The sequence below is a fragment of the Coregonus lavaretus genome (assembly GCF_964263955.1).
Source record: "Coregonus lavaretus genome assembly, contig: HAP1_SCAFFOLD_47, whole genome shotgun sequence".
Classification (NCBI taxonomy): domain Eukaryota; kingdom Metazoa; phylum Chordata; class Actinopteri; order Salmoniformes; family Salmonidae; genus Coregonus; species Coregonus lavaretus.
In genome coordinates, this window is record NW_028161510.1 from 551,873 (window position 1) to 608,099 (window position 56,227).

A 56,227-nucleotide genomic window follows, 5' to 3' on the forward strand; every position below is an offset into this window, starting at 1 on the left:
AGTTTGTTACCTGTATAAAAGACACCTGTCCACAGAAGCAATCAATCAATCAGATTCCAAACTCTCCACCATGGCTAAGACCAAAGACCTCTCCAAGGATGTCAGGGACAAGATTGTAGACCTACACAAAGCTGGAATGGGCTACAAGAATCGTCAAGCAGCTTGGTGAGAAGGTGACAACAGTTGGTGCGATTATTCGCAAATGGAAGAAACACAAAAGAACTGACAATCTCCCTCTGCCTGGGGCTCCAAGCAAGTTCTCACCTCGTGGAGTTACAATGATCATGAGAACGGTGAGGAATCAGCCCAGAACTACACGGAAGGATCTTGTCAATGATCTCAAGGCAGCTGGGACCATAGTCACCAAGAAAACAATTGGTAACACACTACGCCGTGAAGGACTGAAATCCTGCAGCGCCCGCAAGGTTCCCCTGCTCAAGAAAGCACATATACATGCCCGTCTGAAGTTTGCCAATGAACATTTGAATGATTCAGAGGAGAACTGGGTGAAAGTGTTGTGGTCAGATGAGACCAAAATGTAGTTCTTTGGCATCAACTCAACTCGCCGTGTTTGGAGGAGGAGGAATGCTGCCTATGACCCCAAGAACACCATCCCCACCGTCAAACATGGAGGTGGAAACATTATGCTTTGGGGGTGTTTTTTTGCTAAGGGGACAGGACAACTTCACTGCATCAAAGGGACGATGGACGGGGCCATGTACCATCAAATCTTGGGTGAGAACCTCCTTCCCTCAGCCAGGGCATTGAAAATGGGTCATGGATGGGTATTCCAGCATGACAATGACCCAAAACACACGGCCAAGGCAACAAAGGAGTGGCTCAAGAAGAAGCACATTAAGGTCCTCGAGTGGCCTAGCCAGTCTCCAGACCTTAATCCCATAGAAAATCTGTGGAGGGAGCTGAAGGTTCGAGTTGCCAAACACCAGCCTCAAAACATTACTGACTTGGAGAAGATCTACAAAGAGGAGTGGGACAAAATCCCTCCTGAGATGTGTGCAAACCTGGTGGCCAACTACAAGAAACGTCTGACCTCTGTGATTGCCAACAAGGCAAGTACTAAATCATGTTTTTCAGAGGGGTCAAATACTTATTTCCCTCATTAAAATGCAAATCAATTTATAAAATTTTTGACATGCGTTTTTATGGATTTTTGTTGTTGTTATTCTGTCTATCACTGTTCAAATAAACCTACCATTAAAATGATAGACTGATCATGTCTTTGTCAGTGGGCAAACGTACAAAATCAGCAGGGGATCAAATACATTTTTCCCTCACTTTATAAGGAGCATTGGTGGCAAATCTGAAGGCCGAATGCCGAGTCACTCACCACCTTCCGGAGACATTTGAAACCCCACCTCTTTAAGGAACACCTGGGATAGGATAAAGTAATCCTTCTAAAAAAGTATAATTGTAAAGTGGTTATCCCACTGGCTATAGGGTGGATGCACCAATTTGTAGTCGCTCTGGATAAGAGCGTCTGCTAAATGACGTAAATGTGCCCTTGAGCAAGGCACTTAACCCTAATTGCTCCTGTAAGTCGCTCTGGATAAGAGCGTCTGCTAAATGACTAAAATGTAAATGTAAATGAATGGTGAAGATCATCTATAATATAAATAATAATAATATGCCATTTAGCAGACGCTTTTATCCAAAGCGACTTACAGTCATGTGTGCATACATTTTTTGTGTATGGGTGGTCCCGGGGATCGAACCCACTAACTTGGCGTTACAAGCGCCGTGCTCTACCAGCTGAGCTACAGAGGACCACATCTAGCCGCTCGATGTATCCTACCATGACTATATCCAAACCAACTCCATGTGTTGCCACTATCATGTATCCTACCATGACTATATCCAACCCAACTCCATGTGTTGCCACTATCATGTATCCTACCATGACTACATCCAACCCAGCTCCATGTGTTGCCACTATCATGTATCCTACCATGACTATATCCAACCCAGCTCCATGTGTTGCCACTATCATGTATCCTTCCTGGCTGAAGCTTTGATCCAGTGGAAGAAGTATTGAGGGGCAGGGAGGTTAAAGGTCACTGCAGGGATACAGCTGTTACTCTACACTATCCCTAGATAATCCAGTAATGAGAGAAAATGGATAGAATATTTAGGGCCCTATCAAATCTGTTAAATGTTTTACCTAATTACATTGTTTGTTTTAAAGTTTTCTCTGTGTAGTTTTTCCAGGTTTCTGATTTGTCCCTGTTTTTCAGTTTTTCGCTCTCAAAATCACACTGTTAATAGAAAAACAACCACATTGGTGGTCCTCTGTAGCTCAGCTGGTAGAGCACGGCGCTTGTAACGCCAAGGTAGTGGGTTCGATCCCCGGGACCACCCATACACAAAAAAAAATAAAAATGTATGCACGCATGACTGTATGTCGCTTTGGATAAAAGCGTCTGCTAAATGGCATATTATTATTATTATTATTATTATTATTATTATTATATTATAAACATTCTAAGTCCACAACAATACTTAAACCACATCAGGAGACCACTTTTGACATTTACATTTTTGGGTGTAGATACCATTTAATTCAAGAGGCACCAAGAGCCTTGCTTGGTTAGTGGTGTCTCTGTAGCGCATGTGATTGCAGAGTTTGCTGAACAAATCACAACTGGATTGATGCAAATAATCATGATATCATTCTGCAAGGTAGGCACAGACTACTTTGTAGTTAACATTTAATTGACAAGGTTTTTGGGAAAGCTTTTCCATCAACCAGAAGATGGTTACCATTAGCATAATCTCTAACAGCTACACAGTTTGGAATATGCCTGCCTCGTCATTATTTTTTCAATCTGCGTTACCCACTCCAGTCAGCAGATGGCGATGTGAGACTTTCAGGTGATGCTTCTTGTGTGACGTGTAATCTAGTGGACGGGACGGGAGGCTTTTTCAACAGCGACAAAAGGCTGCTGATTCAACCAGGCGGTAGTTTGCTAGCGAACAAAAAGCCGAAACATTGAAGCTCTTTAGACCAATCTGGTTTATTTAATCTTAGTGTTTAGCACATAATTATGTTTACGTGTCTACTAGTTCATTTAAACGTAATTTGCTTGTTAAATTATCAAATGTGGTAAATTGATACTGTACTAGGTTAATCGCCCGGAGCTTGAGCTCACTAAACTAGACGGAGAAAGAAGCTTTCAGAATGAAAAAGGAGGAAGAGGAGGCTATCACATTGAAAGAAGAAGAGGATGATATTACAGTGAAAGAGGAAGATGGGAAAGAGGTTGTCAGAGTGGAAGAGGAGAAGGTAAAAGCTTTCATAATCAAAAAGGAGGACGATGCCATAACATTGAAAGAAGAGAATGTAGTGAAAGAAGAGGAAGAACCTTTTGGAGTAAAAGAGGAAGAGGAGGTTATCTCAATAAAAGAGAAGCAGGAAGACGTTTTGGGAGTGAAAAGGGAGGAGGAGGAGGAGCCTGAAGATCCGATTAACACCAGTGAGTATTGTCTTAAAAACAGGGGCACAAACTATGCAGTTCTTGAACTAATGTGTGGTTTTAAAGGGGCATTCTACTGAAGTTATATACTTCACTATGTTGTTCAGTACTGTAGGAGTTGTTTAAGGGGCAATCTGCAATTGGTACATATATTTTTGGACTTTTAAATTAGATTTATTGAATTATCCATGTTGGTCTACATTAAAGTGTACTTCATCTAATATAAAAGGCTTTTAAAATTCAATACTGGTGCATAATTTCTATTTAAAATATCAAAGGGCACCCATTTCGTGGAAAGACCCTTTTACATTTGCATCAAACAATATTTCATAAATGCACAATGAAAGTGGCCATTTTAGGCCCTGTTTAGATATATTAATGCCTCTTGTAAGACTGTATGATTGTAATAGATCATAAGTTTACCATCTGTTTGATGTTCTCGTTCACACAGGAGACAGACATGACTATCATGGATCCTCTGGGGAGCCTCAACAACATCCTGATGCTGACGAGGCAGAGAAGAGTCTCTCCAGATCAGAACACCAGATGGTACAGCTTGGTCTGGTCTAGCATACAGCTTGCTCCATCGGGGGCTGGGTTTCTGTAAAGCACTTTATGACAACAGTGACATCAGCATCCATAATGATATGTGTCTGTGTCCCCTCTATATGGTTACCAGGACAACGCTAGCCCTTCCTCCCTCCCAGAGTCCCCGTGTCGTACCTCTCCCAGTAGCACCTTACTGCTGGGTCTGAAGAGGTTGTCTGTGCGGCTGGTGGACTGCAGGAAAACAACGGGGCTGAGTGGAACTGTGAGAGGAGGAGAAGAGAAGAAAGGAGCAGATTTGACTCATCAAAGTAAGTGCTGTAGTTTAGTTTGAACAAATAAAATAGATCTGCCCACTGGTATCTGTTACCAGGACAACCAGCAGAGTTATGTTAGTTGAGATGACAATAAACTGGTACAGTTGAAGTCGGAAGTTTACATACACCTTAGCCAAATACATTTAAACTCAGTTTTTCACAATTCCTGACATTTAATCCTAGAATAAATTCCCTGTTTTAGGTCAGTTAGGATCACCACTTTATTTTAAGAATGTGAAATGTCCGAATAATAGTAGAGAGAATGATGTATTTCAGCTTTTATTTATTTCATCACATTCCCAGTGGGTCAGAAGTTTACATACACTCAATTAGTATTTGGTAGCATTGCCTTTCAATTATTTAACTTGGGTCAAACGTTTCGGGTAGCCTTCCACAAGCTTCCCACAATAAGTTGGGGAAGTGTAGCTCAGTTGGTAGAGCATGGCGCTTGCAACGCCAGGGTTGTCGGTACGATTCCTACGGGGGGCCAGTATGAGAAGAAGAAAAAAATGTATGCACTCACTAACTTTTGTTATCTTGATATAGGACTCGTTTTACTGTGGATATAGATACTTTTGTACCTGTTTCCTCCAGCATCTTCACAAGGTCCTTTGCTGTTTTTCTGGGATTTTCTTTGCACTTTTCGCACCAAAGTACATTCATCTCGAGGAGACAGAACGCGTCTCCTTCCTGAGCGGTATGACGGCTGCGTGGTCCCATGGTGTTTATACTTGCGCACTATTGTTTGTACAGATGAATGTGGTACCTTCAGGTGTTTGGAAATTGCTCCTAAGGATGATCCAGACTTGTGGAGGTCTACAATTTTTTTCTGAGGTGTTGGCTGATTTCTTTTCATTTTCCCATGATGTCAAGCAAAGAGGCACTGAGTTTGAAGGTAGGCCTGGAAATACATCCACAGGTACACCTCCAATTGACTCAAATGATATCAATTAGCCTATCAGAAGCTTCTAATGCCATGACATCATTTTCTGGAATTTTCCAAGCTGTTTAAAGGCACAGTCAACTTAGTGTATGTAAATTTCTGTCCCACTGGAATTGTGATACACTGAATTATAAGTGAAATAATCTGTCTGTAAGCAATTGTTGGAGAAATGACTTGTGTCATGCACAAAGTAGATGTCCTAACCGACTTGCCAAAACTATAGTTTGTTAATAAGAAATTTGTGGAGTGGTTGAAAAATGATTTTTAATGACTCCAACCTAAGTGTATGTAAAATTCCGACCTCAACTGTATATTTCCACCACAGTAGACAGTTCTGTTAGTTGACATGAAGATAGACTGGTGGATATAATAATAATAATAAATAATATGCCATTTAGCAGACGCTTTTATCCAAAGCGACTTACAGTCATGCGTGCATACATTTTTGTGTATGGGTGGTCCCGGGGATCGAACCCACTACCTTGGCGTTACATGCGCCATGCTCTACCAGCTGAGCTACAGAGGACCACATGGATGTTATGAATATCATAACACTGAAAAAGGATTCTGCCAATGAAAAGAGAGAAACCAATAGACTATATAAAACCTTGATGAAAGTTAGATTTATAAAGAAAGTTTCAAGATGATCTGATGTATGGTGCATGTTTTACAAAAACTTTTCCTAAAAACATTATGGATGTTACATTGCCTGTCCCGTCACCCCCCTATCTTTACAATATTCTAGAACAAATCAAATGTTATTTGTCACATGCGCCGAATACAACAGGTGTAGACTTTACAGTGAAATACTTACAAGCCCTTAACCAACAATTCAGTTTTAAGAAAGAAAAAAGAAATATAGCAAATAATTAAGGAGCAACAATAAAATAACAGTAGCGAGGCAATATACAGGGGGTTCCTGTACAGAGTCAATGTGCGGGGGCACCGGTTAGTCGAGGTAATTGAGGTAATATGTACATGTAGGTAGAGGTAAAGTGACTATGCATGGATAATAAACAGAGTAGCAGCAGGGTAAAAATGGGGGTGGGGTGGGAACAATGCAAATAGTCCGGGTAGCAATTTGATTAACTGTTCAAGAGTCTTATGGCTTGGGGGTAGAAGCTGTTAAGACGCCTTTCTTACCTTGACTTGGTGCTCCGGTACCGCTTGCCGTGCGGTAGGAGAGAGAACAGTGTATGACTAGGCTGGCTGGAGTCCTTTGCAATTTTTGGGCCTTCCTCTGACACCGCCTGGTATAGAGGTCCTGGATGGCAGGAAGCTTGGCCCCAGTGATGTACTGGGCCGTACGCACTACCCTCTGTGGTGCCTTGTGGTCGGAGGCCGAGCAGTTGCCGTGATGCAACTAGTCAGGATGCTCTCTATGGTGCAGCTGTATAACTTTTTGAGGGTCTGAGGACACATGCCAAATATTTTCAGTCTCTTGAGGGGGAGTAGGCGTTGTCGTGCCCTCTTCACGACTGTCTTGGTGTGTTTGTACCATTATAGTTTTTTGGTGATGTGGACACCAAGGAACTTGAAGCTCTCAACCTGCTCCACTATAGCTCCGTCGATGAGAATGGGGGTGTGCTCAGTCCTCCTTTTTCTGTAGTCCACAATCATCTCCTTTGTCTTGGTCACGTTGAGGGAGAGGTTGTTGTCCTGGCACCACACTGGCAGGTCTCTGACCTCCTCCCTATAGGCTGTCTCATTGTTGTCAGTGATCAGGCCTACCACTGTTGTGTTGTCGGCAAACTTAATGATGGTGTTGAAGTCGTGCTTGGCCATGCAGTCATGGGTGAACAGAGAGTACAGGAGGGGACTGAGCACGCACCCCTGTGTTGAGCATCAGCGTGGCAGATGTGTTGTTGCCTACCCTTACCACCTGGGAGCGGCCCATCAGGAAGTCCAGGATCCAGTTGCAGAGGGAGGTGTTTAGTCCCAGGTTACTTAGCTTAGTGATCAGCTTTGAGGGCACTATGGTGTTGAACGCTGAGCTGTAGTCAATGAATAGCATTCTCACGTAGGTGTTCCTTTTGTCCAGGTGGGAAAGGACAGTGTGGAGTGCAATAGAGATTGCACCATCTGTGGATCTTTTGGGGCGGTATGCAAATTGGAGTGGGTCTAGGGTTTCTGGGATAATGGTGTTGATGTGAGCCATGACAAGCCTTTCAAAGCACTTTATTTCTACAGACGTGAGTGCTACGGGTCGGTAGTCATTTAGGCAGGTTACCTTGGCGTTCTTGGGCACAGGGACTATGGTGATCTGCTTGAAACATGTTGGTATTATGGACTCGGTCAGGGACAGGTTGAAAATGTCAGTGAAGACACTTGCCAGTTGGTCAGCGCATGCTCAGAGTATATTTCAATTTCAATTTTATTTTATATAGCCCTTCTTACATCAGCTAATATCTCGAAGTGCTGTACAGAAACCCAGCCTAAAACCCCAAACAGCTAGTAATGCAGGTGTAGAAGCACGGTGGCTAGGAAAAACTCCCTAGAAAGGCCAAAACCTAGGAAGAAACCTAGAGAGGAACCAGGCTATGAGGGGTGGCCAGTCCTCTTCTGGCTGTGCCGGGTGGAGATTATAACAGAACCATGCCAAGATGTTCAAAAAATGTTCATAAGTGACAAGCATGGTCAAATAATAATCAGGAATAAATCTCAGTTGGCTTTTCATAGCCGATCATTAAGAGTTGAAAACAGCAGGTCTGGGACAGGTAGGGGTTCCATAACCGCAGGCAGAACAGTTGAAACTGGAATAGCAGCAAGGCCAGGCGGACTGGGGACAGCAAGGAGTCACCACGGCCGGTAGTCCCGACGTATGGTCCTAGGGCTCAGGTCTCTCAGTTGGCTTTTCATAGCCGATCATTAAGAGTTGAAAACAGCAGGTCTGGGACAGGTAGGGGTTTCGTAACCGCAGGCAAAACAGTTGAAACTGGAATAGCAGCAAGGCCAGGCGGACTGGGGACAGCAAGGTGTCATCATGCCCGGTAGTCCTGACGTATGGTCCTAGGGCTCAGGTTCTCAGAGAGAAAGAGAGAACGAGAGAATTAGAGAGAGCATACTTAAATTCACACAGGACACTGGATAAGACAGGAGAAGTACTCCAGGTATAACCAACTAACCCCAGCCCCCCGACACATAAACTACTGCAGCATAAATACTGGAGGCTGAGACAGGAGCGGTCCGGAGACACTGTGGCCCCATCCGAAGAAACCCCCGGACAGGGCCAAACAGGAAGGATATAACCCCACCCACTCTGCCAAAGCACAGCCCCCGCACCACTAGAGGGATATCCTCAACCACCAACATACAATCCTGAGACAAGGCCGAGTATAGCCCACAGAGGTCTCCACCACAGCACAAACCAAGGGGGGGCGCCAACCCAGACAGGAAGATCACGTCAGTAACTCAACCCACTCAAGTGACGCACCCCTCCTAGGGATGGCATGAAAGAGCACCAGCAAGCCAGTGACTCAGCCCCTGTAACAGGGTTAGAGGCAGAGAACCCCAGTGGAGAGAGGGGAACCTAAAGCAGGAAGTACCAGTATACGTCCTGGTAATCCATCTTGCCCTGCGGTCTTGTGAATGTTGACCTGTTTAAAGGTCTTACTCACATTGGCTGCAGGGAGCGTGATCACACAATCACCGGAACAGCTGATGCTCTCATGCATGCTTCAGTGTTGCTTGCCTCGAAGCGAGCTTATAAGTCATTTAGCTCGTCTGGTAGGCTCGTGTCACTGGGCAGCTCGCGGCTGTGCTTCCCTTTGTAGTCCGTAATAGTTTGCAAGCCCTGCCACATCCGACGAGCATCGGAGCCGGTGTAGTATGATTCAATCTTAGTCCTGTATTGACACTTTGCCTGTTTGATGGTTCGTCAGAGGGCATTGCGCGATTTCTTATAAACGTCCGGGTTAGAGTCCTTCTCCTTGAAAACGGCAGCTCTACCCTTTAGCTCAGGGAGAATGTTGCCTGTAATCCATTGCTTCTTGTTGGGGTGCGTATGGTCTCTGTGGGGACGACGTCATCGATGCACTTATTGATGAAGCCAGTGACTGATGTGGTGTACTCCTCAATGCTATCGGAATAATCCCCAAACATATTCCAGTCTGTGCTAGCAAAACAGTCCTGTAGCTTAGCATCTGTGTCCTCTGACCACTTCCTTATTGAGCGAGTCACTGGTACTTCCTGCTTTAGTTTTTGCTTGTAAGCAGGAATCAGGAGGATGGAGTTATGGTGAGATTTGCCAAATGGAGGGAGAGCGAGAGCTTTGTACGCGTCTCTGTGTGTGGAGTAAAGGTGGTCTAGAGTTTTATTTCCTCTGGTTGCACATGTGACATGCTTGTAGAAATGACATAAAACGTATGTAAGTTTCCCTGCACTATACAGGTGGTTGAGTGCCGTCTTAGTGCCAGCATCGGTTTGTGGTGGTAAACAGACATCTACGAAAAATATAGATGAAAAAACTCTTGATAAATAGTGTGGTCTACAGGCAAACAAAACTCAAGATTAGTTCAATTTTGATTCTTAAATTAGGACTGTAGCGTCTAATGATGAAACATTATGGAGTCTTAAAGGAGGACTGTAGCGTCTAATGATGAAACATTATGGAGTCTTAAAGGAGGACTGTAGCATCTAATGATGAAACATTATGGAGTCTTAAAGGAGGACTGTAGCATCTAATGATGAAACATGGAGTCTTAAAGGAGGACTGGGATGAAAATGGAAAGTAAAGGGGATATCTAGTCAGTCACAGCTGAATGCATTCACTCTAAATGTCTTCCTCATTTAACCCAACACATCTGAATCAAATCAAATCAAATGTTATTGGTCACATGCGCCGAATACAACAGGTGCAGACATTGCAGTGAAATGCTTACTTACAGCCCTTAACCAACAGTGCATTTATTTTAAACAAAAAAAGTAAGAATAAAACAACAACAAAAAAAGTGTTGAGAAAAAAAGAGCAGAAGTAAAATAAAGTGACAGTAGGGAGGCTATATATACAGTAAAATAAAGTGACACTAGGGAGGCTATATATACAGGGGGGTACCGTTGCAGAGTCAATGTGCGGGGGCACCGGCTAGTTGAGGTAGTTGAGGTAATATGTACATGTGGGTAGAGTTAAAGTGACTATGCATAAATACTTAACAGAGTAGCAGCAGCGTAAAAAGGATGGGGTGGGGGGGCAGTGCAAATAGTCCGGGTAGCCATGATTAGCTGTTCAGGAGTCTTATGGCTTGGGGGTAGAAGCTGTTGAGAAGTATTTTGGACCTAGACTTGGCACTCCGGTACCGCTTGCCGTGCGGTAGCAGAGAAAACAGTCTATGACTAGGGTGGCTGGAGTCTTTGACAATTTTGAGGGCCTTCCTCTGACACCGCCTGGTATAGAGGTCCTGGATGGCAGGGAGCTTTGCCCCAGTGATGTACTGGGCCGTACGCACTACCCTCTGTAGTGCCTTGCGGTCAGAGGCCAAGCAGTTGCCATACCAGGCGGTGATGCAACCAGTCAGGATGCTCTCGATGGTGCAGCTGTAGAATTTTTTGAGGATCTGAGGACCCATGCCAAATATTTTTAGTCTCCTGAGGGGGAATAGGCTTTGTCGTGCCCTCTTCACGACTGTCTTGGTGTGTTTGGACCATGATAGTTCGTTGGTGATGTGGATACCAAGGAACTTGAAGCTCTCAACCTGTTCCACTACAGCCCTGTCGATGAGAATGGGGGCGTGCTCAGTCCTCTTTTTTTTCCTGTAGTCCACAATCATCTCCTTTGTCTTGGTCACGTTGAGGGAGAGGTTGTTGTCCTGGCACCACACGGCCAGATCTCTGACCTCCTCCCTATAGGCTGTCTCATCGTTGTCGGTGATCAGGCCTACCACTGTTGTGTCGTCAGCAAACTTAATGATGGTGTTGGAGTCGTGCCTGGCCATGCAGTCATGGGTGAACAGAGAGTACAGGAGGGGACTGAGCACGCACCCCTGAGGGGCCCCCGTGTTGAGGATCAGTGTGGCAGATGTGTTGTTACCACCTGGCGGCGGCCCGTCAGGAAGTCCATGATCCAGGATCCAGTTGCAGAGGGAGGTGTTTAGTCCCAGGATCCTTAGCTTAGTGATGAGCTTAGAGGGCACTATGGTGTTGAATGCTGAGCTGTAGTCAATGAATAGCATTCTCACGTAGGTGTTCCTCTTGTCCAGGTGGGAAAGGGCAGTGTGGAGTGCGATAGAGATTGCATCATCTGTGGATCTGTTGGGGCGGTATGCAAATTGGAGTGGGTCTAGGGTTTCTGGGATTTTTTTCTGTTGATGTGAGCCATGACCAGTCTTTCAAAGCACTTCATGGCTACAGACGTCAGTGCTACGGGTCGGTAGTCATTTAGGCAGGTTATCTTAGAGTTCTTGGGCACGGGGACTATGGTGGTCTGCTTGAAACATGTTGGTATTACAGACTCAGTCAGGGACATGTTGAAAATGTCAGTGAAGACACTTGCCAGTTGGTCAGCACATGCTCGGAGTACACGTCCTGGTAATCCGTCTGGCCCTGCGGCCTTGTGAATGTTGACCTGCTTAAAAGTCTTACTCACATCGGCTACGGAGAGCGTGATCACATAGTCGTCCGGAACAGCTGGTGCTCTCATGCATGCTTCAGTGTTGCTTGCCTCGAAGCGAGCATAGAAGTGGTTTAGCTCGTCTGGTAGGCTTGTGTCACTGGGCAGCTCGCGGCTGCGCTTCCCTTTGTAGTCTGTAATAGTTTTCAAGCCCTGCCACATCCGACGAGCGTCAGAGCCAGTGTAGTATGATTCAATCTTAGACCTGTATTGACTCTTTGCCTGTTTGATGGTTCGTCGGAGGTCATAGCGGGATTTCTTATAAGCGTCCGGGTTAGAGTCCCGTTCCTTGAAAGCGGCAGCTCTACCCTTTAGCTCAGTGCGGATGTTTCCTGTAATCCATGGCTTCTGGTTGGGGTATGTACGTACGGTCACTGTGGGGACGACATCATCGATGCACTTATTGATGAAGCCAGTGACTGATGTGGTGTACTCCTCAATGCTGTCTGAAGAATCCCGGAACATGTTCCAGTCTGTGCTAGCAAAACAGTCCTGTAGCTTAGCATCTGCGTCATCTGACCACTTTTTTATTAACCGAATCACTGGTGCTTCCTGCTTCAGTTTTTGCTTATAAGCAGGAATCAGGAGGATAGAGTTATGGTCAGATTTGCCAAATGGAGGGCGAGGGAGAGCTTTGTATGCGTCTCTGTGTGTGGAGTAAAGGTGGTCTAGAGTTTTTTTCCCTCTGGTTGCACATTTAACATGCTGGTAGAAATTAGGTAGAACGGATTTAAGTTTCCCTGCATTAAAGTCCCCGGCTACTAGGAGCGCTGCATCTGAATGAGCGTTTTCCTGTTGATTAATGGCCTTGTACAACTCATCAGAGAGGTGCGGGGGCTGCCTTAATCGACGTTCCACGTCATCCGCGTCCGAGGAGCAGTTGTTGTTGGGGGATAACTGCTTTGCTCAAGTGCAGAACGGCAGACCTTTCCACCTTGCGGGCGTGGGGATTCGAACCAGTGACCTTTAGGTTACTGGTCCAACACTCTTAACCGCTAGTCTACAAATGTTCCAACTTCAATTAATTATTTCTCAATGATGCTTTAAAGGAGAAGTTTACCCAAAATCCAGAAACTCTGAAGTGATTCCATACTATGAAACTAGTCCAGTGGAGTGCCCTCTCTCCCTGTAGTGCTGTACTGAAACAGCTTCAAACACGTATCACATGACGTTGCTGAATGCGGGCCTCGCTCTGCTACTTTGCCAGTTAATTCTTTATTTTATTAAAGCTATGGCCTTTGGCTTTCACCTGGAATTGTTTATTTATGTCTGAGAAATAAACTTTTTTCAATCAATAAAACATATACAAATATGATGATATCATAGTTAATTCATGACATCTGAATGAATTAACCTTTTCATACTTCAGACCCCTTGACCTTGCCATAGTGTGCAAAGCTGTCATCAAGGCAAAGGGTGGCTATTTGAAGAATCTCAAATACAATATTTTAGTCATTTAGCAGACGCTCTTATCCAGAGCGACTTACAGTTAGTGAGTGCATACATTATTATATACAGTGGGGAGAACAAGTATTTGATACACTGTCGATTTTGCAGGTTTTCTTACTTACAAAGCATGTAGAGGTCTGTAATTGTTATCATAGGTACACTTCAACTGTGAGCGACAGAATCTAAAACAAAAATCCAGAAAATCACATTGTATGATTTTTAAGTAATTAATTTGCATTTTATTGCATGACATAAGTATTTGGTCACCTACCAACCAGTAAGAATTCCGGCTCTCACAGACCTGTTAGTTTTTCTTTAAGAAGCCCTCCTGTTCTCCACTCATTACCTGTATTAACTGCACCTGTTTGAACTCGTTACCTGTATAAAAGACACCTGTCCACACACTCAATCAAACAGACTCCAACCTCTCCACAATGGCCAAGACCAGAGAGCTGTGTAAGGACATCAGGGATAAAATTGTAGACCTGCACAAGGCTGTGATGGGCTACAGGACAATAGGCAAGCAGCTTGGTGAGAAGACAACAACTGTTGGCACAATTATTAGAAAATGGAAGAAGTTCAAGATGACGGTCATTCACCCTTGGTCTGGGGCTCCATGCAAGATCTCACCTCGTGGGGCATCAATGACCATCTGGATGATCCAGAGGAGGAATGGGAGAAGGTCATGTGGTCTGATGAGACAGAAATAGAGCTTTTTGGTCTAAACTCCACTCGCCGTGTTTGGAGGAAGAAGAAGGATGAGTACAACCCCAAGAACACCATCCCAACCGTGAAGCATGGAGGTGGAAACATCATTCTTTGGGGATGCTTTTCTGCAAAGGGGACAGGAAGACTGCCCCGTATTGAGGGGAGGATGGATGGGGCCATGTATCGCGAGATCTTGGCCAACAACCTCCTTCCCTCAGTAAGAGCATTGAAGATGGGTCGTGGCTGGGTCTTCCAGCATGACAACGACCCGAAACACACAGCCAGGGCAACTAAGGAGTGGCTCCGTAAGAAGCATCTCAAGGTCCTGGAGGGGCCTAGCCAGTCTCCAGACCTGAACCCAATAGAACATCTTTGGAGGGAGCTGAAAGTCTGTATTGCCCAGCGACAGCCCCGAAACCTGAAGGATCTGGAGAAGGTCTGTATGGAGGAGTGGGCCAAAATCCCTGCTGCAGTGTGTGCAAACCTGGTCAAGACCTACAGGAAACGTATGATCTCTGTAATTGCAAACAAAGGTTTCTGTACCAAATATTAAGTTTTGCTTTTCTGATGTATTAAATACTTATGTCATGCAATAAAATGCAAATTAATTACTTAAAAATCATATAATGTGATTTTCTGGATTTTTGTTTTAGATTGTCTCTCACAGTTGAAGTGTACCTATGATAGAAATTACAGACCTCTACATGCTTTGTAAGTAGGAAAACCTGCAAAATCGGCAGTGTATCAAATACTTGTTCTCCCCACTGTATATAATATATTTGTTTAACACTTTTTTGGTTACTACATGATTCCATATGTATTATTTCATAGTTGTGATGTCTTCACTATTATTCTACAATGTAGGAAATAGTCAAAATAAAGAAAGACCCTTGAATGAGTAGGTGTTCTAAAACCTAAACAAAAATATAAACGCAACAACTTCAACGATTTACAGTTCATATAAGCCAGGGCTGCCCAACCCTCTTCCTGTAGGTTTTCAGTCCAACTCTAATTTAGCATATCTGATTCAGCTTGTTAAGGTCTTGTTGAGCAGCTAATAAGTAGAATCAGGTGTGTTAAATTAGAGCTGGACTGATAACCCACAGGACGATACATCTCCAGGAAGAGGGGGGTTGGGCAGCCTTGATATAAGCAAATCAGTCAATGTAAATAAATTCATTAGGCACTTATCTATGGACTTAACATGACTGGGCAGGAGCGCAGCCATTGGTGGGCCAGCCAATCAGAATACATTTTTCCCCACAAAAGGGCTGTATTACAGAGAGAAATTATCCTCAGTTTCATCAGCTGTCGGGATGGCTGGTCTCAGACGATATGGAGGTCCTGGGCTGGCGTTGTTATACGTGGTCTGCGGTTGTGAGGCCGGTTGGATGCACTGCCAAATTCTCTAAAAAGACGGAGTAACAGTCTCCAGTGGATATTCCTGCAGTCAGCATGCCAATTGCACACTCCCTCAACTTGAGACATCTGTGGCATTGTGTGACACAACTGCATATTTTAATGGTCTTTTATTGTCCCCAGCACAAGATGCACCCTTGTAATGATCATGCTGTTTAATCAGCTTCTTGATATGCCACACCTGTCAGGTGGATGGATTATCTTGGCAAAGGAGAAATGTTCACTAACAAGGATGTAAACAAATTTGTGCACAAGATTTGAGAGAAATAAGCTTTAGTGCTCTTGGATTTCTGGGATCTTTTATTTCAGCTCATGAAACATGGGACCAACACTTTACATGTTGCGTTTATATTTTTAGGAACAAAATATTTCACATTCTTTTTGACTTTATCCAAAATATCATGACATTAGTGATAGTCTAAATCAGAAGAATTGCCATTTAAACAGCAGTGTCGGACTCTTTCGACAATGGGGAGATGTTACTGATGTGCTTTGTGTCCGTCTCCAATGTAAAAAAAAAAAAAAAAGGTTTGGGACTTCCACACAAAATTACTTATTTTAGGTTTAAGGAAAATGTGTAGGTCTCCTTCTGTATCATACAGCTATTAAGGTTATACATTTAGGGATGTAGCTCAGTTGATAGAGCATGGCGTTTGCAACGCCAGGGTTGTGGGTTCGTTTCCCACGGGGGGCCAGTAAAAAAAAATATATATATGTATTCACTAACTGTAAGTCGCTCTGGATAAGAGCGTCTGCTAAATAACTAAAATGTAAATGTAAATGTACAACCACCTGCACGATAGGTATCCAGAGATGTCTGTGTCTTGAGTGTCCTAGAACTGTCTCGTTTTTTGTGTTCTGACTTATTAAACAGAATGAATAAAAATTTATCAGTAATTACCAGGAAGCTCTACAACATCATTTGTTTTGAAATCACACCAAGATTGTTTTAATTGATGAAATGTTTCAAAACTGTCCTCAGGTTATTGAGGGATCTGATTTGGATTAAATGTCATAGCAAGGTGGTTTTATCAAGTGGAGGTTTCATTCAGGTCTCTCTTTAAATAAACACTGTCTTTGGCAGGAGAAAAACCAAAGTCGGAGGAACCAGAGACGTCCAAACCAGCAAGACGACACCTCTGCTCCCAGTGTGGAACTAGGTTTGTCAAGTTAGGAAGCCTGAAAAGACATGAGAAGACACACACAGGAGAGAAGCCATACCATTGCGCCCAGTGTGGAAAGAGTTTTAACCGGTTAGACTACCTGAAAATACATGAGAGGGCACACACAGGAGCGAAGCCACACCATAGCGCCCAGTGTGGAAAGAGTTTTAACCACTTAGGAAACATGAAAGCTCATGAGAAAATACACAAAGAGGAGAAGCCTTTCCACTGCTTCCATTGTGGAAAGAGTTTTAACCGGTTAGACTACCTGAAATTTCATCAGCAAATACACACAGTGGAGAAGCCTTACCATTGCGGAAATAGTTTTAACCATTTACACACCCTGAAAATACATGAGAAGGCACACACAGGAGCGAAGCCACACCATTGCGCCCAGTGTGGAAAGAGTTTTAACCACTTAGGAAACATGAAAGCTCATGAGAAAATACACAAAGAGGAGAAGCCTTTCCATTGCTCCCAGTGTGGAAAGAGTTATAAACGGTTAGACTACCTGAAATCTCATGAGCAAATACACACAGTGGAGAAGCCTTACCACTGCTTCCATTGTGGAAAGAGTTTTATCCGTTTACAGACCCTGAAAATACATGAGAAGGCACACACAGGAGGGAAGCCACACCATTGTGCCCATTGTGGAAAGAGTTTTAACCACTTAGGAAACATGAAAGCTCATGAGCAAATACACAAAGAGGAGAAGCCTTTCCATTGCTCCCAGTGTGGAAAGAGTTTTAAACGGTTAGACTACCTGAAATCTCATCAGAAAGTACACACAGTGGAGAAGCCTTACCACTGCTCCCATTGTGGAAAGAGTTTTAACTGGTTGGACACCCTGAAAAGACATGCGAGGACACACACAATGGAGAAGCCTTACCACTGCTCCCATTGTGGAAAGAGTTTTAATTGGTTAGGAAACATGAAAGCTCATGAGCGGACACACACAGGAGAGAAGAATTACTTATCCTAGTGTGTAAGTTGATATTTCACATCACATTGACTTAAAGTTCATCAGAGGACATACACATTGCTCCCATACTCTTATATTGTTGACTGAGATTGTGTTTACTTGTTTATACCATATGAAATGTGTTTATACAAAGTATACTTAAACATTTATTTGTATGTTTTTATTAGAAAACATGAATTGAACATAGTTTATCAGTTTGAATATAGAGTAGATCAAATTCCATGTGTTTAAATGGTCCTTTTTTAAACTCTGACTATGTGTGTGTTTATCTGGGTGTGTCATTCCTCCAGCTCTACAGATAATCAAATTATATTTGGATGTGATGCATTTGCTCCATTGTTTACATTGTTGGCCCACTGATGATTTAATGAAATACAGTGGGGGAAAAAAGTATTTAGTCAGCCACCAATTGTGCAAGTTCTCCCACTTAAAAAGATGAGAGAGGCCTATAATTTTCATCATAGGTACACGTCAACTATGAAAGACAAATTGAGAATAAAAAAATCCAGAAAATCACATTGTAGGATTTTTTTATGAATTTATTTGCAAATTATCATGGAAAATAAGTATTTGGTCACCTACAAACAAGCAACATTTCTGGCTCTCACAGACCTGTAACTTCTTCTTTAAGAGGCTCCTCTGTCCTCCACTCGTTACCTGTATTAATGGCACCTGTTTGAACTTGTTATTAGTATAAAAGACACCTGTCCACAACCTCAAACAGTCACACTCCAAACTCCACTATGGCCAAGACCAAAGAGCTGTCAAAGGACACCAGAAACAAAATTGTAGACCTGCACCAGGCTGGGAAGACTGAATCTGCAATAGGTAAGCAGCTTGGTTTGAAGAAATCAACTGTGGGAGCAATTATTAGGAAATGGAAGACATACAAGACCACTGATAATCTCCCTCGATCTGGGGCTCCACGCAAGATCTCACCCCGTGGGGTCAAAATGATCACAAGAACGGTGAGCAAAAATCCCAGAACCACACGGGGGGACCTAGTGAATGACCTGCAGAGAGCTGGAACCAAAGTAACAAAGCCTACCATCAGTAACACACTACGCCGCCAGGGACTCAAATCCTGCAGTGCCAGACGTGTCCCCCTGCTTAAGCCAGTACATGTCCAGGCCCGTCTGAAGTTTGCTAGAGTGCATTTGGATGATCCAGAAGAGGATTGGGAGAATGTCATATGGTCAGATGAAACCAAAATATAACTTTTTGGTAAAAATTCAAGCATGGGGGTGGAAACATCATGCTTTGGGGCTGTTTTTCTGCAAAGGGACCAGGACGACTGATCTGTGTAAAGGTAAGAATGAATGGGGCCATGTATCGTGAGATTTTGAGTGAAAACCTCCTTCCATCAGCAAGGGCATTGAAGATGAAACGTGGCTGGGTCTTTCAGCATGACAATGATCCCAAACACACCGCCCGGGCAACGAAGGAGTGGCTTCGTAAGAAGCATTTCAAGGTCCTGGAGTGGCCTAGCCAGTCTCCAGATCTCAACCCCATAGAAAATCTTTGGAGGGAGTTGAAAGTCCGTGTTGCCCAGCGACAGCCCCAAATCATCACTGCTCTAGAGGAGATCTGCATGGAGGACTGGGCCAAAATACCAGCAACAGTGTGTGAAAACCTTGTGAAGACTTACAGAAAACGTTTGACCTGTGTCATTGCCAACAAAGGGTATATAACAAAGTATTGAGAAACTTTTGTTATTGACCAAATACTTATTTTCCACCATAATCTGCAACTAAATTCATTAAAAATCCTACAATGTGATTTTTCTCATTTTGTCTGTCATAGTTCACGAGTACCTATGATGAAAATTACAGGCCTCTCTCATCTTTTTAAGTGGGAGAACTTGCACAATTGGTGGCTGACTAAATACTTTTTTTCCCCACTGTAAATGTTATCTGTCTCTGTAATGGAACAATTTAATTGTATGTGTCCACATAACTGAGAATGTGACTAACCTTGAGAAAACTGTCCTATTATAATCTCTTGTTCTTGGGAGTATCATACTGTGTTGCGAACCAGCTTGCACCTGCGTCCTTGTATAAATAAAGTCCTGCCCAGGAACAGGAAACTATAAAGATATGTGCTCATCACCCAATGCTTTGGAATTCATACTGTCTACACTGCACTGTGTAACTCTGTTATTCTCTCTGAGCTCAGAAATAAAGAATCTTGGTTTGACTTAGACTCCAGCAGATCCTTATTTTATAATATCCACCACAACTCGTCCACAGATTGCTGTTTCATTATTGTCTCAATGAAGAGTTCCTCGTTCGACTTTCCTGGGGGCATTTACAAGCCTCCCACTGGTTGAATAAACGTTGTTTCCACGTCATTTCAACAAAAAAAATCCATGTGATGATGTTAGATCAATGTGGAAAACTGATTGGATTTGCAAAAAGCCATCAACATATTTATTTTTTACTGACCTGGCAATCTAAATCCAATGACGGGTGACATTTGCATTTTAATGAGGGAAATAAGTATTTGACCCCTCTGCAAAAAATGACTTAGTACTTGGTGGCAAAACCCTTGTTGGCAATCACAGAGGTCAGACGTTTCTTGTAGTTGGCCACCATGTTTGCACACATCTCAGGAGGGATTTTGTTCCACTCCTCTTTGCAGATCTTCTCCAAGTCATTAAGGTTTCGAGGCTGACGTTTGGCAACTCAAACCTCCTAATCTCAGCTTGTTACCTGTATAAAAGACACCTGTCCACAGAAGCAGTCAATCAATCAGATTCAAACACCTACTCATTCAAGGGTTTTTCTTCATTTTTACTATTTTTTAAATTTTTGAATAATAGTGAAGACATCAAAAATATGAAATAACACATATGGAATCATGTAGTGACCCAAAATCTTTTAAACAAATCTAAATATATTTTATATTTGAGATTCTTCAAATAGCCACCCTTTGCATTGATGACAGCTTTGCACACTCTTGGCATTCTCTCAACTAGCTTCGTAAGGAGTGATTGAATGCAGTTCAATTAACAGGTGTGCCTTGTTAAAAGTTAATTTGTGGAATTTGTTTCCTTCTTAATGCTTTTGAGCCAATCAGTTGTGTTGTGACAAGGTAGGGGGGGTTATACAGAAGATAGCCCTATTTGGTAAAAGACCAAGTCCATATTATGGCAAGAACAGCTCAAATAAGCAAAGAGAAACGACAGTTCATCATTACTTTAAAGACATGAAGGTCAGTCAATCACAAAAAACATCAAGAGCTATGATGAAGCTGGCTCTAATGAGGCCCACCACAGGAAATAAACAGTTACCTCTGCTGCAGAGGATCATTTAATTAGAGTTACCAGCCTCAGAAACTGCAGCCCAAATAAATGCTTTACAGAGTTCAAGTAACACACACATCTCAACATCAACTGTTCAGAGGAGGCTGTGTGAATCAGGCCTTCATGGTCGAATTGCTGCAAAGAAACCACTACTAAAGGACACCAATAAGAAGAAGAGATTTGCTTGGGCCAAGAAACACGAGCAATGGACATTAGACCGGTGGAAATCTGTCCTTTGGTCTGATGAGTCCAAATGTGAGATTTTTAGTTCCAACCGCTGTGTCTCTGTGAAACAGAGTAGGAGAACGGATGATCTCTGCATGGGTGGTTCCCACCTTGAAGCATGGAGGAGGTGGTGTGAATGTGCTTTTCTGGTGAAACTGTCTGTGATTTATTTAGAATTCAAGGCACACTTAACCAGCATGGCTACCATCGCATTCTGCAGCGATACGCCATCCCATTTGGTTTGGGCTTAGTGGGACTATAATTAGTTTTTCAACAGCACAATGACCCAACACATCTCCAGTCTGCGTGGGCTATTTGACCAAGAAGGAAAGTGATGGAGTGCTGCATCAGTCACTCCATCACTTTCCACAATCACTCCACCTCAACCCAATTGAGATGGTTTGGGATGATTTGACCACAGAGTGAAGGAAAAGCAGCCAACAAGTGCTCAGCATATGTGGGAACTCCTTCAAGACTGTTGGAAAAGCATTCCAGGTGAAGCTGGTTGAGAGAATGCCAAGAGTGTGCAAAGCTGTTATCAAGGAAAAGGGTGGCTAAAATATATTTTGATTTTGTTTAACACTTTTTTGGTTATTACATGATTCCATATGTGTTATTTCATAGTTTTGATGTCTTCACTATTATTATACAATGTAGAAAATAGTAAAAATAAAGAAAAACCCTTGAATGAGTTGGTGTGTGCAAACTTTTGACTGCTACTGCAAAAGTGGGGAGAACAAGTATTTGATACACTGCCGATTTTGCAGGTTTTCCTACTTACAAAGCATGTAGAGGTCTGACATTTCTAAACTAGCAACAATAACTATTGTCTATTGTTATTCTCAATGACCTTCCTGGCCATATGAAAGCTAAATACAATGTTGGCGCCAGTTTTCATGTCTTTGGTTATTAGCTTATATTTCTCATTAAGAATAATGTTGTTTTAATTCTATATGAGTCACGACTTGCTTTGGTCATGTGTTCTCTTATGGGTCAATTATTTTAATTAGATTATAGCAATTATGCTCTCTCCTCAATCACTAACAGTGCCTTCTGAAAGTATTCAGACCCCTTGACTTTTTCCACATTTTGTTACCTTACAGCCTTATTCTAAAATAGATTAAATAGAACAATTTCCTCAGCAATCTACACACAATCTATACACAATACCCCATAATGACAAAGCTAAAACAGGCTTTTAGAAATTTTTGCAAATTCATTAAAAATAAAAAACAGAAATACCTTATTTACATAAGTATTCAGACCCTTTGCTATGAGACTCGAAATTGAGCTCAGGTGCATCCTGCTTCCATTGATCATCCTTGAGATGTTTCTACAACTTGATTGGAGTCCACCTGTGGTAAGTTCAATTGATTGGACATCATTTGGAAAGGCACACACCTGTCTATATAAGGTCCCACAGTTGACAGTTCATGTCAGAGCAGAAACCAAGCCCTGAGGTCAAAGGAATTGTCCTTAAAGCTTCAAGACAGGATTGTGTCGAGGCACAGATCTGGGGAAGGGTACCAAAACATTTCTGCAGCATTGAAGGTCCCCAAGAACACAGTGGCCTTCAGTGCCTTCAGAAAGTATTCAGAACCCTTTACTATTTCCACATTTTTGGTTACATCCTTATTCTATTATAAAACGTTTTTTTCTATTTTTTTTATCCTCATCAATCCCCATAATGACAAAGCAAAAACTGGTTTTTAGAAATTGTAGCTAATTTATTAAAAATAAAAATCCTAATTATCATATTTACATAAGTATTCAGACCCTTTACTCAGTACTTTGTTGAAGCACCACTGGCAGCGATTACAGCCTCAAGTCTTCTTGGGTATGATACTACAAGCTTGTCACACCTGTATTTGGGGAGTTTCTCCCATTCTTCTCTGCAGATCCTCTCAGGTTGGATGGGAAGCTTTGCTGCAGAGCTATTTTCAGGTCTCTCCAGAGATGTTAGATCGGGTTCAAGTCCGGGCTCTGGCTGGGCCACTCAAGGACATTCAGAGACTTGTCCTGAAGCCACTACTGCGTTTTCTTTGCTGTGTGCTTAGGGTCGTTGTCCTGTTGGAAGGGGAACCTTCGCCCCAGTCTGAAGTCCTGAGTGCTGTTGAGCAGGTTTTCATCAAGGATCACTCTGTACTTTGCTCCGTTCATCTTTGCCTCAATCCTGACTAGTCTCCAAGTCCCTGCCGCTGAAAAACATCCCCACAGCATGATGCTGCCACCACCATGCTTCACCGTAGGGATGGTGCCAGGTTTCCTCCTGACGTGACGCTTGGCATTCAGGCCAAAGAGTTCAATCTTGGTTTCATCAGACCAGAGAATCTTGTTTCTCATGGTCTGAGAGTCTTTAGGTGCCTTTTGGCAAACTCCAAGTTGGCTGTCATGTGCCTTTTACTGAGGAGTGGCTTCAGTCTGGCCACTCCACCATAAAGGCCTGATTGGTGGAGTGCTGCAGAGATGGTTGTCCTTCTGGAAGTTTCTCCCCTAGAGGAACTCTATATCTCTTTCAGAATGACCATCGGTTCTTGGTCACCTCCCTGATCAAGGCCCTTCTCCCCCGATTGCTCAGTTTGGCCACGCAGCCAGCTCTAGGAAGAGCCTTGGTTGTTCCAAACTTCTTCCATTTAAGGATGACGTTCTTGGGGACCTTCAATGCTGCAGAAATGTTTTGGTACCCTTCCCCAGATCTGTAACTCGACACAATCCTGTATCAGCGCAGGATGCACCTGAGCTCAATCTCGAGTACTTACACTACCGTTCAAAAGTTTGGGGTCACTTACAAATGTCCTTGTTTTTTAAAGAAAAGCAAAATGTTTGTCCATTAAAATAACGTCAAATTGATCAGAAATACAGTGTAGACATTGTTAATATTGTAAATGGCTATTGTAGCTGGAACCGGCTGATTTTGAATGTTTGCTAATACAAGTTCATCATTTAAAAGGCTAATTGATCAGCTGAAAACTGTTGTGCTGACTTGAGACCAGTTGAGTATCTGGAGCATCAGCAATTGTGGGTTCGATTACAGGCTCAAAATGGCCAGAAACAATTAACTTTCTTCTGAAACTCGTCAGTTTATTCTTGTTCTGAGAAATGAAGGCTATTCCATGCGAGTAAATGCCAAGAAACTGAAGATCTCGTACAACGCTGTGTACTACTCCCTTCACAGAACAGCGGAAACAGTCAAAATAGAATATTGTATGAAATACTATAGCTTACCATGACTATATCCAACCCAGCTCCATGTGTTGCACTATCATGTATCCTACCATGACTATATCCAACCCAACTCCATGTGTTGCCACTATCATGTATCCTACCATGATTATATCCAACCCAGCTCCATGTGTTGCCACTATCATGTATCCTACCATGACTATATCCAACCCTACTCCATGTGTTGCCACTATCATGTATCCTACCATGACTATATCCAACCCAACTCCATTTGTTGCCACTATCATGTATCCTACCATGACTATATCCAACCCAGCTCCATGTGTTGCCACTATCATGTATCCTACCATGACTATATCCAACCCAGCTCCATGTGTTGACACTATCATGTATCCTACCATGACTATATCCAACCCAACTCCATGTGTTGACACTATCATGTATCCTACCATGACTATATCCAACCCAGCTCCATGTGTTGCCACTATCATGTATCCTAACTGGCTGAAGCTTTGATCCAGTGGAAGAAGTATTGAGGGGCAGGGAGGTTAAAGGTCACTGCAGGGATACAGCTGTTACTCTACACTATCCCTAGATAATCCAGTAATGAGAGAAAATTTATAGAATGTTTAGGGCCTTATCAAAACTGTAAAATGTTTTACCTAATTACATTGTTTGTTTGTTTGAACGTTTTCTCTGTGTAGTTTTTCCAGGTTTCTGATTTGTCCCTGTTTTTCTGTTTTTCGCTCTCAAAATCACACTGTTAATAGAAAAACAACAACATTTTAAGTCCACAACAATACTTAAACCACATCAGGAGACCACTTTTGACGTTTTCCTTTTTGGGTGTAGATACCATTTAATTCAAGTGGCACCAGCAAGAGCCTTGCTTGGTTAGTGGTGTCTCTGTTGCACACGTGATTGCAGAGTTTGCTGAACAAATCACAACTGGATTGATGCAAATAATCATGATGTCATTCTGCCAGGTAAGCACAGACTACTTTGTAGTTAACAAGGTTTTTGGGAAACCCTTTCCATCAATCAGAGAATGGTTGTCATTAGCATCATCGCTAACGGCTACACATAGTGGTAGATAAACGCTCACACTCAGACAGGGGTATTTCAGCGCTGTTTCCTCTTCAGGAAGTTGAAGGGAAATACAAATCCATTAGGCAGATTTAACGTCGACTTGATGTAGATTGTACCACCCAAAAGGGCACTGTGGAGACTGGAAGGGCAAAGGGGCATGCGGTCTACACAGGTAGAGCCCTGTCTGTCCACGTTGCCTTTGGCAAAGGGGCATGCGGTCTACACAGGTAGAGCCCTGTCTGTCCACGTTGCCTTTGGCAAAGGGGCATGCGGTCTACACAGGTAGAGCCCTGTCTGTCCACGTTGCCTTTGGCAAAGGGGCATGCGGTCTACACAGGTAGAGCCCTGTCTGTCCACGTTGCCTTTGGCAAAGGGGCATGCGGTCTACACAGGTAGAGCCCTGTCTGTCCACGTTGCCTTTGGCAAAGGGGCATGCGGTCTACACAGGTAGAGCCCTGTCTGTCCACGTTGCCTTTGGCAAAGGGGCATGCGGTCTACACAGGTAGAGCCCTGTCTGTCCACGTTGCCTTTGGCAAAGGGGCATGCGGTCTACACAGGTAGAGCCCTGTCTGTCCACGTTGCCTTTGGCAAAGGGGCATGCGGTCTACACAGGTAGAGCCCTGTCTGTCCACGTTGCCTTTGGCAAAGGGGCATGCGGTCTACACAGGTAGAGCCCTGTCTGTCCACGTTGCCTTTGGCAAAGGGGCATGCGGTCTACACAGGTAGAGCCCTGTCTGTCCACGTTGCCTTTGGCAAAGGGGCATGCGGTCTACACAGGTAGAGCCCTGTCTGTCCACGTTGCCTTTGGCAAAGGGGCATGCGGTCTACACAGGTAGAGCCCTGTCTGTCCACGTTGCCTTTGGCAAAGGGGCATGTGGTCTACACAGGTAGAGCCCTGTCTGTCCACGTTGCCTTTGGCAAAGGGGCATGCGGTCTACACAGGTAGAGCCCTGTCTGTCCACGTTGCCTTTGGCAAAGGGGCATGCGGTCTACACAGGTAGAGCCCTGTCTGTCCACGTTGCCTTTGGCAAAGGGGCATGTGGTCTACACAGGTAGAGCCCTGTCTGTCCACGTTGCCTTTGGCAAAGGGGCATGCGGTCTACACAGGTAGAGCCCTGTCTGTCCACGTTGCCTTTGGCAAAGGGGCATGCGGTCTACACAGGTAGAGCCCTGTCTGTCCACGTTGCCTTTGGCAAAGGGGCATGTGGTCTACACAGGTAGAGCCCTGTCTGTCCACGTTGCCTTTGGCAAAGGGGGCACTGCTTCATGTGGCGGCTCAGTTCAAAGGGTGAGAAACTTTTTATAGTTTTTGGGCAGGATTATGTGAGGTGTTATACAAAAAAATGTGCGATGCGTCTTGTTCGATTTAGCTCGGAATATGCCACCATCTGCAATCTGTCGCCTAATCCTGCCTAATGGGCAGGTCAGCCCTGGAGGAAAGTGTTGTCTGTAAGAAGAGAGAACATACATTTTACATTTTAGTCATTTAGCAGACGTTCTTATCCAGAGCGACTTACAGTTAGTGATTGCATACATTTTCATTCTGGCCCCCCGTGGGAAACGAACCCACAACCCTAGCGTTGCAAGCACCATGCTCTACCAACTGAGCTACAGGGGTGTACCTTTCAGAGGATATTCCTCATATTCGTCTCTCAGCCTATGCATAGCATCTGATTGTTTTTAAATGACTTCTTATGACATTGTTTGCCAGACGATGAAATAAAGATTTTTCCAATCTGTGCTACCTACTCCAGTCAGCAGATGGCGATGTGAGTCTTTCAGGTGATGCTTCTTACGTGACGTATAATCTAGTGGACGGGAGTCTTCTTCAACAGCGACAAAATACTACTGATTTAACCACATCGGTAGCTTGCTAGCGAACATAAAACCTTTAGACCAATCTTGTGTATATTAATGTCAGTGATTTTAAACATAATTCTGTTTACGTATTTACTAGTTAACAAAATGTAATTTGCTTGTTAATTGAAGTTGGCTAATTTGTTAAATGGATAACGTTACTGTACTAGGCTAATCGCTAATGCTAACTATCTAGCTAGCTAACATCCCCGACCATGAGCTCACTAAGCTATACGGAGAAAGAAGCTCTGGGGCTGAACATCATCGTAAAAGAAGAAGAAGAAGAGGAGGATATTACATTTAAAGGAGAGGAAGAATATTTTGGAGCAAAAGAGGAAGAGGAGGCTATCTCAATAAACGAGAAGGAGGAAGACGTTTTGGGAGTGAAAGAGGAAGAGGAGGAGAATGAAGGTCCTGTTAACACCAATGATTATTGTCTTAAAAGCATTTGCACAAACTATGCATTTGTTGAGCTAGGCTAATGTGTGGTTTTAAAGGGGCATTCTACTTTAGTTCTACACTTGAATATGTTCTTCAGTACTGTATAAGTTGTTTAAGGGGCAATCCACCATTGGTTCATGCATTTTTGGGACTTTTAAATGTATAGATTTAATGAATTATCCATGTGGTCTATATTAAAGTGCACTTCATCTAATATAACAGGCTTTTAAAATTCAATATTGGTGCATAATTTCTACTTAAAATATCAAAGAGACACAAAAGGCACCCAATTAGTGGAACGACCCTTTACATTTGCATCACAAACAATATTTTATAAAATCATGTTGAATGTGGCCATTTTAGGCCCTGCTTAGATATATTAATGCCTCTTGTAAGACCCTATGATCGTAATAGACGGTCATAAGTTTACAATCTGTTTGATGTTCTCGTTAACACAGGAGAGAGACATGACTATCATGGATCCTCTGGGGAGCCTCAACAACATCCTGATGCTGACGAGGCAGAGAAGAGTCTCTCCAGATCAGAACACCAGATGGTACAGCTTGGTCTGGTCTAGCATACAGCTTGCTCTATCGGGGTCTGGGTTTCTGTAAAGCACTTTATGACAACAGTGACATCAGCATCCATAATGATATGTGTCTGTGTCCCCTCTATATGGTTACCAGGACAACGCTAGCCCTTCCGCCCTCCCAGAGTCCCTGTGTCGTACCTCTCCCAGTAGCACCTTACTGCTGGGTCTGAAGAGGTTGTCTGTGCGGCTGGTGGACTGCAGGAAAACAACGGGGCTGAGTGGAACTGTGAGAGGAGGAGAAGAGAAGAAAGGAGCAGATTTGATTCATCAAAGTAAGTGCTGTAGTTGACATGAAGATAGACTGGTGGATATGGATGTTATGAATATCATAACACTGAAAAAAGATTCTACCAATGAAAAGAGAGAAACCAATAGACTATATAAAACCTTGATGAAAGTTAGCTTTAGAGAGAGAGTTTCAAGATGATCCAATATAAGGTGCATGTTTTACAAAAACATTTCCTAAAAATATTATGAATGTTACATTGCCTGTCCCAGTCACTAACTTTACAATACTGTAGAACAGGCAAAACCAAACTCAAGACACTTCAATATGGTCTGTATTGCTTCATTAACATCTGATCTACACAATTGGTAAAACATTGTAAATATATATATTTTTTTAAACAAGCTCCGTAAGCCTTTTCTAAAAGCCATGAAATATTTTCTGTGACACTTGGTCTCTGTAAATTCATCCAATTTCCTACTTTAACAGGTCAAATAAAACCTGAACTCCAACATATAGACCTTAAAGAATGTGGTTTAATTTGGAAATGCCTAACTTTATTTGTTCATGTGTGACTGATGTCAGTGTGGTGCTAACAGTTTAGTTTCCTCCTCTGTCCCTGTCTCCATACCGGGCTCAAACCAGTGATCCTCTGCTTCTCAACACACGTGACCGCTCTCCTTGACAATGAACCGATTGAGCTGTACAAAAGGTACCAGCTGGATAGCTCCATCTGTGACGTTTCAAGCTAAAGGTATCAGTTGGATAGCTCCATCTGTGACGTTTCAAGCTAAAGGTATCAGCTGGATAGCTCCATCTGTGACGTTTCAAGCTAAAGGTACCAACTGGATAGCTCCATCTGTGATTTCAAGCTAAAGGTACCAGTTGGATAGCTCCATGTGTGACGTTTCAAGCTAAAGGTACCAGTTGGATAGCTCCATCTGTGACGTTTCAAGCTAAAGGTACCAGTTGGATAGCTCCATGTGTGACGTTTCAAGCTAAAGGTACCAGTTGGATAGCTCCATCTGTGACGTTTCAAGCTAAAGGTACCAGTTGGATAACTCCATGTGTGACGTTTCAAGCTAAAGGTACCAGTTGGATAGCTCCATCTGTGACGTTTAAAGCTAAAGGTACCAGTTGGATAGCTCCATCTGTGACGTTTCAAGCTAAAGGTACCAGTTGGATAGCTCCATCTGTGACGTTTCAAGCTAAAGGTACCAGTTGGATAGCTCCATGTGTGACGTTTCAAGCTAAAGGTACCAGTTGGATAGCTCCATCTGTGACGTTTCAAGCTAAAGGTACCAGTTGGATAGCTCCATCTGTGACGTTTCAAGCTAAAGGTACCAGTTGGATAGCTCCATCTGTGACGTTTCAAGCTAAAGGTACCAGTTGGATAGCTCCATGTGTGACGTTTCAAGCTAAAGGTACCAGTTGGATAGCTCCATCTGTGACGTTTCAAGCTAAAGGTACCAGTTGGATAGCTCCATGTGTGACGTTTCAAGCTAAAGGTACCAGTTGGATAGCTCCATCTGTGACGTTTAAAGCTAAAGGTACCAGTTGGATAGCTCCATCTGTGACGTTTCAAGCTAAAGGTACCAGTTGGATAGCTCCATGTGTGACGTTTCAAGCTAAAGGTACCAGTTGGATAGCTCCATGTGTGACGTTTCAAGCTAAAGGTACCAGTTGGATAGCTCCATCTGTGACGTTTCAAGCTAAAGGTACCAGTTGGATAGCTCCGTCTGTGACGTTTCAAGCTAAAGGTACCAGTTGGATAGCTCCATCTGTGACGTTTCAAGCTAAAGGTACCAGTTGGATAGCTCCATGTGTGACGTTTCAAGCTAAAGGTACCAGTTGGATAGCTCCATCTGTGACGTTTCAAGCTAAAGGTACCAGTTGGATAGCTCCATGTGTGACGTTTCAAGCTAAAGGTACCAGTTGGATAGCTCCATGTGTGACGTTTCAAGCTAAAGGTACCAGTTGGATAGCTCCATGTGTGACGTTTCAAGCTAAAGGTACCAGTTGGATAGCTCCATCTGTGACGTTTCAAGCTAAAGGTACCAGTTGGATAGCTCCATCTGTGACGTTTCAAGCTAAAGGTACCAGTTGGATAGCTCCATGTGTGACGTTTCAAGCTAGCTGTGGAGCGAGTTTACGGCACGTTCTTTTCACCGTTACACATGTTCAGGTTGACCTTTCCTGTGTCCCCCACCATCACACAATTACTGTTGTTGTTTATTACAAACCTAGGTCTGGATCAAGTGGGCATCATTTGGAAAGCTTATTCTATTGCCAACATGACTAGCTAATGTCTAAAATGAGATGTGTTGTGGCCAGTGAGAGGATGAATATTAATGTGATCTACTGCTGAAAGTTGTGCTACTAGTCAGAGTGCTAGAGCCAGACACTCACTATACCACAATAAGTGGTGTGTATTTAACAGATGGTGATCAGAAACAAATCAGTCCCATTGTTTGCTCTGTTTGACCTACTCTGCTTTCTGACATGGAAAAGCCTTTTCAACTATAAAGGTGTATTTGGCTGCCATTTAGGCTGTTATTTGATGAAGGACATGCGTCACCTACACCCAGTACTCTCATAGACATGCGTCACCTACGCCCAGTACTCTCATAGACATGCGTCACCTACGCCCAGTACTTGAGGCCATTTCCACTGTTGGATCCGCTGGAAAGTGTAGAAATTAGATTTCTCTAGTTTAAAACTGCTTTACTTTTAGCCATTACATTCGTATACTGAGTTACACCCCCCCCCCCCCCCCCATAATGTCATGAGGTTCTATAGTAGCAAGGGTCTGACACCTCCGGAGGGCTTGATGGCTCAATCCACCAGAGGTGTGGCTACATCCTAGGCATTTTTCAAAGGCATCTCTGTTCAAGAGATCTGTAATGGAGCATGTTGTGGTGATGTACCTTCATGAGGTTCTACTGACTGGACATCACTGCACATACGGTGAGTTAGTGTCGGGATCTCTGAGGGATGATCCTGTCTAGACTTGGCATCGGAGAGTATATGAGTGCTATATCCCCAAAGTGAGAGACCGAAAGAGTCATTGGAATAGAACTTAAGGTTACCTAACATAACCCTGATTCTATGATGTTCACCACATCACCTTTCACACATGGAAGACAAACATGTACTTAGAAGGGAAGACAGGAGCGACTATTGGCCCCTTAAATGGGAAGTGGAGTGTACACAGGAAGCGGCGCAGGTCCTGGTCCAGGCACTTGTCATCTCCCGTCTGGACTACTGCAACTCGCTGTTGGCTGGCCTCCCTGCCTGTGCCATTAAACCCCTACAACTCATCCAGAATGCCGCAGCCCGTCTGGTGTTCAACCTTCCCAAGTTCTCTCACGTCACCCCCCTCCTCCGCACACTCCACTGGCTTCCAGTTGAAGCTCGCATCCGCTACAAGACCATGGTGCTTGCCTATGGAGCAGTGAGGGGAACGGCACCTCTGTACCTTCAGGCTCTGATCAGTCCCTACACCCAAACGAGGGCATTGCGTTCATCCACCTCTGGCCTGCTGGCTCCCCTTCCTCTGCGGAAGCATAGCTCCCGCTCAGCCCAGTCAAAACTGTTCGCTGCTCTGGCACCCCAATGGTGGAACAAGCTCCCTCACGACGCCAGGACAGCGGAGTCACTCACCACCTTCCGGAGACATTTGAAACCCCACCTCTTTAAGGAATACCTGGGATAGGATAAAGTATTCCTTCTAACCCCCCCCCCCCCCCCCCCAAATTGTAAAGTGGTTATCCCACTGGCTATAGGGTGAACGCACCAATTTGTGAGTCGCTCTGGCTAAGAGCGTCTGCTAAATGACGTTAATGTGCCCTTGAGCAAGGCACTTAACCCTAATTGCTCCTGTAAGTCGCTCTGGATAAGAGCGTCTGCTAAATGACTAAAATGTAATGTAAATGTAATGTAAATGTTCTGCTTTATATCCTGGAGTATCTAATGATGAAACATTATGGAGTCTTAAAGGAGGACTGGAGCATCTAATGATGAAACATTATGGAGTCTTAAAGGAGGACTGGAGCATCTAATGATGAAACATTATGGAGTCTTAAAGGAGGACTGGAGCATCTAATGATGAAACATTATGGAGTCTTAAAGGAGGACTGGAGCATCTAATGATGAAACATTATGGAATCTTAAAGGAGGACTGTAGCATCTAATGATGAAACATTATGGAGTCTTAAAGGAGGACTGTAGCATCTAATGATGAAACATTATGGAGTCTTAAAGGAGGACTGTAGCAACTAATGATGAAACATTATGGAGTCTTAAAGGAGGACTGTAGCATCTAATGATGAAACATTATGGAGTCTTAAAGGAGGACTGTAGCATCTAATGACGAAACATTATGGAATCTTAAAGGAGGCTTCACCTACAGATGACACATTATGGAGTCTTAAAGGAGCACTGTAGCATCTAATGATGAAACATTATGGAGTATTAAAGGAGGACTGTAGCATCTAATGATGAAACATCATGGAGTCTTAAAGGAGGCCTGTATTATCTAAAGATGAAACATTATGGAGTCTTAAAGGAGGACTGTAGCATCTAATGATGAAACATTATGGAGTCTTAAAGGAGGACTGTAGCATCTAATGATGAAACATTATGGAGTCTTAAAGGAGGACGGGGATATCTAGTCAGTCACAGCTGAATGCATTCACCCTAAATGTGTCTTCCTCATTGAACCTCTGAATCAGAGAGGTGTGGGGGCTGCCTTAATCAATGTTCCACGTCATCAGCACCGGGGAGCAGTTGTTGTTGGGGGATAACTGCTTTGCTCAAGTGCAGAACGGCAGACCTTTCCACCTTGCGGGCGTGGGGATTCGAACCAGTGACCTTTCGGTTACTGGCCCAACACTCTTAACCGCTAGTCTACAAATGTTCCAATTTCAATTAATTATTTCTCAATGATGCTTTAAAGGAGAAGTTTACCCAAAATCCAGAAACTCTGAAGTGATTCCATACTGTGAAACCAGTCCAGTGGAGTTTGCCCTCTCTCCCTGTAGTGCTGTACTGAAACAGCTTCAAACACGTATCACGTGACGTTGCTGAATGCAGGCCAAGCTCTGCTGCTTTGCCAGTTAATTTGTTATTTTATTAAAGCTATGGCCTTTGGCTTTCACCTGGAATTGTTTATTTATGTCTGAGAAAAAAACGTTTTTCAATCAATAAAACAAATACAAATATGATGATATCATAGTGAATTCATGACATCTGAATGAACAAGTATTCAGACCCCTTGACCTTTTCCATATTTTGTTATGTTACAGCCTGATTCTAAAATAATTAATTTAAAAAAATTATTTCATCAGTCTACTACACACAATACTCCTTAATGACAAAAAACAAAACAGGTTTACATTTTTTTTTGCAAATGTATTAAAAATAAAAAACAGATACCTTATTTAAATAAGTATTCAGACGCTTTGCTATGAGACTCAAATTGAGCTGAGATGCATCATGTGTCCATTGATCCTTGAGATGTTTCTAGAACTTACCTGTGGTAAATTCAATTGATTGGACATGATTTGGAAAGGCACACACCTGTCTATAATAGAGCTGGACTGCCATTGGTGGGCCTGGGAGGGCATAAGCCCACCCACTTGGGAGCCAGGCCCAGCCAATCAGAATTAATTTTTCCCTACAAAAGAGCTTTATTACAGAGAGAAATACTCCTCAGTTTCATCAGCTGTCGGGATGTCTGGTCTCAGACTATGTGGAAGTACTGGGCTGGCGTTGTTATACGTGATCTGCGGTTGTGAGGCCGGTTGGATGCACTGCCAAATTCTCAAAAAATACGAAGTTGGCTTATGGTAGAAAAATGAACATTAAATTCTATGGTAACATCTCCAGTGGATATTCCTGCAGTCAGCATGCCAATTGCACACTCCCTCAAAACTTGAGACATCTGTGGCATTGTGTTGTGTGACAAAACTGCATATTTTATTGGCCTTTTATTGTCCCCAGCACAAGGTGCACCCTTGTAATGATCATGCTGTTTAATCAGCTTCTTGATATGCCACACCTGTCAGGTGGATGGATTATCTTGGCAAAGGTGAAATGTTCACTAACAAGGATGTAAAAAAAATTGTGCCAGGAACGCTCTACAACATCATTTGTTTTGAAATCACACCAAGATTGTTGTAATTGATGAAATGTTGCAAAACTGTCCTCAGGTTATTGAGGGATCTGCTTTGGATTAAATGTCATAGCAAGGTGGTTTTATCAAGTGGAGGTTTCATTCAGGTCTCTCTTTAAATAAACACTGTCTTTGGCAGGAGAAAATCCAAAGTCGGAGGAACCAGAGACGTCCAAACCAGCAAGACGACACCTCTGCTCCCAGTGTGGAACTAGGTTTGCCAAGTTAGGAAGCCTGAAAAGACATGAGAAGACACACACAGTAGAGAAGCCATACCATTTCTCCCAGTGTGGAAAGACTTTAAACCGGTTAGACAACCTGAAATCACATCAGCAAATACACACAGTGGAGAAGCCGTACCACTGCTCCCATTGTGGAAAGAGTTTTAACAGGTTAGACACCCTGAAAAGACATGAGAGGGCACACACGGGAGTGAAGCCACACCATTGCGCCCAGTGTGGAAAGAGTTTTAACCGGTTAGACTACCTGAAAGCTCATGAGCGAATACATACAGGGGAGAAGCTTTTCCATTGCTCCCAGTGTGGAAAGAGTTTTAACCGGTTAAACTACCTGAAAGCTCATAAGCGAATACACACAGGGGAGAAGCCTTTCCATTGCTCCCATTGTGGAGAGAGTTTTAACTGGTTAGCATCCCTGAAAATACATGAGAGGGCACACACAGGAGCGAAGCCACACCATTGCGCCCAGTGTGGAAAGAGTTTTAACCGCTTAGGAAACATGAAAGCTCATGAGCGAATACACACAGGGGAGAAACCTTTCCATTGCTCCCATTGTGGAAAGAGTTTTAATCAGTTAGACAACTTGAAAAGACATGAGAGGACACACACAGGAGCGAATCCATACCATTGCGCCCAGTGTGGAAAGAGTTTTAACCGCTTAGGAAACATGAAAGCTCATCTGAGAATCCACACAGGAGAGAATAATTACTTATCCTAGTGTATAAATTGATATTTCACATCACTTTTACTTAAAGTTCATCAGAGGACATACACAGTGCTCCTATTGTCTTTATATTGTTGACTGAGATTGTGTTTACTTGTTTATACCATATGAAATGTGTTTATACAAAGTATACTTAAACATTTATTTGTATGTTTTTATTAGAAAACATGAATTGAACATGGAGTTTATCAGTTTGAATATAGAGTAGATCAGATTCCATGTGTTTAAATGGTCCTTTTTTAAACTCTGACTATGTGTGTGTTTATCTGGGTGTGTCATTCCTCCAGCTCTACAGATAATCAAATTATATTTGGATGTGATGGATTTGCTACATTGTTTACATTTGCATTGTTGGCCCACTGATGATTAATTAAATAAATGTTCTCTGATTCTGTAATGGAACATTTTAATTGTATGTGTCCACATAACTGGGTATGTGACTAACCTTGTGAAACTGTCCTATTATAATCTCCTGTTCTTGGGAGTATCATTCTGTGTTGCAAACCAGCTTCAACCTGCGTCCTTGTATAAATAAAGTCCCGCCCAGGAACAGGAAACTATAAAGATATGTGCTCATCACCCAATGCTTTGGAATTCATACTGTCTACACTGCACTGTGTAACTCTGTTACTCTCTCTGAGCTCAGAAATAAAGAATCTTGGTTCGACTTAGACTCCAGCAGATCCTTATTTTATAATATCCACCACAACACGTCCACGGATTGCTGTTTCATCATTGTCTTAATGAAGAGTTCTTCGTTCGACTTTCCTGGGGGCAGTTACAAGCCTGCCACTGGTTGAATAAACTTTGTTTCCACGTCATTTCAACAAAACAAATCCATGTGATGATGTTAGATCAATGTGGAAAACTGATTGGATTTGCAAAAAGCCATCAATATATTAATTTTTTACTAATCTGGCAATCTAAATCCAATGACAGGTGACATTTTGGATCAATATCCACCTTAGTAGCTTAAGTTTCCATGCAATTTGTGACATATTTTCATGTGAATATTCTCAAATCTGCATGAAACAATATACACATTTTCCCACCAGAACCTTTTCCATCTAACAGACTGTTGCGGATCAAAGGCTTTGCGTGACGACGTAGTGCACAAAAAATACTCATGTTTGCAACAGTTGGGCTAATGATTACACACTATGCCAGCTAGATACAGGCAACAGTGGGGAAGGTCACTGTCTGTCACCTCAAATGTTTCTCTCCACCTGTGTGCACCTACATTCTAAACTTTCATTCATAGGCTAGGTTGTAGCAACCTCATGATGGGTATAGGGAAAAGTATCATGTAGTAGCATAAACCTATTGCTGTTGCATTTGTCACGAACCGTCTCAAGTTCGTAACAAAAGGGAGACACGTGGAGACAAGGAATACCCAAAATATATATTTATTAGCTAAAGTAAACTAAATCAAATAACAATGGTGTGTGTAATCAGTAATCAGTAGTGTAAGTGAGTGTTTGCATGCATCAATGTAATAATGCAAGGTGTTGAAAGGTGCCAAAGCAAACAACCAAAAAGCCACAACAATACCACAACCAAAATCAGTCAAAGTATCTGCCTGGAGAGAGTCTCCTCAATGAATGTGGAAGAGGTCCATTTATGCTGGGACACACCCGGCCCAGGTGTTTCCCATGTAGCTGACGACCCTCCCAACTCCGCCCACCGGCATCCTAATAAGGAAACAAGAGCAAAGAGAGAGAATACGGCAGACAGAGTGGGAGGGGCGTCACACATTGAACAGGGTGAATGGAATATGAATGACAGTCATCCAATGTATGTAGAAATATGGCCATGCTTATGAAAAACAAAATGTCCTCCCTCATCTTAAAACGGCACCAACCGCCGCTGTTTGGGTGGTGGACCATTCTTGGTACACATGGGAAACTGTTGAGCTGGAAAAACCCAGCAGCGTTACAGTTCTTGACACAAACCGGTGCGCCTGGCACCTACTACCATACCCCGTTCAAAGACACTTAAATATTTTGTCTCCCCCATTCACCCTCTGAATGGGTCACATACACAATCCACGTCTCATTTGTCTCAAGGCTTAAACATCCTTCTTTAACCGGTCTCTTCCCCTTCATCTACACTGATTGAAGTGGATTTAACAAGTGACATCAATAAGGGATCATAGCTTTCAACTGGATTCACCTAGTCAGTCTATGTCATGGAAGGAGAAGGTATTCTTAATGTTTTGTATACTCAGTGTATATCACTAAAGATAATCAAGTGCCATTTGCATGTGATGCATTTGCTCTATTGTTTACAGGATGATTTGTATCTTATAGAGTGTGGCTTTAAGGGAATAGTATGGTCAATTTTAGCACACACCACCACTTCCCCCACTGCTTCACACTCCTTTGTCTCATGTCCTTCTGAACACTTACATTTTAGTCATTTAGCAGACGCTCTTATCCAGAGCGACTTACAGTTAGTGCATATATTATTATAAATTTTTTTCATACCCCCCGTGGGAATCGTACCCACTACCCTGGCGTTGCAAACGCCATGCTCTACCAACTGAGCTACATCCCTGCCGGCCATTCCCTCCCCTAACCCGGACGACACTGGGCCAATTGTGCGCCGCCCCATGGATCTCCCAGTCGCGGCCGGCTACGACTGGATTCGAACCAGGATCACTAGTGGCACAGCTAGCACTGCAATGCAGTGCCTTAGACCACTGTGACACACCTTGGAACCTCCCTCCTACACACTGCTGCCACATGCCCATAAGTTTGACACCTGTAACATCTTAAGGTATTCGGCACATATGCTCTCACTGGATAACTTATATATCCTAACCTCACTTTCTCAGGCAAAGACTCAACTTTAAAACTCAAAAGAACAGACAATGACTCTTCTGTTTCCCCACTCTCGCCACCCTGTTTACGTTGCACCAAACGACGAGCATCACACACACCGGGAATCATCTCCTTCAATTGGTCAACTTTTACATTCACTACTACTCCAGTAATCACTCCTCTCAATGGCACACTTTTCTTAAGAGCGAAACAATTCACAATTCTTTCCCCCATTTTTTAAAACTCTGAGCGCCTTCTCCCTCTGCCCAACAGAAACTCAAACAATTATCACTAGACCACTTCTGGTTACCCTCACCGATTCTACTATACCCAACGCTCTTTTCACCCATCTTGAAACCACAATTGGATCAGCCAAAAGGCAAGGATCCATTTTCCCCACAAACTTCATTCCTACTGTCACAGACACATCTTTATGCTGACCCGCTGTGTAATCCTCGGGCTCCGAGTACTTCATCACACCTTCCACCTCCGATACATCACCCTCATTCACTTCCATTTCTCCTCCTGTCTTCAGCTCACTTTGCTTACATTTCCTACCACTCTTCTTTAACAAACCTTCTCCCTTTTTCCCGCCATTTTCAACTGACTCAAACTCAGTCTTCCTCCATCTCTCTCTTAGACCTCCTCTGCCTCTCTTTTTCCCTCCATTCCTCCTCATTCATCCAAGTATACGTCTCCTTATGATAATAATGCATTTCTCCAAACCTATATCTGTTTCTTGCCTTCTCTAAGGACTCCATTTTCCTCCTCCTCTCCCTTCCGGCGTCTATTCTATTCTATCCTCGGCCTTGACCTCTTCATTGCTCTCCTCTTCTGATCCGCTGTCCTCCTCTCCTGAATTACCATCGTCTTCCGATCCCTCATCGGAGCTGTTATCCTCACTTTTTATTTATTTTTATTTCACCTTTATTTAACCAGGTAAGCCAGTTGAGAACAAGTTCTCATTTACAACTGCGACCTGGCCAAGATAAAGCAAAGTAGTGCAATAAAAACAACACAGAGTTACATATGGGGTAAAAAAAAAACATAAAGTCAGAAAATACAACAGAAAATATCTATACAGTGTGTGCAAATGTAGCAAGTTATGGAGGTAAGGCAATAAATAGGCTATAGTGCAGAATAATTACAATAGTATTAACACTATCATCGGGACTTACTCCCTTTCCAACTGCTTGTCTTTTCGCTGAAGACGCTCCCCAACTCAAACTGGCTAGCTACCAAACCAGAGATACACCAGGCTATCTGAACAATCGTTGCTAGGCCCATCCACCTCGACATTCTTTGCCAATACCAAGAATGTAGTTAATATTGTTTCCAAACTGCGTTTCCCACTCCAGTCAGCAGATGGCGATGTGCGTCTTTCAGGTGATGATTATTGCGTGACGTATAATGGACTGGACGGGACTCTTCTTCAGCAACAACCACACGGCTACTCTTTCAACGACCTCGGTAGCTTGCTAGCCAACATAAAACCGAAAGATTGAGGCTTTAGACCATGTTTATGTACATTAGCTAATCTCAGTGTTTTAAACACATTTCTGTTGACGTAACATTATCTACTGGGTAACTTTAACCTAATTTGCAAACTTGTTAAAGATTGATACTGAGCCTAGCACTAGGATAGTCGCTAATGCTAACTAACTAGCTAACTAGCTAACATCCCTGACCATGAGCTCACTAAACTACTCCCCCCCTGCTAAAGAAGAGGAGGTCTGCTGTATGGAGAAAGAAGCTCCGGGGCTGAAAGAAGAAGTCGTGAAAGAAGAAGATGAGAATATTACAGTTAAAGGAGAGGAAGAAGCTTTCAAAACGATAAAGGAGGAAGAGGAATATATTACATTGAAAGAAGAGAAGGAGGATGTTACAGTGAAAGAAGAGAAAGATCCGTTTGGAGAGGAAGAGGAAGAGGGGATAGAGGCTGTCACAGTGGAAGAGGAGGAGGTAGAAGCTTTCAGAATGAAAAAGGAGGAAGAGGATATCACATTGAAAGAAGAAGAGGATGCTATCTCAATGAAGGTGAAGGAGGAAGACGTTTTAGGGGTGAAAGAAGAGGAGACAGAATATCAGATTAACACCAGTGAGTATTGTCTTAAAAACAGGGGCACAAGCTATGCAGTTGTTTTTCTAATGTGTGGTTTTTAAAGGGGCATTCTGCTGACGTTATATACTTGAATATGTTGTTCAGTACTGTAGGAATTGTCTGCCATTGGTACAGATCCTTTTTGGACTTTTAAATTAGATTTTTTGAATTCTCCATGTGTTCTACATTAAAGTGCACTTCATCTAATATAACAGGCTTTTGAAATTCAATATCGGTGCTTAATTTCTGCTTAAAATATCAAAGGGACGCAAAAGGCACCCAATTCACATTTGCTTCACAAACAATATTTTATAAAATCATGATGAACGTGGCCATTTTAGGCCCTGCTTAGATATATTAATGCCTCTTGCAAGACCCTATGATTGTAATAGACGGTCATAAGTTTACCATCTGTTTGATGTTCTCTTTCACACAGGAGAGAGACATGACTATCATGGATCCTCTGGAGAGCCTCAACAACATCCTGATGCTGATGAGGCAGAGAAGAGTCTCTCCAGATCAGAACACCAGATGGTACAGCTTGGTCTGGTCTAGCATACAGCTTGCTCTATCGGGGTCTGGGCTGGGTTTCTGTAAAGCACTTTATGACAACAGTGACATCAGCATCCATAATGATATGTGTCTGTGTCCCCTTTATATGGTTACCAGGACAACACTAGCCCTTCCGCCCTCCCAGAGTCCCTGTGTCGTACCTCTCCCAGTAGCACCTTACTGCTGGGTCTGAAGAGGTTGTCTGTGCGGCTGGTGGACTGCAGGAAAACAACGGGGCTGAGTGGAACTGTGAGAGGAGAAGAAGAGAAGAAAGGAGCAGATTTGACTCATCAAAGTAAGCGCTGTAGTTTAGTTTTAACAAATAAAATAGATCTGCCCACTGGTATCTGTTACCAGGACAACCAGCAGAGTTCTGTTAGTTGACATGAAGATAGACTGGTGGATATGGATGTTATGAATATCATAACACTGAAAAAAGATTCTGCCAATGAAAAGAGAGAAACCAATAGACTATATAAAACCTTGATGAAAGTTAGATTTAGTATGATCTGATGTATGGTGCATGTTTTACAAAAACTTTTCCTAAAAACATTATGGATGTTACATTGCCTGTCCCAGTCAACCCCCTATCTTTGCAATACTCTAGAACAAATCAAAATGTATTTGTCACGTGCGCCGAATACAACAGCTGTAGACCTTACAGTGAAATGCTTACTTACAAGCCCTTAACCAACAATTCAGTGTTAAGAAAGAAAAAAGAAATATAGCAAATAATTAAGGAGCAACAATAAAATAACAGTAGCGAGGCAATATACAGGGGGTTCCTGTACAGAGTCAATGTGCGGGGGCACCGGTTAGTCGAGGTAATTGAGGTAATATGTACATGTAGGTAGAGGTAAAGTGACTATGCATGGATAATAAACAGAGTAGCAGCAGCGTAAAAATGGGGGAGCCATTTGATTAACTGTTCAAGAGTCTTATGGCTTGGGGGTAGAAGCTGTTAAGAAGCCTTTTTGACCTAGACTTGGCGCTCCGGTACCGCTTGCCGTGCGGTAGCAGAGAGAACAGTCTGACTAGGGTTGCTGGAGTCCCTGGCAATGTTTTGGGTCTTCCTCTGACACCTCCTGGTATAGAAGTCCTGGATGGCAGGAAGCTTGGCCTCTGTCAGACCCTTGCTGTTAGAGGACACGAGTACATCCTGGTTGTCGTAGATTACGCTACCAAGTTCCTGGAGGCCGTACCCCTTCGCAACGTGTCGTCAAAGGGAATCGCCAAGGAATTGTTCATGCTGTTTTCCCGGGTGGGCCTTCCGAAGACGATACTGATCGACCATAATACCATTTGGAGGTATCCTCGACTTAGCCAAGGAGACCTGGGAGGCGCAATACTTCCCGTTCCGGTCGACGACAGAACATGTTACCCTGATGCGGGACCGACTGTCGGCAATCTGGCCCATAGTAAAGGAGCATATGGAGAAGACGCAACAGACTCAAGTCCGAGCCTACGATGACACCCAGGGAGTTCGCCATCGGAGAGAAAGGGATGGTACTCGTGCCCACAGCCGAACACCGCTTGCTGGCGCAGTGGAGGGGGCCCTACGAGGGAACGGAGAGGGTCTCACCGGTCAATTACCGCATCAAGCAACCCGACAGGAGGAAGAAGGACCAACTCTATCATGTCAACCTGCTGAAGAAGTACCATGAAAGAGAGGAGAGTGTGGCTTTGATGGCAGTGGAGGACGAGAGGAAAAAAGGAGGCCCCTGTACAGGTACGCCGTGGCCGAAATCTCCTGCCGGAGCAGTCGAGACAGCTAGACAAGCTGATTATGCAAGTCGGCAGGGTATTCTCCTCCTCCCCTGGACAAATAGAGGTCCTGTTTCAGCATATCCACACTGAGCCAGGCAAAAAGGTGCATATCCGGCCATACCGGATACCCGAGGTCCGCCGAGCCATCGCTAAGAACGAGGTAAGTGAGATGCTGAGGGTGATCGAGCCGTCTACGAGCGAGTGGTCTAGTCCCATAGTCCTGGTCCCCAAACCCGACGGTAGTGTGAGGCTCTGCACCGACTTTAGGGGCTTAAACGTCATCTCTAGGTTCGTCGCGTATCCGCGTGGATGAACTCTTGGAGCGCTTGGGAAAGGACAAGTTCATCACCACCCTGGATCTGACGAAGGGATATTGGCAAGTGCCGGTGGTTCCAGACGAAGAGGGATGTCCGCGCCTTCTTGGGAATAACGGGATATTATCGTAGTTTCATCCCTGGATATGCCACCATTGCCAACCCCCTCACAAATCTCATCAAGAAAAACCTGCCAAACCGTGTAGCGTGGAAGGAGGAGACGGAAAACGCCTTCCAGTTGCTAAAAGAGAGCCTGTGCTCTGATCCCGTCCTGCAGGCTCCCATCTTCTCCCGAGAGTTCATTGTATAGGTAGACACCTTGGATACGGGGCTCAGGGCCGTCCTGGCTTTGGGTGAAGGCGAAGCAGAGAGGCCTATTCTCTTCAGTAGGAATAGGCCTCTCTGTAGGAAGCTCAGTAGGAAGCAGGAAGCTCAGTGACCGGGATCAGAGATATGCTACCGTAGAGAAAGAGGCCCTAGCCATTAAGTGGGCCCTCGATTATCTCCGGTACTACCTACTCGGGCGTAGGTTCGCCCTCGTTACCACGCTCCCCTCTTGGATGGCCAGGAAGAGAAACAATAACAACTGAATAGCCAGATAGTTTCTTGCATTACCACCATTCTCTTTCCGTGTCATCCACAGGGCCGGATCGAGGAACGGGAATGCGGACGTGCTGTCCCGACGCGACCAAGACAGTGCGTCTGGCGCCCGGCCCTCCAGTCCGGTCCTGAGGTGGGAGGTATGTGCCCACTGCTAGTAGTAGCCTATTCGTGGGTCTGTTAACATGACTGTGCAGGGGCACAGCCATTGGTGGGCCTGGGAGGGCATAAACCCACCCACTTGTGAGCCAGGCCCATCCACTGGAAAGCCCATCCAATCAGAATTAGTTTTTCTCCACAAAAGGGCTTTATTACAGAGAGAAATACTCCCCAGTTTCATCAGCAGTCCGGATGGCTGGTCTCAGACGATGTGGAGATCCTGGGCTGGTGTTGTTATACGTGGTCTGCGGTTGTGAGACCGGTTGGATGTACTGCCAAATTTTCTAAAATGATGTTGGAGGCGGCTTATGGTAGAGAACTTAACATTAAATTCTCTGGTAACGGCTCCAGTGGATATTCCTGCAGTCAGCATGCCAATTGCACGCTCCCTCAAAACTTGAGACTTCCATGTTGCGTTTTTTTATATTTTTAGAAAAAAAAAATTCACATTCTTTTTTACTTTACCCAAAATATGATAGTCAAAATGTAAAAAATTTGTGAATGTCTAAATCAGAAAAATTGACATTTAAACAGCAGTGTCGGACTCTTTTGACAACGGTGAGATGTTACTGATGTACTTTGTGTCTGTCTCCAATGTAAAGAAAAAAGTTTGGGACTTCCACACAAAATTACTTCTTTACTTATTTTAGGTTTAAGGAAATGTGTAGGTCTCATTCTGTATCATACAGCTATTAAGGTTATACATTTACAACCACCTGCACGATAGGAATCCAGAGATGTCTGTCTTGAGTGTCCTAGAACTGTCTAGTTTTTTGTGTTCTGACTTATAAAACAGAATGTTTTAAAACTGTCCTCAGGTCATTGAGGGATCTGATAACATTTCATAGCAAGGTGGTTTTATCAAGTGGAGGTTTCATTCAGGTCTCTCTTTAAATCAACACTTTCTTTGGCAGGAGAAAAACCAAAGTCGGAGGAACCAGAGACGTCCAAACCAGCAAGACGACACCTCTGCTCCCAGATTGGAAAGAGTTTTACCAAGTTAGGAAGACTGAAAAGACCTGAGAGGGGACACACAGGAGAGAAGCCACACCATTGTGCCCAGTGTGGAAAGAGTTTTAAAGCATTAGGAAAGCTGAACGCTCACAAGATAATACATACAGGAGAGAAGCCATACCATTGCTCCCAGTGTGGAAAGAGTTTTAACAGGTTAGGAAACATGAAATCTCATGTGCGAGTACACACAGGGGAGAAGCCTTACCGCTGCTCACTGTGTGGAACTAGGTTTGCCAAGTTAGGAGCCCTGAAATCTCATCAGCAAATACACACAGGGGAGAAGCGTTACCACTGCTCCCATTGTGGAAAGAGTCTTAACAGGTTAGACACCCTGAAAAGACATGAGAAGGCACACACAGGAGCGAAGCCACACCATTGCGCCCAGTGTGGAAAGCGTTTTAACCACTTAGGAAACATGAAAGCTCATGAGCGAATACACACAGGGGAGAAGCCTTTCCATTGCTCCCACTGTGGAAATAATTTTAAACGGTTAGACACCCTGAAAAGTCATGAGAGAATCCACACAGGGGAGAAGCCTTACCACTGCTCCCAGTGTGGAAAGAGTTTTAGCCATTTAGGAAACCTGAAAGCTCATGCGCGAATCCACACGGGGGAGAAGCCTTACCACTGCTCCCAGTGTGGAAAGCATTTTAGCCAGTTAAGAAAGCTGAAACAACACATGAGACTGCACACAGGGGAGAAGCCTTAGAAACTCTCAGTCTGAGGGAAGACATATTACTCATCACAGTCACTTAAAAGTAATGCGAGAATCCACATAGGAGAGAATAATTACTTCTAGTGTGTAAATTGATATTTCACATCACAAAGTTCATGAGAACATACACAGTGCTCCCATTGTCTTATATTGTTGACATGAGAATGTATTTACTTGTTTATTCCATATGACATTTAATTATACTAAGTATACTTAAAAATATATTTGTATGATTTTATTAGAAAACATGAATTGAGTATGGAGTGTCAGTTTGAATATAGAGTAGATCAGATTCCATGTGTTTAAATTGTCATTTTTTAAACTCTATGTGTGTGTTTATCTGGGTGTGTCATTCCTCCAGCATTACAGATAATCAAGTGATATTTGGATGTGATGCATTTGCTCCATGGCATTGTTGGCCCACTGATGATTTAATGAAATAAATGTTCCCTGACTCTGTAATGGAACATTTTCATTGTATGTGTCCACATATCTGAGTTACATATGGAGTATATCTTGCTACATTTGCACACACTGTATATATATTTTCTGTTGTATTTTTGACTGTATGTTTTGTTTACCCCATATGTAACTCTGTGTTGTTGTTTTTATCGCACTGCTTTACTTTATCTTGGCCAGGTCGCAGTTCTCAACTGGCTTACCTGGTTAAATAAAATTTTTTGACTAACCTTGTGAAACTGTCCTATTATAATCTCCTGTTCTTGGGAGTATCATCCTGTGTTGCAAACCAGCATGCCCCCAAGTCCTTGTATAAATAAAGTCAGGCCCAGGAACAGGAAACTATAAAGATATGTGCTCATCACCCAATGCTTTGGAATTCATACTGTCTACACTGCACTGTGTAACTCTGTTATTCTCTCTGAGCTCAGAAATAAAGAATCTTGGTTTGACTTAGACTCCAGCAGATCCTTATTTTATAATATCCACCACAACTCACCCACGGATTGCTGTTTCATAATTGTCTCAATGAAGAGTTCCTCGTTGGACTTTGCCACTGGTTGAATAAATATTGTTTCCATGTCATTTCAACAAAACAAATCCATGTGATGATGTTAGATCAATGTGGAAAACGGATTGGATTTGTAAAAAGCCATCAACATAAGGTCTTTTTATTTATTTTTCACTGACTTAAATCCAATGACAGTTGACATTTTGTGTTGATTTCCTGTTGAATTCACTTTAGTTGACTCAATTAAATGTAAATAGAAACTAGATGTTGAACTGACGTCTTTGCCCAGTGGGCTGGTTTGAATAAGCGGCAGGTGTTGGATCAATATCCACGCAATTTGCCACAGATTTTCATGTGAATATTCTAAAATCTGCATAAAACAACAAACACATTTTCCCAACAGAAATGTTTCCATCAAACAGACTTATTGCGGATAAAAGGCTTTGCGTGACGTAATGCACAAAAAAATTACTTTTGCTGTTAAATTGTCATGTACCGAATGAAAAATACAAGTTAAATGGGTTAAATAAGTCCAATAAGGACCACACAACATATCATCACGTGACTCCAAGTTAACTTCGATTTGATGGTTATTATATCAATATTTGTGAATAAAGGAGTTTCCACCGCCATTTCTCGCTTATACATTTTTACTGACACAAAAAGACCCCACCATGTAAAACGACGAAACACATTGTCTGTCGGCATTTATACAATTGTACCCGCATATCCTGTTTCCATCAGCCCCGTCATTACTTTTGAAATGGTTGGATCAACATCCACCTTCATGATATGGATGAAGCCTGATTTGGAATGTCTCAGTAGTTCTATCTGGCTCCGTAGTATACCCCTCTGATAATCAAGTGATATTTACATGTGATGCATTTGCTCCATTGTTTACATTTAAGTTGGTGGGCCACTCTGATGATTTATATCTTACAGAGCGGGGCTTTAAAGGAACAGTATGGTGACATCGTAGTGTGGCTTGAAATAAATAGGATTATTAATCAAAAACTTCTATAGCAACAATACACTGCGGCTTTGACCTCAAGAAGAGAACTGGCTGATGGGTGGTGGTCCAATATGAATGTTCAATACACACAAAAGGTTGATCGGTAGCCAGTTAACTAGCTGTACAGGCCAATATGAATGTTCAATACTTTCAATAGGTTGATCGGTAGCCAGTTAGCTAGCTGTCCAGTCCAATATGAATGTTCAATACACACAATAGGTTGACTGTGGAGGTGATTTCCCACAGTCAAATTCCTGCAATGAGAGCTAAGACTAATATTTGTGTAAACTATACATCTGTGGTTGTCACTGAGTTGGTTGATATCCCATTTCATGGGGTCACACTCTATAGTTAAGGCTGTCCCTATAGAAAGTCTACACCCTCTTTAACTTTTTTTTCCACATTTCGCTGCCTTACAATTCAATCTAAAAGGGATTAAATTAGATTTGATAGAACAATTATAATTGGATAAGTCCATCCCCCACCCGAGTTAATACTTGGTGGAAGCCATTACAGTTGTGAATAATTTTCATTAAGATTCTACCAACTTTGCGCAAAATACTTCCAGTTGATGTCAAAATTGCTCATTGGATGGACAGCGATATTGAAACCTGAGTTTCTCTTATCTTTTCAGCAGATTTAAGTCAGGACTGAGAACAGACCTCTTAGGAACACTCAACAAGTCTTTGAAAGCCATTCTGGTGTGTCTTTTGCATAAACATTTGTGTAATTGCAAGAAAAATAAAACCCTATCCCAGGGGTTTTCAGAAGACTGAGGTGGGTTTTCTTCTGCCGGTGACAAGCATACCCATAACATGATGCTTCCACCACAATACTTATTGTGTGGTTAATGTGTGGTCTATCTCAGGTCATCAGACTGTTGAATAGTCACCACTAGCCGGCCTCCGCCCAGTACCCTGCCCTGAACTTTAGTCACTGTTACTAGCTGTCTACCACCCAGTACTCAACCCTGTATTCTAGTCAAGGCTCATCCTATATAAAAACTGCTGTAGACACCTTTTTATATTCATATACGGTCCATAATGTCTATGCACACCATCATATACATTGTAAACAAACTGTATATATTTATATACCAGACTCTGACATTGCTCGTTCTACTATTTCTATATTTCTTCATCCTTAAAATAAATTGTGGGGATTTGCGTGTATTGTTTTGTATTGTTAGATATTCCTGCACTGTTTCAGTACACCTGAACATCTGAAATATGCGTATGGCTGTGGGAATGAAGATCAGACAGTGAAGAGACTCCAGGGATGGTGATGAAGGCTGTGGGAATGAAGATCAGACAGTGAAGAGACTCCAGGGATGGTGATGAAGGCTGTGGGAATGAAGATCAGACAGTGAAGAGACTCCAGTGATGGTGATGAAGGCTGTGGGAATGAAGATCAGACAGTGAAGAGACTCCAGGGACGGTGATGAAGGCTGTGGGAATGAAAATCAGACAGTGAAGAGACTCCAGGGATGGTGATGAAGGCTGTGGGAATGAAGATCAGACAGTGAAGAGACTCCAGTGATGGTGATGAAGGCTGTGGGAATGAAGATCAGACAGTGAAGAGACTCCAGTGATGGTGATGAAGGCTGTGGGAATGAAGATCAGACAGTGAAGAGACTCCAGGGACGGTGATGAAGGCTGTGGGAATGAAAATCAGACAATGAAGAGACTCCAGGGACGGTGATGAAGGCTGTGGGAATGAAGATCAGACAGTGAAGAGACTCCAGGGACGGTGATGAAGGCTGTGGGAATGAAGATCAGACAGTGAAGAGACTCCAGGGACGGTGATGAAGGCTGTGGGAATGAAGATATTTTTTCATTTTTAATGGATTTGACCCCAACCCTGACTAAAACTGAATATTATTTCTGCCTGTCTCCAAACCGCAGCACTTTTGACACCACAGCCAGCCTGTTCCTGATATTCTGGTCTACATACACTAATGCTGAATGGCTGTGAGAGCCCACCCTCCTCTGGCCAAGATCTGCACTCTCCAATCCCCAGCCAAATAAAAACCAGCATAACTTCCTGTAGGCAGTGTAGCATAACTTCCTGTAGGCAGTGTAGCATAACTTCCTGTAGGCAGTGTAGCATAACTTCCTGTAGGCAGTGTAGCATAACTTCCTGTAGGCAGTGTAGCATAACTTCCTGTAGGCAGTGCAGCATCATTTCCTGTGAAAGTAATGAAATAAATGACATGGAATTTAAAGGTGTGGTATTTCCTTCTGAGTATGTCCAATGTATATTGTGTGATCAAAAGCTACTATAAAAATGACATTGGCAATTAAGTATGGTAAACTAAGAAAACAATCAACATTCCCAGCATGGAGGGCAACCTCGGAACAAATACTTATTTACAATGACGGCCTGGCAAGAGGCAAAATGCCTCCTGTGGGGCAGTAATAATTAAGATATCTGGTTATTTTAAAATGACTTTTCATGAAGTTATTAGCAAGAATAAACAATGTAATTATTATTTTCCAAAACTGATGACCCAACCCAATCAGCAGATGGCGCTGTGACATACATTATTAAAGTGGCCAGTGATCCCATGACTATGTATATAGGGCAGCAGCCTCTAAGGTGCAGGGTTGAGTAACTGGGTGGTAGCCGGCTAGTGATGGCTATTTAACAGTCTGATGGCCTTGAGATTGAAAAACAGCTTCTGTCTCCCAGCTTTGATGCACTTGTACTGACTTCGCCTTCTGGATGATAGCGGGGTGAACAGGCCGTGGCTCTGGTGGTTGATGTCCTTGATTATCTTTTTGGCCTTCCTGTGACATTGGGTGCTGTAGGTGTCCTGGAGGGCAGGCAGTGTGCCCCCAGTGATGCGCTGGGCAGACCGCACCACCCTCTGGAGAGCCCTGCAGTTGCGGGTGGTGCAGTTGCCGTACCAGGCGGTGATACAGCCCGACAGGATGCTCTCAATTGTGCATCTGTAAAAGTTTGTGAGGGTCTTAGGGGCCAAGCCAAATTTCTTCAGCCTCCTGAGGTTGAAGAGGGGCCGGTGTGCATTCGTCACCACACTGTCTGTGTGGGTGGACCATTTTAGATCGTCAGTGATGTGTACGCCGAGGAACTTGAATCTTTTCACCTTCTCCACTGCGCTCCCGTCGACGTGTATAGGGGCGTGCTCTCTCTGCTGTCTCCTGAAGTCCACAACAAGCTCCTTTGTTTTGTTGACATTGAGGGAGAGGTTATTTTCCCGGCACCACTCCGCCAGGGTCCTCACCTCCTCCCTGTAGGCTGTCTTGTCGTTGTTTGTACTCAAGCCTACTACTGTTGTGTCGTCTGCAAACTTGATGATTGAGTTGGAGGCGTGCTTGGCCACACAGTCATGGGTGAACAGGGAGTACAGGAGAGGGCTGAACACGCACCCTCGTGGGGCCCCAGTGTTAGATCAGCAAAGTGGAGGTGTTGTTTCCTACCTTCACCACCTGGGGGAGGCCCGTCAGGAAGTCCAGGATCCAGTTGCACAGGGCGGGGTTCAGACCCAGGGCCCCAAGCTTAATGATGAGCTTGGAGGGTACTATGGTGTTGAAGGCTGAGCTATAGTCAATGAACAGCATTCTTACATAGGTATTCCTCTTGTCTAGATGGATATAGGGCAGTGTGCAGTGCGATGGCGATTTCATCGTCTGTGGATCTATTGGGGCGGTATTGAAGTGGGTCTAGGGTGTCAGGAAAGGTAGAGGTGATATGATCCTTAACTAGCCTCTCAAAGCACTTTATGATGACAGAAGTGAGTGTTACGGGGTGATAGTCATTGAGTTCAGTTACCTTTGCTTTCTTGGGTACAGGAACAATGGTGGACATCTTGAAGCAAGTGGGGACAGCAGACTGGGATAGGGAGAGATTGAATATGTCCGTAAACACTCCAGCCAGCTGGTCTGCGCATGCTCTGAGGATGCGGCTAGGGATGCCGTCTGGGCTGGCAGCCTTGCGAGGGTTAACACGCTTAAATGTATTACTCACGTCGGCCACGGAGAACGAGAGTCCACAGTCCTTGGGAGTGGACAGCGTTGGTGGCACTGTGTTATCCTCAAAGCGGGCGAAGAAGGTGTTTAGCTTGTCCGGAAGCAAGACGTCGGTGCCCGCAACGTGGCTGGTTTTCCCTTTGTAATCCATGATTGTCTGTAGACCCTGCCACATACGTCTCATGTCTGAGCCGTTGAATTGCGACTCCACTTTGTCTCTGTACTGACACTTTGCCTGTTTGATTGCCTTACGGAGAGAATAACTAAAACGGTTTGTATTCGACCATATTCCCAGTCACCTTGCCATGGTTAAATGCAATGGTTCGCACTTTCAGTTTTGTGGCGAATGCTATCCACGGTTTCTGGTTTGGGTAGGTTTTTAATAGTCACTCGGAGTCACTCACCACCTTCCGGAGACATTTGAAACCCCACCTCTTTAAGGAATACCTGGGATAGGATAAAGTAATCCTTCTAACCCCCCCCCCCCCAAATTGTAAAGTGGTTATCCCACTGGCTATAGGGTGAACGCACCAATTTGTGAGTCGCTCTGGCTAAGAGCGTCTGCTAAATGACGTTAATGTGCCCTTGAGCAAGGCACTTAACCCTAATTGCTCCTGTAAGTCGCTCTGGATAAGAGCGTCTGCTAAATGACTAAAATGTAAATGTAAATATATCCCAGTCCACGGGATCAAAACAATCTTGAAGCATGAGGCCGATTAGTCAGACCAGTGTTTAATAGACCTCAGCACGGGTACTTCCTGTTCGAGTTTCTGCCTATAGGAAGGGAGGAGAAAAATGGAGTCGTGATCTGATTTGCCGAAGGGAGGGCGGGGGGAAGGGCTTGTAGGCATTCCGGAAGGGGGAGTAGCCGTGATCGAGTGTTTTAGCAGCGCGAGAACTACAGTCAATGTGTTGATAGAACTTCGGGTTGCATGTTCCTCAAATTTGCTTTGTTAAAATTCCCAGCTACAATAAATGCAGCCTCAGTTCCTGTACGTTATCACAATCACACCATGAGTAGTTAATTGAGTAGTTAATTATGAAACATACACCACCGCCTTTCTTCTTCCCAGAGAGTTCTTTATTCCTGTCTGCGCAATGTACTGAGAACCTGATAAAGAAATGTGTGAGTAAGATATGACTAAAATGTCACACCCTCAGTTAAACTAATAAGGTATGACTAATTAGAAGACTAGAGCTTGGAGAGTTAATCATATGTGCTTATATAAGATGCATATTTGCCCAGCAACAGAGTATTTGTGTCTTGTGAAACCAGTAAAGGAAGTCTGTGTATGTGTGACCTGATAATCAAGAAAACAGAAGATAACCACATGAGCTAAACCCAGGTGTGAAACAGCTACAAGAGGAAACAAAAGGCTGTTGTGTTGTGCTTACAATAAGAATATGATAAAGACTGATATGTGTACAGTGGAAAAATACAGCCCGCCTAAAGCGGGGTGGGATTTTTCGTCTGATGTGTGAGTATAAAAAGACTGTGCACCCATTTTGGGGCAGAGCGCTCTCTGAATAAAGATCAGATAATTGTACGCTGGGAGACTGTCTGTTTATGAGAGATTTACAACCTCTGGGAAACAGATTGAGCAATATAAGAGTTCAGTTTGAAACATTGAGATAGAAATTCTCGTGACAGAACCCAGCTGGCTGTATGGACAGGGACAGTATATCCGGAGAAAGCCAAGATTCCGTGAAACAGAGAATGTTACAGTCCCTGATGTCACCCTGAGCTCGTCTACTTTATTGTCCAGAGACGGAACATTAGCGAGTAATATACTCGGAAGCGGTGGATGGTGTGCATGTCTTCTGAGTCAGACTAGAAGTCCACTCAGAATACCTCTTCTCTGCCGGCGGCATCTTGGAGCAGCCTCTGGGATATGTTCAATTGCCCTAGGGCAGGGGTGTCAAACTCATTTTAGCTCAGGGGCCACATGGAGGAAAATCTATTCCCAAGTGGGCCGGACCGGGAAAATCATGGTATATATAACTTAAAAACAACAACTTCAGATTGTTTTCTTTGTTTTAATACGATGAACATACAACATAAAGCTGGAGCCTGAGGACAGTGTGTCCAAAATAGTACAAGCACAACATCACTATTAATCATAAAACACGTCAAGTTTATTTGAAAATTCTAAAGAAAAAGAACACATAAACACACAATGCCTCAGTGATTAACAGAACTGTTTCACAGATCACAGAACTATATCAGGGTGTCATTTCTCAGGCAGAAATGTAGATACAAATAATGAAATCCTGTTCCCCAAACAAGTGCAAGAACCACAGAGTCAAGAATAGGTTAATTATACAAATAAAATAAAATCAATTAAAAACAATAGCACATCAACATAAAAACATATAAACATAAATCTGAAAGCGTTGCTCAAACTCCCGTAACAGTCCAGTTATTTTATCTTTGAACCGCTTCATGTCTGCCACATGTTGGGTCGCGCACACATTTTTCAGACAGGGGAAGTGAGCTGCATCACCACCGGCAAGTTGCGTCTCCCACAATGACAGCTTCAACTTGAAAGAACGTATGCTGTCATAATACTGCGTGACAACTTTGTTGCGCCCTTGCAGCTGTTTGTTCAAGTTATTCAGGTGCTCTGTAAAATCCACCATAAATGCAAGGTCCGGCATCCATTCTGCGGAATGAAATTCTAACACTGGTTTGCCCTTTTCTTTCATGAACTGTTCAATTTCTTCTCGTAAATCAAAGAAACGCCTCAGCACAGCACCTCGGCTTAACCATCTTACCTCAGTGTGGTATGGCAGGCCATAGATGTGGTCTTTCTCTCTGAGAAGGCTGTCAAACTGACGGTGATTCAGGCTTCTGGATCGGATGAAATTAACAGTTTGGATGACCACCTTCATGACGTTATCCATCTTTAATGACTTGCAACACAAAGCCTCCTGGTGCAAAATACAGTGAAAAGTCAAAAAATCACGTCCTCCATTTGCAGATTGCACTTTCTCTCTGAACTTTGTCACAATGCCTGCTTTTTTCCCGATCATTGAGGGCGCACCATCTGTAGCCAGGCTGACAGCGCGGGACCAGTCCACTCCGACCCTGTCCAGCGCGCCGACGAGTGCGGTAAAAATATCAGCTGCTGTCGTATCTGTCATCGGCACCAACTCCACGAACTCCTCGGTGACGGTCAATGTGTCATCAACTCCGCGGATGAAAAAATGGCCAGTTGTGCAACATCTGTAATGTCTGTGCTTTCATCAATTGCAACCTAAAACGCAATAAATGACTTTACTTTTTGCTTCAACTGGCTGTCCAAATCCACTGAAAGATCGGAAATCCTGTCTGCAACTGTGTTTCTTGTCAGGCTGATATTTGCAAAAGCCTGCCGCTTTTCAGGGCACACAATCTCCGCTGCCTTCATCATGCATGTTTTTACAAATTCACCCTCACTAAATGGTTTTGAAGCCACTGCGATTTCATTAACAATGAGGTAGCTGGCTTTCAATGCAGCGTCACTGATGTCTCGGCTGTGAGTAAACACAGACTGCTGTTTCTTCAGACCCGCCAACAGTTCATTCACCTTCTCTCATCTCCGCTGTCCTTGAAAGTTGTCATATTTGTCGGCATGAAGACTCACATAGTGGTGACGAAGGTTATATTATTTCAGCACTGCAACATGCTCTGAACACACCAAACATACAGCTTTCCCATTCAATTCCGTGATTAAATAGGATGACCATTTTTCTTGGAACACTCTGCACTCTGCGTCCACTTTTCTCTTTTTTGACAGAGACATATTGGGGCAATGAGGGTGCCAAAGCACATAATGTTAAAAGTAGAAGCCGTAATAAATATCGCGGGCAAAACAAAGTAGCTCATTGGCTGCACGTGCTTGACCTACTTCCTCTGCCCCGGTATAAACAGTTTGCTTGCTTAACACTATTGCTATTGCGCCATCCAGTGGACGCAATTGGAACAGCAGTTTATTTTATTGAAAAATTGCAGCGCATTTTTATACAAAATAAAATAAAAAATAAAATATATATTTTATTTTCATTTTATTTTATTTTTTAATCATCTCGCGGGCCGGATTAAATCCGTTTGCGGGCCTGATCCGGCCCGTGGGCCGTATGTTTGACACCCCTGCCCTAGGGGGTACGAACAAAGGATCCATTTCGGGAAAGTGGTATTCCTAGTCATAATGCTGGTATCCAAAAGTTATTTCCGGCTGTATGTAATTACACAAAAAAAGTTCAGGGCTAATAATGTAAGAAATAACAAACACAAAAAAAAACACTGCAAAGTTGCTTAGGAGCTAGAAGCAGAATTTAGAATATGTCTCTTGGGAATATTGAAAGTGCATTCGGAAAGTATTCAGACCCCTTGACTTTATCCACATTTTGTTAACTTACAGCCTTATTCTAAAATTGATTAAATTGTTTTCCCCCCTCATCAATCTACACACAATACCCCATAATGACAAAGCGAAAACAGGTTAGCAGAAATGTTTGCAAATTTATTAAAAAAATTATGAACTGAAATA

The 56,227-nt window shown here is 43.3% G+C and overlaps 2 protein-coding genes across 2 annotated transcripts; both read left to right on the forward strand.

The window, feature by feature from the left end:
• Positions 1-2,948: 2,948 nt before the first annotated feature.
• Positions 2,949-36,343, forward strand: LOC311120592 (uncharacterized protein). Its single transcript, XM_084195179.1, has 6 exons — positions 2,949-3,491; positions 3,943-4,040; positions 4,171-4,348; positions 28,180-28,277; positions 28,408-28,585; positions 34,854-36,343. The coding sequence occupies exons 1-6, from the start codon at positions 3,197-3,199 to the stop codon at positions 35,669-35,671; spliced, it is 1,665 nt and encodes a 554-aa protein (XP_084051305.1). The 5' UTR covers positions 2,949-3,196; the 3' UTR covers positions 35,672-36,343.
• Positions 36,344-39,922: 3,579 nt separating this feature from the next.
• LOC311120594 (uncharacterized protein) lies at positions 39,923-46,406 on the forward strand. The gene is made up of 4 exons (XM_084195181.1): positions 39,923-40,597; positions 41,037-41,134; positions 41,270-41,447; positions 44,907-46,406. Exons 1-4 carry the CDS (start codon positions 40,189-40,191, stop codon positions 45,713-45,715), a joined length of 1,494 nt encoding a protein of 497 aa, XP_084051307.1. The 5' UTR covers positions 39,923-40,188; the 3' UTR covers positions 45,716-46,406.
• The last annotated feature ends 9,821 nt before the right edge of the window (positions 46,407-56,227 follow it).

Bases quoted from the DNA above. Each gene is read 5' to 3' on its own strand.
- LOC311120592 (XM_084195179.1), top strand. From the start codon at position 3,197: ATGAAAAAGGAGGAAGAGGAGGCTATCACATTGAAAGAAGAAGAGGAT. The intron at 4,349-28,179 runs GTAAGTGCTGTA...TCGTTAACACAG, and splicing joins AGCAGATTTGACTCATCAAA to GAGAGAGACATGACTATCAT. The intron at 28,278-28,407 runs GTACAGCTTGGT...TATGGTTACCAG, and splicing joins CCAGATCAGAACACCAGATG to GACAACGCTAGCCCTTCCGC.
- LOC311120594 (XM_084195181.1), top strand. From the start codon at position 40,189: ATGAGCTCACTAAACTACTCCCCCCCTGCTAAAGAAGAGGAGGTCTGC. The intron at 41,135-41,269 runs GTACAGCTTGGT...TATGGTTACCAG, and splicing joins CCAGATCAGAACACCAGATG to GACAACACTAGCCCTTCCGC. The intron at 41,448-44,906 runs GTAAGCGCTGTA...TTTCTTTGGCAG, and splicing joins AGCAGATTTGACTCATCAAA to GAGAAAAACCAAAGTCGGAG.